Source organism: Falco peregrinus, chromosome 3, assembly GCF_023634155.1.
Source record: "Falco peregrinus isolate bFalPer1 chromosome 3, bFalPer1.pri, whole genome shotgun sequence".
NCBI classification, from domain to species: Eukaryota; Metazoa; Chordata; class Aves; order Falconiformes; family Falconidae; genus Falco; species Falco peregrinus.
In genome coordinates, this window is record NC_073723.1 from 33,726,170 (window position 1) to 33,787,117 (window position 60,948).

Sequence of the window (60,948 nt, forward strand, 5' to 3'; positions counted from 1 at the left end):
AATGTTCCCTCTTCCTTCTCCAGTACCCCCAAAATAACTCCTGTTAAAACCACAACTTGTTACAGACATAAAAAGAGCTTGAGGAGTTTTGTCCTTAAATCTTCACCAATTAAGAAGGAAGAAATTTAAAGGCATGATGCATGGAGAAAGCCAATAGGAAATTCTTGGAGCTCTGTAAAACATTTCTTCCTGCCTTGCTGTTAAATCAAATTAAATATTTCTTTCAGTTTTTCCTTTGTAGACAGACAAGATTTGAACACCTTCAGTTTTGAACTATATCTGTTAATACTAACTGGGGGTTAGGTACACAAGGGATCTTAGGCAGCTGTCCTCCAGCCCTCCGATCTACAGCCCCAGGGAGGGAGCCTGCCTGGCTTACACACACTGGAAATAGTGCAGTGTTTCTGAAAGAGATATGCAAAGACTGGTATTCCGGGGAAAGCCACCTAAGTCAGCAAAGCAAAAAAGCCCTTAAAAAGGCTTCTTAAGATTCTCCCTATTTGCAACTCTTAGCTCAAAATCTTTTCCCATACAGGTAAGCACCAAGGTTGCAGGGAAACGGACGTGGCCCTTCAGACATCGGTGTTGTACTAGGCAATCTTCTTCTGACCCTAGGTGTTACACTGGGTGCTGATTAATAACTAGTGCCACAGTATTACTGAATCTTGCTCTGAGTTTTTTTTCCTGAACTGGTCATGAAACAGCCCTTTCATTCAAAGGTATGATGGAGATCTGCTTCCCCTGTAGATGTCTGCAGCTGAGGTGTAGACACCTGCATTTAGCTCCTGCTTTTGTCCTAACAGGGTTGAACTCCGAGCATGAGCGTCTGTGCATCTATAGTCTCCTTTGTGAGCTGCAAAAAAAAGGTGTCTTTTTCCTGCCGCAAAAGCCATTCATTTCTGCATGGAAGAGAAAGACACTTTCTTTGGCTAGTGGTTGGCTATTTGGTTTGTATCAGGAAATTTTCAATAAAATACTACCACAGATAATCTGAGGAGTACATTTTTATAACTGTTTAGGAATGAAAATGGGTTGTTGAAAGAGTGTCACATTTAATAGCTACTGCAAATGAAACCATTTTGCCTCAGCAGGGCCATGTCAGTGCACTCCACACTGGCTGGTGTAGCTTGCCTGCCTTCTGTGGTCCCAGCCGGAGCAGCAGAAACGGTTCAGGTTTCTCCATACAGCACTGAACCGTGTGGCACTGACACATCCAGTATTTCTGCGTAAAGGAGACCTGCTCTGAAGAGTTTTGTTTCCCACCTGAGCCACCTCACTGACACCAACCAAGTCCTGCCAGCTGACATCCCATGTCCTTACAATTAAAAGCAGGTGTGTTTCTGCAGGAGTGGGACTTAAATTCAGAGTATTTTTTCTTCTGAGCAAATTTCACAGGAACTGTCAGCAGTTTTTCAACTCTGCAGCCTCCAGTTGGACAAATAATTCCATTACCTGAAATACATAAAATAATTTCCAGAACAATGTAGTGCGTTCCAGTGGTTTCAAGAGTGATTAGGGATTGCACAGTTTTGTAAACAGCCCAGTGTGCTTTCTAATCAGGCTTCTTGTGGCCTTTCATATTACAGCCAGGTCTAGCTTAGCATGTCATGGAAAAACAAGATGGACTTTAACAAAAAAACCCTTGTCAGCCCTTCCAGTTTTCCCACTACATTTCTTTGCTCCATTTAAAAGGGATTGACCTTTTTTTATTTTGTATTGGTCTTCTGTTCTTACCATATTGCGCAACTGAAAGGTGTGACATCCTTAGCTTCTAAGGTATTAATTTTCACCAAACTTCTCTAAGAAAGAAAATTCATGAGTCGGAAACTGAAGCGCCGGAACTTCGAAGAGCTCCCAGGGCCATTCAGGGCGTCAGTTAAGGGAGCACTGAGCCCAGCACTCCTAGGTCTAACAGCAGGACCTCAGCTATTCAATCATTCTTCCTTTCAATAGCACCATTTTACCAGTGCAGTGATCACTTTCACATGATAAATCTTTTTAATCGTAAAAATACTTACTGTCGGTGCATGTTAATTCATAAAAAGAAAACCAGAATATCTTTACTGAATCATGTTAAGTCTGTATCAAGTATTTATGAATATCAGAGCTGTAACTCCTTATTCAATAAAACAGATAGGTATTCATTTGAATGAACACAAATAAGGACCATTGATTCCTTTGACCCCTTTAATTCATTAGCCAGGCAGATTAGTTTTTTAGATAAAGTTGAAGGGAAAAAATACACCCAAGGTGAATTTTGAAACAACTGTGTCAAACTGAAACTGATCCTGGAGTGATCCTTATCTGCAAACTACAGGATATTTGTTCCATTGAACGTCAGAAGGATAAAATCAGTCTAAAGTCTCATGTTAGCGATTGGCAGCCACTTAAGAGCACTGCACCTGAGAACAGGCTTTACTTTATTGACCATAAAAGTAAATAATGTGTCTTATCATTCTACTACTTAGGCAGCAAAATACTTTGAGATAGTAGATTTCTAAGTTTTCCAGTCTATAAGTATAAATTTTTTAATGGGTTGGTACTTTACTTAAAAACAGTCCTCAGCACAGACCTTGTAAAAGCCAGCCATTGCATCAGTAAATATTCTGGCTGTGTATGCTGACCTTTGCTTCCAGAACTGGGAGCCGGCCAAAAGGCAGAGACATGAGGTTCTTACAACCCAAGTGGAAATTTTCAAAGTACTTGGCCTGGTGGGGACCACCCCAGTCCCAAGGGCTTTACAACACAGCCCCTAAAGGCTGGCTGGCTGTGTGATAACCACCATGGGGCACTTTAAAGCATTTCTCCTCAGAATGTGTACGGCTGCTTTTACAATATAAAGAAGACTTAAGAATGGCACAGCCACAGAACTGAGTTTTTCAAATAAGCCTGCAAAATTTGTCGAGGATTGTTGTAACACAACGCAAGCCAGGCACCTGATTCCAGAAAAAAGGAAGCTTCCACACCTCAGTCTTTACCCATCAGCTTGTGTGAAGTGTTCCCTGGGATGTGGGAGCTGGGATTACACCCTTGTGCTCTGCCCACAAGGATTTGTATCCATGGTGAGGTGGTGCATCTCACTCCCTTCCTGGGGCCACTCTACAACCCCAGGAATACCTGTTAGGCCTTGGCATTTGAGTAATGAGTTGGAAAGTTAGGCACCCCTTGATCATACCAACAACTCTTGCATGACGAAGGAGGGAAGCAGTACTGCCTGTACCAGGAATACTTGTTGCTTGGCAAAGGTGGAAACAAAACCAATAATCGGTCATCTTCTGACAGCCTGTTGACCCAAACTGGAGCCTGAAGGGAATGATACCATTATTAATAAAAAATTACCAACTCAATGGCCAGGATGGAAATTTGTGGATGACTAAAACCATTGCTGACCCTATAACCAGTGGTCTGGGTGAGACCCTTTGACCTTGCCCAGACTGCAGAAGGCTGCAACCAGCATCTCGCTGTGAGTGGGACACCACTCACCACTGGCAAACTCCCAAGTCTGTGATACTAGGGGGACTGTTGCCAAAAGATGACAACAGAGCCTGGGCTGATACCCCTGCTCCTTGAGGCTCAACCCTTCACCTGCTGAGAAATGCAAAAGCATTTGAAGTTAATATTTCACTGAACTTGAGGGGAGCTTTTAATAGTTACATCTTTGTACATTTGTATATATATTTCTATACACCTATTCCTTTTTGTTTGTGTGCATGTATGCATGTGCAAATTGATTTAGATACTTCATAACCAATATGGTATGGGTGTTATCGTTTCAGATCTGTAAGCAAATCACTGTTATAAGGGAAGTAAATCATATTGAATCACTTGGTAAATACTTATTAATAGACGATTAAGTGTAGCTACAATTTTGTGATCAGCCTTAAACTGTGAATAAACCCTCACTCTTTATATACCCTTAGATATAGTCTGTTGTCCAAGTCTGAGACTAGGATTGGATCTAGCCACACCTAAACTCTTATAAAGAGTTTGGAAAGTAAAGAGGATCCATTCTGAACCTAGTAACTCAGTGGAATAGCCTCCTTTACTCTTTTGTCCTACTCTTTATATCTTTTCTATTAATTAGACATAAGCCATTGACCAAATCTGAGACTAAGACTGGATCTAGCTGCACCTAAATTCTATCAAACAGTTTAGAAAGCAGGGGGTCCTCTCTAAACCACATGACTCAATGGTGGGGTCTCCCTTACCCCTAACTTCACATCTTTGATCCCTGTGTAAAATCATTTTGGCTTAATTTTAACTTGGTTTTTAATTTGAATTTTCTTTTAACTCTGTTTTTTTTACTTTGATTTTAATTTGTGTGTTCAATTCATGTAACATGTAGTAGAGTGAACCTTGCCATCAAGTTTTATGAATTCGCACTCCTGCAAACCCATAATAAATCCATTTTTCTCATAATTTTGGTGGTGATTCTTTAAGAGACTTTTAGGATAAACCACTCATGTGTGACACATGGTCCCTCATGCTTTTCAGGAGAGGAAAGCTCTCACTTTAAGGTTATCAGATATTCTTGGGGGGGTGTGGGAGGAACAAAGCCCACTTGCAATTTTTCCTGTTGGAGTTGCTCATTTTATATAGGATGCTTAAATATTAATTGGCCAGAAGATAAGCATTACTCTCTAGATGCTGCTTCAGGCAAGGAGATACCCGTATTTCAGTCCAGCCTCCTGTTACTGTCTGAACAGCAGCGGAGCAGGGACAGGAAAGCACGTCTCTCCCCTCCTGCTCTCTCTTCTCACTGACGTGGCTGCCCAGCTGCTGGGACGATGCTCCTTCTCTTCAGCTGAAGGAACGTGCAGCTACACAACGCAGCAACAAACAGCTGCAAGTGGAGGCCAGAGGAAAGCCCCATCCTACAGTAGCCCACTGCCTGCTGCTGGAGTGCTCACCCCTGCAGCTGAATACTTGGGCAGAAAGGAGAGGGCAAACCCACTCTCTCCACTTTGGAGATGTAGGAAGAGCACAGGGAAAGGTACAAATCCTGAAGTAAGGTAGGTGTTCCACCAGGGTCCACAGCAATTGGAGTTCACTGGAACCTAGAGCAACTAGAGTTCTGGGAATCGTTCTCCTCTCTCCAGCAAAATGTACCCCTCACTAAAGACAGAGGGATTTGAGGGAGACAGAAGAAAGGAACAGTGGCATCTAGGGCTGCACTAGTAGGTTTCCTGAGCCAGGAGCGAGCAGCACTAGGGTCTGAGATCTGGCATTCAGCAGGAGGCCTGACAGCCTCTCGAGAAGGGGGCTGGGAGCAGAGGACCCGTGTGCCCCAGCTTGATGGTTGCCTTGTGGTCCACTCTAGACATCAATAAAAACATTGGTTTTCTTCCTGGGTTATTTAGCTCTGAATCACCCATGGAAATGGGAAAATAATCCTTGAAAAATTTACCTGTGCTCTTTATAATCTTGTTTTCAAATGTGAGTCATAGACACAAATGACTTCTAGCTTCTTTGGCTATGCAGAAGAAATGAAAGACAAGAGATTCCTGTGGATAATGAGAATTTATCACATCTATAACATACCTGGCCATCATCCCACAAGCCTGGTGACAGGGTTATATGCAGGCAGAACCAGCATGGCCAGAGCTCTAGCGTCCTTCATCACATGCAGGTCACCAGCAAGAAGCCCACTTATAAAATAACAATTTAATTCAACCCTATATGAAGCAAACATACTGGAACTATTTCTATCTTCTATGTAAATAATGAACTTTATGTCACATATCATGGAAGACCAATTAATTGTTCCTTGCATTTAATATTATCCAAGTGTACTAAGTATGAAATAGTGACTTGAATGGCTTTAAGAGATACCTTTGGAAACACTGGGATGAATCTACACATCACCAATCTCCATTCAAAGGCATTTCAGTCATTGCTCAAAACCACCTGGAGAAAACAGAATTATTTCCTTCCAGGTCAGACTCTTGCTCTGCAGGCAACATTTATACTGACACATGTAAAACAAAGTACTTCTAAGCTTTGTCTGCATATAGATGAGGAAACAAGGGATTTGTGGGAAATGCGATACACACACCAATTCTGTTTCGATATTTACCACAGGTGCCAAAATCTTGAATATTGACCCTACAGGTCTTGCAGCTGTGTATGCCAAGAAATTACAAATAATAGCAGCTAACACAGAAGTGATTCCCACTTATTTCTGTTTCTGAATTCCCTTCCTATATTAGATTATTATCTTTGCTCTGCAGGGGCAGTTCTTCCCTCCCAGATCCACATTTTTTTAGCACAAGTGGGAACAAGAAACTAGCCAACCCATTTACAAGTGGGTTAGCCACTAATCCAGCAGCAAATGCAGACTACCATGCAATAAACAAATTTAGGTTTCAAGCCATTGACACAAATATATAGCTTTAATTCAGAGACCTCCTGATACTGCTCGTCACTTTAATGAGGGGGCACTCAGGTGGCTTTTGTATCCCCCTGACTGGGTGTTCATCATTTTCCTAGCCTCACCTACTTGTCCTAGCAGCCATTAGAGCTGCTGAAGGATTTCTTTAATTACTGAGTCATTTGCTCACCTAACCCAGCCACCTTGGTCCACAGAAGTGCCGTGGCAGTTGTCAAACTGATTTTGCTCAGCCCATGGATCTCCCCAAGCTGGGGATCATCTGGCAGCCAGTTAAGATGGCATTAGGGCTTCTTTTGTGTGGATGATACAGGGCCAAGCTGGGAGTGTTAGGGCAATGGCATTTGGGACTCCTTCCAGTGGTATGAGATTTCTTGGGCATGGTGACCTGGTACTGGCAACAAGGTGTCTTACTGATGCAAGGCTGCAGAGGCTGATAAAACAAGAGTATTTCCTGCTAAAAGCTTAAAGGACCTCTCTTCTTACACTCCTAATTAAAACTCTGAGAAGAAAAAAAACCCAAAACAACCCAAAACAAAAACGAAAAACAAACAAACAAAAAAAAACCTCAGGGAGTAATTAATTTTCTTCTTTTTTAAAAACCACAGAAACTGACACATGTTAAGGTTTTTGTTGGTTTTTTTTCCCCCCATAAACTAAAAAAAAAATAAATAAATTAAAAAAAAAAGGGTGTCTTCTTCCAAACCCAGAATATTCTGGATTATACACAAATGTTTGCTTAGAAAAGGAAACACATCCAAAGGGAGATGAAAAAAAAACAGAAAAGCTGATAATGGAGATTGAAACAGAGGTACATTTCCCTTACTAGCACTCCCTGACAGCTAACAGCATTGTATGAGCAATGATTAAGCTCCCATTTTTATAAATGCCATGTACTTTAAGGCATTAGAAAGACTTCAGCATTGTCAAAGATAGCTACTAAAACAATTGCCCCAAATTCCCTTTGATGGTTCTAAATACTTCTATTTGCCAATGTAAAATACTTACAAATGACCACTCTCTAACTCTTTTGTCTTTGCTGTAAAGAAATTTACTGTATAAAACCCTTGTATGCTACCAAGGGAAGGAATGAGAAATTTTACCTGGTAAGGATAACACCTGCTTACAAAAATAGAAACCTATATTTAGGTTCTGTTACTTCATGCCTGGTTAATCTGGAGAGCATGTCCGGGAGAGCAACTGGTGTTAACCAGTCTGATAGTGTGATGCCCGCAGCAATACGAACTTGTTAATCTTAAGTTTAAAATAGATCTTCACTAGTAATTCAAGTTAACCATGTCTGATCCAACTAGTTTTATTTTGTTTGTTTCACCTCCTCTCTTTTGGTGTGGGGAAGATTTGACCCCGATTTGATATAATGTCTTGATCATTATGTAGCCTGCATTGAATTGTAGAGACAGGGAATTTGTAGACTTTCCAAATTAATAGCTTGAGCTCAGTGGAGATAAGTGAAACATCAGACACCTAAATTTGAAGACCCATCAGGCCCAGTTATGTGCATGTTTTGGTGGCCCTTGCAGTTGAAACCATAAATTAGCTATGGTCCCAGTCAAAAAATTGTTTGATTCCACTTAGGAGGTTTAGGAAGAAGTTCACCTTCTCCCAGCTTGAGCTACAGTACACACCATAAAAGATTCTAAAACTGATGATGAAGATGATAATCATTTCTGCCTGCGGGAAAAAGACTTCATGAAGTGATAGTGAATATCTGCAGCTTCCGTTGCTTTAATAGGATTTGTGTGCACTTGAGTTTTGGAAAGTCATACAGTGTGTTCACAGGTGCCTAAATACAGACTTTGAAGTCTGATACAAATCTATAAATTGGAGTGTATCAGGCAATCTGGCAAAACAATACATATTCTTCTTTTGACAAACTCCTACTCTTAGGTGAAAGACCCATCTGAAAAACTGAGCTGGGAAGTGTTACATTTTTACTTGTTTTCCAGCATTTAACAGCTTTGGTTCAAAGCACAGAAAATTACATTGGGCATTCATTTAGCTTACATTATTAATAAACTTGCTGAACCTCAAGAGATCTTCAAAGATTTCTGTATCACAACAGCAGGACTCAGAAGCCTGAAACTTTTCCTCTCAAGGAAGTTTCAAACACTGAAGAAATGAGGTTTGTAGTTTGCTGGGGTTCAGGCAGAAAATGTAAAACCATGTACAACCCACCTATAAGCAGTCTTAAGATATTTCTTATTATAGAAACAACCTTTGGCCCCTCTCTTCTTTGAATAAACTTTTAACAATCAAGTCCCACACTCTAGTTTTTCTCATGACACAAGATACACTCTCCACAGGAGCCCTCCTCACTGGGGTGGGAGGCAGTGAACTTTGCTTTGTCCTCAGCTCCTGCCACCAATGGCCTAGCCAGCTCCTCCCCAGCACGGGACACAAATGGCCATGTATATAGGTTGCTGCACACACAAGTGGTATGGGCTGCCTGTGAGCAAAACCAGCAGGCAGACTGGTTTGATCAAATGAATCCATCATTCTGCCTTTGAAAAGCATGTATTTCCTTTTTAACATACATACTTTGTGACCACTGTGACAGGGCACGGATGAAAAAGGCCCAGGAGCTATGGGTCTGGGTACATTACAACCATATTAGTTAATGGAAAAGACCTTTTCTCAAGGTTTAAAGACCTTCATATGACCTTTAAGACTGTCTGCAGATCCCTCCCAGGTTGAAGCAGCTTTTTCCTATGGTCTGCACTAAGCATAAGTGCAAAAATCCTGCCTGAACTTAGACTCCACAGGGGTCTCCTCTGGTGGGATTTCCTGGACCACGTCTCACATATGCAAGTCCCAGATACTTTCTGGTTACCAACATTTTAGGAGCATGCTGCTGTTTGCTTGTGCCTTACTGTCTTTTAAATACAGGGAGAGAGGAGATATGAATGGTCATTACCGGTGATCTCCCCTTGAAGAAGTCACCATTAAGAAAGTTTCCGCCAACCTTGTTGCCTAAAGAATCCAGCCTGCCCACTATGCCATCCTGTGAAATCAAAGCCTCCTCCCACTTTCTCGAATTGTTATCTGCTTTGTACATTAGTTTTAGGAACAGATGAGATGACTTTGAAGATTTATGAGTAACAAAAGGGAACAGTATGAGTCCTGTGTAAGAAACTAGAGAAGCTGTTTGTACTATGGCTTTTATACCAACACACAAAACATCAATAAGCCGTATGCTCATTGTCGCTCTGAGTTAAAAGAAGCCACGCCCGGGCATCCAGGAAAGAAATGTGCCTTGCAACATTTAATAATAGATACTCAGGTTACTTGAAACATTAATTATAAAGATTAAAGATTAATCCTGTTCTATGAACTTGGATTGTCAATGGAAAATATATGGTGAAAAAGGTTGTTGTAAGACTCTAGAAAAGTGCTGGAAAGGTTCACTGAAGCTAGCAAACTTTTCTCAACAGTAAAGGCCCTAAGCGTTTCAAAATCTTAAGAGCAGCCATGCAAAAACACTCCTAATTCTTCTACTTACCTGTACACAAGATAATAGCACAGAGAAGAGGGGAAGAGTCAGCCCAAAAGGTATGTCAGGTATTCCTGAAATAAAGAGAATAGTGCAATTTTGAATGGAAAATCAGAATGCAACTGCTCTAAGTATGTGGAATACCCACAGAGCAAGCTTTTGGTTAGCCAAGTGTAAGCTCCACAGGGCAAATGCAGGACTGGAAAGGAGCTCAGCACCCGCACAGATATTTACTTTCTGGTGTGTCTGTCCTTCAGTCTGCAGAATGACCTCAAGAGCAGTTAGTGGAGTTCTGTCTGCACCAAAATGAGCGTAGCTTGTGTTCGTACGTATGGCTGGAGAAAGTCTCCCCCATACAGGTGGAGGGGGAAGGTTAAGCTCCCCTGGGGCCTCCCTCAGGCCTGGCACGGGCTCTGCGAGGCTGCAGCCTTGCTGGTGCTAAGCTCACATGTTTTACTGTTACTCAGTGGGTTTACTCAGCCTTTTGTGGCTTTCTGGGAGATTTTCCTCCGCACATTCTGGCAGTCACATATTGTTTCAGACAGCAGAGGATCTGGTTTTGAGGGGACAGCTTTTATCTGCCACTTTTGCCTTCCATGCTTTTCCATGGCACAGAGCCAAGTTCTTCCCTACCCTCCTCCAGGTGGTGGGAAGAGTAGGGACGTGATGAGAAGCAGAGGGACAGACATTTCAATACAGTCATTCTGAAACTGAGCAACTGAATATAGCCAGTGAGGCATTGCTAAAAAGTTGTGGGAAACCTCTGGCTATTACTCCCAGTGAATCTGGAATAAGCTCACTGCAGACAAACTGGTACCCAGGAGCCAGCCCAGGCACCTGAATATGTGGGATTTCCATGCTCCAGGTGAAGAGCCCTACTGCAGCTCATGTTGGACCACAAGGAAAACCTGTACACAAATCCTGCTGGTGGGACTGTGGAAGACAAGAGACTTTCTGGGAGTGTCCCTGTGCTTCTCTCACAAGCAGACGGGTGACTAGAAACCTGGAGCTGAGGTCAGTCTTGTGTTGCAATTAGGTGAGACTGAGAGAAAAACACCGGGGCAAGTAAGTTTGTGCCCTACCAGGACAGAGGTCATTTGAAGTATTCATGGCACATTTTTCCTGTGTGGTTGAGTTCAAAACCTGATCAGTTGGTATGGCTGCAACATGTGCTTTTTCATTTCACTGTTTTGCTTAGTTCATAGCTATTTAAATATAGGATGAACTTTTCCTGATTTACATTGCTTCCATCTGGTGAAACTGGCAGCCCCACTGGTGGCCACTTCCAGTACTTAGCTGAGGAGAAAAAGCAAGCTCCCTAAAATCTTTTCATGGCAGGTACTAAATACTGTCACTCACTGATGGGAAATAACGCAGCGGGTTGGACTGCGTAGCCCTTAAATTTCTGCTCGCTCCCACACCACGGGCATGGTGCAAGGCGCGGTGGGAACAGCTTTGCAATCCAGGTCGATCTTGATCAAGAAGAAACAAAGAACTTTGTGAGTTAGGAAAGAGGGCTGCAAGGCTAAAGTTGTAAACTGATGACAGGTTGGACACACTGCACTCTTGTGTTGTGAAAGCCTAATGTTGAGCTTCTGTTTGCTTTAACTTGCTTACATTTTCCATTCTCTGGCTGTTGTAAATGTCACTTCTTTCCACAATCACGAGGCCGGGCCTTGATCTTTGCTCAGAAAAGGGTCCAGCTCTTATATCAAACCTGCTCACCGTCATTTTACTGCAAATGTTGGATAATTTTGGTAAGTGGTTATGTTATGAATTGTTGGAAGGGAAGTTTCTAATCCTGAACACTAGTGCAGGCAGGTAGAATGGATCGCATTTTGAAATAAAACAAAATAAATGCTTTTTAATGTATCATTTACAAGCTTCCAAGAAGACATTGTACTTATCAGATGCTGAAATAATTTCCAGGAGCTACTTAGAAGAAGCTGTCAATTCTCTTCAGAAGTGATACGCCTTGGAGGATTAATAAAGAGATTCCTCACTAAATTTCTCTTTTTCTAAACTTAAACTCATCTACAAAGTAAATTATTTAAATTTTTAAAGAGAATTAAACTTTTTATTTTTTCCAATAGAACACAGGGATGGAAAAATACTGTTAGCAAGTCTTCCTTCCCAATGTAATGTTCAATATTCTTGATAAAATCACAAATATTTTAAAATATGTGGATAACAAAGGAGATAAGCTGGTGGAAATATGAAACATAAAAAAATAAGCAGAAGAATACAGCAGTCTATGTAAAGAGAGCTCATATCATTTGGGAGATAAATAGCATATGGAAGAGCTATTCTCCCTTTGATATGCACGATTACCAGCCATTGATCTTCAGTGAGAGCTGTGCATAAGAATGGACCTTACAGCTGAACTGCAGCTGGTATTTTGCACGGAAAAAGTAAGTAACATTACACGCCTGCTTCTGTAGGCTTCCAGTTGCCGTGGTCATTGATCACAGATTTCTGTCCATACCAAGAACTCACATTGCTGTGCAGCAGCAGGCAGTGACTGAGATCTTTATTACAACAGCACTTACGTCATTTTTGCTGAGCTAGTTTTGAGTTCAGCAGAGTTGAAAGATGAACCTGTTCACCTTATAATATTGTTTGCTCTATTTATTGTTTTTTCCATATTACACTTTGAGACTCGCACCGTGTAATTTTATGGCTTTGAAGTTGTGTGGGTTGACCTACAACTGTTATAAAAGAATTTGGAATGAGATAACACAAGTTTTTTCCATTATTTAAAAAAGGGTGAGTCTGCTTATTAAACACCTTCATATTCCATAACTTTGCTAAAATGATTACTTTTTCAAGCAACTGTTACATTGTGGTAGACCCTTGCAGCACACAGATTGGACAGGATAGGGCTGTGCTGTAAGCTCAAACAAGAAAAACCTCCAGTTTAAATTTTTAATTCAACCTTCCCGAGGAACACTGGATTTTTCTAGTTACAAATTAACAGTATGTTTTCATCTTGCATAACTACTCTAGGACAGGGATTGTGTTTCTCGTGATTCATTCTCTTCTTAAAGAGCATTGAGTTCAGTCAAGAGGACGTACGTAGAACAGAGAGGAGTGTTTTGCTCCTATTCTGTCCACAGGGGACTGACCCGCAAAACCATTTCACTTGGATCCCATCACATCTAACATACCCCTTTTGGGTATGTTTTGGTCACACAGCTTTTCTTCCAAGTAGAATAATGCCCTATGGACGTGCTTGAGCTGCAGAGCAGGTGTGGCCCAGGGTGCACCCCATAGCCTTGGTCCCCCACTCACCCAGGCTGTAGTACCTGTGGGCGTACTCCGGAGTTTCCTTTCAGCTGTCAGCTCAAGTTTCTTTCCCAAAAAATGTCAGTGCTCAGGAAGTGAGGACTCTGGGAACAGGGACCACTGACACACATCCAGCTCTTCTCCAGTTGTGGGGCTAATGCTCAGCCAAAGCATGCATACTGCCCTGTAAGCTAGACACAGTCTGAGTTTTCCAGGATGGGTAAAATGAAAGTGTCTTAAATACTCAAAAGGAGCATTAACGTCCTCCAAAGACACAGGCAATCCTCTTAAATTAGGATCCTAAATTTCCAGCAGTCTCCCAGTAAGGTGTGTCACAAGATGGGTCTCTAAGAGCTTCAATAACCAACCACCATTAGTAGCACTAACATTCCATTTAACTACACGTTAGAGTACTAAATTGTGCTGAATTTGCTTGAAATAGTATGCAAATATACATTATCCAAAGAGTAGAAAGAATAAAATTCTGGTCTGGCATACAGCAACATAAGCCACTAAAAATCCCATTGAAACTCACTGAAAATCAATAAAAGGATGAACACTGATTTTAATAAACATTGGATGAGACTCTCAGAGAAAGCACAGGGTCCAGCACCCTGCAGCCCATCCGTGTTCAGCCCACGCCATGCAGGGAGCTCCAGGCAGCAGCTGAAGATTTCCTCTTGCCAGGGGTAGCTTTGGCTGTAGCAGTAACTCTGCAGCACCTCACACCCCACCAATGTGAAGATATTATGGGGTTGTGGCAGGTGGGCAAGAGGAGCTGCTTTTCCAGGCATGAGTTAGGTCATCCCTGAGGCTCTTCTAAATCTCGCAGTTAGGCAGGTGTTTGCCTGCAAAATACAAGAAAAAAACCCACAGTTAGGCATTATGCTGGAAAAGATAGGACTAAATTCAAGAATGTTGCATGGTTTCTTTTTTTTTTCTTCTTGGTTTCCTAGTTGGTCTATAGTATTGCAGAGTATCAAACAAACCCCATCCACCTCAGGTGCTTTTCCTGGTGGCACTGATACATCGACACCCCAGAACAACCTTTCATGCATATGTAGCATTAACATGTTGTTGGATTCCTTCAAACAAGAAAGCCCTTCCCTCATGCCTGGAGCCACAGGCTGTCATGCTGCCTGCCCTTTGGAATTGCTGGGCCAGAGGGAGATGCCAGGCCAGTGCTGCCCACAACATCTGTGCTGGGCATCCATACGGTCCTTGAAGGAAGGCAGCTGCAATGTGAAGAACAAAATGTTCTGATGGCTCAAAGGATCTTGCAGGGTGGGAAGACATGGCAAAGCATGGTTGCATGGACTTTGGGCCTTCTAATGTTGAGAAATCTGTTGCTGAGCATTGCCTTGTCATCATTACATTGCTCCTTGGACAGCTATGGATGAGACTGTAAGGGTATAAAATAGGTTAAAAAGAAATTAATTAGTCCCTGACTTCATGTGTCAGAAGGTTAAGGGTTGGGATATGCTGCAATCTGAATTTACAAGTGGCTCACTAATTTGCATTTTATATTAAAATACATTTTACATCCTTAGAATTATTTTGGACAATTCTGTCTGGTGCATGAAAAAAACATTTCTATGTAGTGCTGCCTTTGAAAAACAGTGAAGGTTTATGTAAATCACTGTTTACATAATATAATTCCTGTGCAAATAGTGGCTTTACATAATGACTACATAAGCTAAGGTCAACTTAAGGTAGAGTGTGCACTTCAGTGCTGCATTTTCTTTCTCATTTTTAAAGAATACGAATACTGATTGACACGTAGATAAAGAAAAAGTAAGCAATAAATTGTTCTGTAGTATTATTCAAATATTCTGAAAAGACATGTTCCTCCACCCACGGCCAGCCATACTTGCTGGCAGTCGCACAAAACTGAAGCCGCCTTCTAGAGCCCAGCGCTACTTCCATAAATTCTGCCACAGCCCAGACCAGGTACCAACACTGTTACAGTTGTTCCTGTTGTTCTGTCTGGGTTATATGTCAGGAATAAGCTTGAGGATCTTCTTTTAGTACCTGGACCAAATATTTACCTGAGAAAAAGTCTTCCCCAGGTTTTAGTTTCCTAGGATCGTTTTATGAAGCACCAGCCCTTACCTATCATCTGGTCTGTGCATCTGTCACCATCAAGACTGACATTAGCAGGACTTTGTACTTGTACAGATGTTTGCACTTGTTCAAAATTAACAACATCTACATCCTTTTTCCCGTGTGAAAGACTGTGTCTATTGGCTTTAAAATATTTCATACTTACATGGTTGGGCTCAAGATGAAAGGCAACCCTGCTTTTTGTATTTACTTAATACTTTTTGTATTTACTTAACATCTAAAAATTTGGTTAAAACCTTATCCATCCTTCCAGTTACAATGTTTTTCAGATATGTGTTTTAATAAAGGAGTGAAGGAGAATGTAAGAGACACCTTCTCCATATCTGACAATCATGAAAAGGTTATAATTAAAATCACTTGTTTCAAAATGCTTCTTCCTGCGATGGTTCTGTACAGGAAGGCAGGACTGTAGCGAGCGATAACAGCCAAGGACCAATATTTCCTTCTACAACTTTCAAGAATGATTGTGCTGCTAATCAGAACTAAGCATCAAAAGGGAAAGAAGATGCTGATAAAGGAACTCCAGCCACACCTCAGGATCACACATGAATTTGGCCTTTCAGAAGAGAGGTGAGACAACAGTCCCTGCCTTTGGTGTATCTTCTGAAGGTGGACTGAGAATAACCGAGTAAATAACTGCTCTTGTCCTTGCAGAGATTTATGTTGTTCATGTTCATGTCTCATTTGAAAGTTCTTACCTTTGAGTCTCTTTCTGTGTCTGGTCATCAAAATCAAGTTGGTGATTCTTCACAGGATGCTGAAATATTGGTGCTTTCTGACTGAGAAGTACTTACCTTGTTATTTCTTGCTTTTATTTCAGGGATATTTTAGGTTGTGTTGCTATTATAATTGGGCTATTTGAATTCTACACATCTTGAGAAACCCTTCAGATACCATAGCGAGGTGCTCTTGAGAGAGTGAAAACAGAAGTCTGGTAGTCAGAACAGGGAAGTCTCAGAAAGCCCACATACAAAAAATAATTCATGAAAAGCATTTGAAGAACAGCTACGAACAACAAATGTTTTCAAAGGAAATTGTAGTCACTTAGATTCTGGGTCAAGTTCCCAGCTGGCTTCAGTGTAGCATTTCTGACTTCTGCCAGATATGGATCTGGCTCATATTTTGTAAGGAGAACTTCAAGTAGCTCTAACTAAAATGAATGACAAGGCTTCGGCTTCTCAGTGAAGTAATTCATTAATCAATGTGTATATATGCATATCACCATACATATAATTTCTGAAAATATGAAGAACTTTGTCCTTGTATAAAGCCCTCTAGAGTCATTGGAAAAATTGGCACAGACTTCATTGAGTTATGGATCACATCCTGTATATATCTGCATTTTGAAATCTTTTTCCAGTGCTTCCTCTTTCAATGGAAATTAATAGCTTCTTGGAATTGAAATGACCAGTTTCTGATTTAGTTTTGCATAAGAAGCGGAGTCCAGTGGGATTAAATATGAATGCTGGCTTGGTAATTCATTAATCATGAAAATATGGTGTGCAGTTAGTTATATAAGTGATTATTTTTGCATGGAAATGTCTGCTACTTTTATGCCTGTGCAGGATCACTTCAAGTGCAGCAGGGAGAACATACAAACCCACTCACCTTGATACACTGTTTTACAAAGAAGGCACAAAGATGCATAAATGCTCTGTAGACAATAGTGATTTTGTAGATGCTAGCATAATGAGAGGTCAGTGCGTCCAGGTATCCTTACAATTATATATGTTCCTGGAGGTGAGAGGCAGCATATTTTGAAAGTTCTTCTTTCAAACCCTCCTGGCCACATATGACCTATGTAAAATATTTTATTTGGAGAGTTTTTGAAGATGTAAACATTGCAGCTCTTGTTCATTTAAAAGTCTGAGCAGTTAGATGAGCAAGGTTGGGCTGGCTCCAAACAGCTCTGAATTCTTCTCTCCCATTCAGCTACAGACTTCTGGGTCAGGGAAAAGTAACAGGCACAAGATTTGATGTGCCATTGGAAAGCGGTATGCAGCAAGGAGCAAATCAGCCTAAGATGCAAGTCACAGGACTGTTGAAACAGGTTCAGTACTCAGTTTCCACTCATGCAGCCTGGCTGGAAGCTGAAATTCTGCACTGGATGGAGTAATTCAATACACTTGGCAAATATAAGAAGTTGCCTCACTAGCACAGACCTCTTCTATCTAAAAATGATGGAAATGCCAGTTTCACCTTTGTCTCCTTCCACTGTCCTTGCGTCACTGGTACCCCATTGTCTTTTCCAAGTACAAAGGATAATCCCAGGCTCAGTTCACTGTGCTTCTGCTTGTGAAGGCCAGAGCTCTGTGATGTCCCTGCTCCTTATAAAAATAAGCCTCATGAAGCCTCTTTTTTCTTGTCATCATTGCTATGTATGGAAATGCATTAGTTTCCAATTTTTATTTTTAAAACAAGATGTAGACAGATTACAGGAGTTTCAGGATATGGCTCGCATTGAAGTGTACTACCCTGAGAAAGCGATGCGTGAAAAACAGTTCCTAGATGGGAAACTGACTCAGTCGTGGTTTTTCATTTATTTTGTACATGGTGAAACACAAAGTCTGATCGTAAGAAATTATTTAAAATTCCTTCAGTCCTTTTGCAAGTGTATAATGGCATTTGTGGCTGTAAAACTATTCTGAACATTTTCCACCAATACAAATATTTTGAAGTGAAGGGATTAATGATCAGATTCTTGTGTCTTTCATTTTAGCTGCTGTTTTGTTCAGCAGCTCCCAAAACACCGACCAATATGATGCATCTCTTGAAGAGCTCACAGCCAAACAGCAGCAACAGAATGACAGAAAGCTGCACATAACAGGTGGAGAAACAGGAGAATGGAAAGATGGAGGGAATCAAGTATAAGGTCTCATGATTACTTAATCGCTATGCCCACATCTTGTTCCATAATGCATACAAGATTTCAGCCACCCAATCTACTGAAATCCCTCTCAGGACATGTCAGCCTTTAACTAAGCATCCACCTCTCATCCTGCTGGGTTATCCACCTCCCTTGGCATTTCGCTGTCTTCTGTTCTGCATTATCCCATTGGGTTTTTATCCTCATGCTATTATGTGAGTCTTAACGTATTATTGTCCTACTGTTGCTTGTGTCAATCACTTAGCACAAGGAGATTCTGGGGTTTCCCAGCTGTTCTCATCCCCCATCCTTACTATACTACCTACAGTATTTGGCAAAGTCCTGTCAGCCGATCATCTTTGCCACTGAACCATGCTAACTCAATGTAACGTGTGAGGGATAGATGTTGCCAGAAAAAGGCAGTTTCAGTGCTTCAGAGTACCCAGGTAGCCCTAAAGACTAAAATAAGACATTCCAAAAGGGTCTTGATCATTAGAATACTGTTACCCCATGGCAGAAGGAAGATTTCTGGTAACTTGCTGTGTCCCCTCCCACCAACCCACTGCTGTAGCAGGGTGCGTTTCCAAAGCTGGTCTGCCAAAAAACACTCTTGTCCAGCCAGAAGTGTCCCTCACACCCCCGCGCTGGGAGAGAATGAGCTCACTAATGAAGCCTCCCATACTTATCTGCTGGGATGAAATTACCTGCTAGGGCAGTATATTTAAATGTGCCATGCCTGTTCCCATGCTGTCTCAATATGGATATCTCAGCATCCCCTGGTACCTCAGTGGGAATAGCGGGGTTACAGGGGTGCAGAGCTTCAAAGGTTAAGCCTCCGCAGAGCTGTCTGCAGGTCTGGCCTGGGGATGGAGCAGTGAAAAATGGCCCCCTTGCACCGTATGTGGTGTCCCATGTGGCTTTCTTGTACCACGACATCCTGCAGAGCTACTAGCCCATGCTCTGACATCCGGGACCCTTTCCCAGACGGAAACCCGATGGCTAAACTGGGAAACTGTGCTTGCTCCAGTTCCCCCAGGTCTCATGGGCACACTCCCCCCCAGCGAAGGACCCGCAATAACTCCTGGCTCACCCCGCGCTGCCCCCTCCTCTCGGGGGCCTCCAGCCGGCACCCCCCAACCCCCGCTCCCGCCCACGGTTAGAGGTGCCCGTCCCCGGAGGGCTCAGCCGCGGGGGCCGGGGGGTGCCCCGGGCGGGGTGCCCCGGGCAGGGTGCCGCCGGGCTGGCCCAGCCCCGGAGCCGCCGGTGGGAGACCCCGGCCCCCCCGCGTAGGGCGGGAAGGCCTCGGCGGGGCCGGCTGGGAGGGTGGGCAGCGCCGGGGGGAGGGGCCCGTCCGGGCGGCCCCATAAATAGCCCTCGGCGGGGCGGCGGCGGGAGGAGCCGTCGGAGCCGTCGCCGCAGCCGCCGCAGCCGCCGCAGCCGCCGGGCAGAGTCAGCACCGCGGACAGCGCCCCTCCGCGCCCCTCCGCGCCCCTCCGCGCCCCTCCGCGCCCCTCCGCGCCCCGCCGCTCCCCGCCGCGCCGCCCCGCGCCCCCACCATGACGGCGGAGACCCACCTGCAGGGCGTGGAGATCTCGGCCGCCCAGTTCTTCGAGATCTGGCACCACTACGACTCCGACGGTGACTCCTTGCCCCCCCGGGGCGGCGGGGGCGCGGGGGGCGGCGGGGGACAGACCCACGGGAGGCTGGGGGGGACCCCACCGCTCCCGGCCCCGGCCCCCACCCCGCTCCGCGCCCGCCGCCCCGCAGCCGGGGGGCGCAGCCCGGCGTCGTCAGGGGCTGGGGCCGGAGCCGGGCGAGGCGCGCAGGGAGCCGCGCCGCCGGGAGGGCGCAGACGGCTCGGAGGCGTCCCTGCCAGCGCCGAAGAGCGAAGGGAGTTTGCAGGGGGCAGTGACAGCACCCCTAACTCTTTCTGTTGTAGGCAATGGGTACATGGATGGGAAGGAGCTACAAAACTTCATCCAGGAGCTGCAGCAGGCGCGGAAGAAGGCAGGCTTGGTAGGTTGATGTTTCACCCCACTTTTCCATCTCCTCCGGGAAAGAAGAGTTTTCCTGAGCAAACTCCGGTGCCCCACTTCCTTCTGTCCTCTGTTGCCATCCCATGGCTCATTCTCTTGCTCAGCAGGCAAAGGGGAGTAGCTCGGTTAGAAAGCGGCAGGTTGCAAATGAAATAAACCACCGGCTTTGGAAAAGTGAGGCCAGGGTCCACCTCCCCGGAGGGCAGGTCCCCCCTCGCATCTTGGCAGGCTACAAGTTGATCCTTCTGGCAGTGCTTAAAAAGAAAAGTCAAGAAATGCATGGATGTTATCTTTTTGGCTTGGATGGGACCTTATGCCATTGCAGTTAATCTTACCTGATCCAGATGTGCACTGATGCTAAAAAAAAAAAAAAAAAAAAAAAGAGAGGAAAGAAAGAAAAAACCAACACTTCAAGTTAGTTGGACTCTTAATTTCATACCTAATGGGCAGTATGGGCTGAAATGCATTTCTGCCCCTTGGTGGTCACTGAATAGATCTGCAGATGACTGCTAACCACTTCTTGCCCTTCACCAGTGTTACACACTAGGAGTACCAGTACCAAATCCTGGTGGTTTAAATTGTTCAGAGACAGTAAAGTTTTTGGCAATGTTGTCAAAACAGTTCTGTGTATGAGTTATTAAAGCACTGATGATAAATTTCCTCCAAACTATACCTCCATGGGGAAAGAACAGAGAGAAAGAAAGAAAAAGAAAAAAAAGAAAGAAATATTCCATGTAAAGATTTGAGTTAAAATAGAAGTGAACCTTTTTAACAATTGTCTTCAAAATAATCAGTTTTTAACACAAGCCACTTACCTTCAAACTCCAATATATAACCTAACGTAATCGATTTATGCTAAAAGACTTGTGAAGTAACAGAAAACAAAATTATAATTTAACTGGATGGCATGTGTGCATGGGGGAAACAGATTAATACTTCATATAAGAATACCTTCAAACTGAGCAATAGCTTTTGAATAATTAACTTTGCTTTAAAGTTGCTGTATATTTTAGAATAACATGTAGAAAAAGAAGAATCTTAATTTATTTTGTGGAAAATTGTATACTGTTATTAATGGTATAAGCACAAACTTCACACATCTGAAAATCTGTCTCCCAGCAATGCCTCTGATGTTACTGCAGTCCAGGTACCAGTTAATTCTTCCTAGTGCAGTTGGTGTAGGCACTCATTTTCATAAGTGTAAGTTTAAACTCTTTAAAAACAAACAAACAAACCCAAACTCAAAAAAACCATGAAATTGGGAAAGGAGTATGTTTTTAGAAGGAAAAAAAAATTATTTTTTTTTCCCACAGAAAACGTTAAACACAACTTCAATTCCTTTCAAGTATTGCAACAAAACAAATCTCTCTTCTATACTGAAGTGCAGGAAACTGATGTCCATTAAAAAGAAGATATTAAAGCTTGTGTGTATTAGTATGAATGGCATTCTTAGTAGAAATGCTGATATATTATTCAGTAGTTAAAAAAATAATTAGAAGCTCAATGAAAAAAATATTTATTGTTTTAAGATCAGATTCTTTTCTCTCTCAAAGCAAGTGGGCATCTCTTCTTAAAACAGAGCCTGCTCAAAGTAACACAGAAAAGCCTTGCAGGATTATTCTTATCTGCTACAAATTTCATAATTTATGCCCTTTTTTAAAATAACCTCTGACTGTATCTCACAATATATTTTTAAAATGTTCAGGTGTTTAATTAAGTTTTGTTTTCCCATTTTTCTGATTCAAACCTATCTTTGGAGTATTCTGCTGAAAAGAGCTATCTACAGTTGCAACATGAAATTCACTACTTGGTCTGTTGGCTCTGAGGCATGGATATATGTCATCTAAGGTGTCAAATCGAAGCTGATTCTTGGATTTGAAGGCTCATTTGCCAAACAAGCATCTCATTAGTTCATGCCTTGTCTCACGGGATGCTAATTCAGTAGCTTTGAATGTCTTTTTTTTGCCAGAAGGGACACATTGAGAAGCTAGTATAGGTTATATGTCATTTCCTCGCTGTCCTTCTTTTAACACCCCAAAGCTTCTTTGTCATCATTAGCTTCTGCATTTCAGGTCACTCTCCTGCTCACTATTTTTGAAATATTCAATTATGCATTCTTCATAGCTGGATTTTACATCAGTCATGCCATATGTATTAAAGAATCACATCGATTCTGTCATCCAATAGGATGGTTTAACATTTCCCAATATTCTTCCCAACTACAGAACCGTTCTAATTATGTTTTAATTCTAATCGTTTTATTAATCTACTCAGTAAGCCCATACTTTCACAGTTGCTTTTTCTCAGACGGAGCAGTAGCATGCAGCCTGATTCATGCTAGCCCCAAAGGGTGGATTTGTACTTGGAGGGTTTAGGGCTTGGGCTTTTCTGCGGTAACACTGTCTTTTTGTTTCATGCATTATGGTAGACACTGAATTGATCTGATATACCTTCAGGCATGTTGAAAGAACTGCCTCTTTTCTAAAGATAAAAGTGATATAAGTATATAAACATAGCTTCCATTTACTGCGCCCCATGTTCATGCAATACTTTCTCTATTATATGCCAATTGCCGAAAGAAACTGTGGGGTGTAAGTGACTAACATGGAGGTTGATTAAGGGTCAATAGGTGGATCTTGGCTGAGCTATTCCACATCTGTTGCTCACTTTCTCTGTATATAGAGATGATTACAATATATCTCCACAGAAAAATGTGATTTAATAGATGTTTATGAATAGGGTCATGTAGGTGTTTCTGTAGTGCCATCTATCCTTACGTTTTCAAATCATATAAAAAAAAGCTGGTTTTCTACAGCTACACTTGGCTGGACAAGTGTCTTAAATTTTTAAAGGGGAGACTGAGGTGTGAAGGGTTAGTTTCTTAATTTCTATCACTGAGCACTGCATCTGTATCAAGTTTAGGAGCAGACGTGGTTAAATTTATGAAAGTTTTCTTGACTAAAAACATTTATTTGAATAACATAACTTGAATAACTTATCAAGCAGCTCAAAAGCAGGTGAAAAAAATACAAAAAAACCCTCACAACCCTTTCTGAATAATGTACTATAGGACAAACATCCTGTTTCCTTTAACCTGTAATTAGCTGTGCCTCCTTCAATGGCTGGACATTGTCTGGCACTGCAGAGCTGCTGTTGGAAAGATTAGTAAAATATTTAACCAGGACTAATTAAAATCCAGGTGTCTAAATTCTCCATTCTATCTGCTAAGCAAACTTGTCTGCACTTTGGGATCATTAGATGAAAGGTGACATTGAAGTGCATTGTATTAATAACCACATCTCTAATTAAAGCCATGGCTTAATTACTAACCTGCCATGGATGACTTTGACAGAAATAGGATACTAGGCCATGCTTGTATCAGCTACAAAGAACTGACATTTTAGTTAGCTTTGGTAGTTGAAATTTGGGACAAACTACAATGGACTTTGTACAGCTGAGATTCCCTGTGTCTCCAGCGAGAGAATGGATCCCTTAGGTCCCATATAATCAGATCTATTATAGCAACTAAACTTCTAATTTCCAGACTGCTGTATCTCCATCTATAAACATAGTGTTGTCCATTGTTTTAATATAACTGTAGTCCTGATTCTTCCTGCACCGTTTTATTAACTCACACCTATAAGAAATACAGAGAAAGTTAAAGGTTTGATCAGTATCGAAGGCTGATGGCAGCTCATATCAAAGCAAGGCAAGGTAAGTTGAAGTGCAAAACTAAATACTTAGATATTCACCCCAAAGCTGGCACCTTTGCCATAGCCTAGAGCAGGGACAGCCTTTAGAGAACAGACGTACAGTAGGGAGCATAATTTATATGAAGAACAATTATGCTGGCTTTACTTTGCCAGATTTAAGGTACTGCTCAAAGTTTTCTCCCTCCTAAATCCTCCCCTCTACATTTCAGCAGTGACATTTTGACTCTGTTTCTATGATAACCAAATACTAAACAGTGAAAAATGTATCGTGATGAGCTCTTTCAGGGCTAAAATAGCATCCATTGTTGAGGAAAAATCCACTCAAAAATGTGGAAAGGCTATTTTGGTGTTCAGCTATATTATACTGAAATGTTCTTATTTTGAAAGATTTTGTACTGCCTTCAAGTTGCTAATTTAAAAATGAAAAATGAGAAAATTGACTAATAATTGCCTATGAACTTCACCATCATCCTCTTAAACAAAGGAGCTGTTATACACATCTTTCAACACATCTGTCTTCAAAATTTTTTTCATTCTGTAAACTAAAATAAGAGTTCTAAGTATTTAGAAGCCAATCATTCACACTGACTATAATGTAATGCCTCAGGAAGTAAAATTTATCACAATTACATTATTCATGTTAAAAAAATACTGTTTCATTTAAACTTGAGGAATCTAGCTGCAATAAGTGTGAGCACTTCATTAAATGTAGTATATTATTTGGCGACTAATAGAATATTCAAGTAAATTTACGTATGTTCCTCTGGATCTTTAAGTAATGATTCTCTCATTGTGACTTTGTAGGATTTAACACCTGAAATGAAAGCTTTTGTGGACCAATATGGAAAGACTGCTGATGGAAAAATAGGAATAGTTGAGGTAAGACAGTTACTTTATAACAAAAGACTGACATGTTGTAGAAAATACATTTAGCACAAAACAATGTAAACATGATATGTAAATATTTTGGATTTTTCAATTTCACAGAAAATTTCTTTTGCTGTCTTAAAATCTTTAGTATTTTTTTCATTAAAGAAATTTTTTCATTAACAAAAAGAAGGTATTCCTTACCCCTCTCCAGACATTTCACTAGACTTCATTTAACTCTGTGCACCCTTTGTTCAGTATAATAAGCACCAACAGTGATAGAGTTTTCCTGGAAAGCAGAAAAGAGCTCTATTTTAGAAATTTAGTTTGTGAAAGGTAATGTGATTTATTTCTACATATGATTTTGAAGTAATGCTCTGTCACAACCCCTATAGTGAGTATAACATATAAGTGAACATTTAAATGTTAATGGTAGTTGTGATCCAGTTTGTGAAAGATCAGGATTTCTTATTAATTCCTTTCTTGAACTTTAACAGAACTTCAGGCAGAAAATTCCCCTGTTCCTTACTCCCACTTTTCTAAAGAACGTAAAAATAACCAACTCCTTCTGCACCTACAGCTGCTCAACAATTGTGTAATTTAGGAAACTTGCTAGGAAGGGGGGAACCACTGTGTTTTCTCTCGCTTTCACTCTTCAATGCTGCAAGTCAAAAAAGTTTGCTAGGTTACAGCTGGAGAAGCCACTTTTTCAAGCTTAAATCTACAACTCATTTATGTCACTCTGAGTGCAGTGAGACTGCAGTTTTATTATTAAATGCTATTATTATTTTTTTTTTCTGATAATAAGAGAAGTGACCTAGAGAGATAATTAAGAAACAACTGGAAACAAGCCAGGTCTGCAAAATTTCTACAGTGACCAACTTTCAGTCAGTAGCAAATTTTAAAATAGAGGACTGCACAGAATCTGTAAAAGTCAATAGGAAGTATTACCGTTGATACAATAAATCATTTTAGGGCATCTTTTCTCCTCTGTCATGTGTCTGAATTGCATATACTTGTTTAAATGCATATGTAATGATGACAAAACTACAATCGAAATATGAGCAGTGTGTTTCACTTGCAGCTATAACTGATTTTAAAAATGCACCTTTTGACAATATGTAGCACTGATCAAATAGTTCTGCGTTTTAAAAAGAATTAAGTGTTTATTTGGACTAACAGACTGTTTGGTTTGGGACTAAAAAATGCTTCTTCATTTGGTATTGAAGAATCCTATTTAATTTATTATTTTTAAATATGTGTAACAGCAAGCACTGGGATGCAAGAAAAATGTATAGACAGTGGCTGAAAAAGACTGGGCTTCCTCACTTAGAAAAGATAACTGGAAGTTTTACCTTTCAAATTCTGTTTCTGATTCTGTTATTGACTTAATGGTTAAAGGTGAGAAAACTCAAGAGGGCCTGATATGGTACGGTGCTCACCACACCCAGTGAGGTGCCAAGCATGCTCAGCATCCACGGAAGCCACTGAATGGTGACGGTACTCAGTTCAGTGACTGAAGGGACTTTCTCCCTTAATATAGCAGTCTCCTAACCAAATAGCTATATTTTATTTCACTTACATCAGCACGGAGCTTCATTTTGAAAGTGCTGATGGGACTCAGATAAAACATGTTGTACATGCAGTTGATATTTGAATTTGATTCTCCTTCCTTATAAACAAAAATGTCCAGTAATTCCAGATTGTTCCCATTTACATAGTACATAAAATAGTTTTTTTCTGAAAAAGTGTATGAATATTGTTTAAAAAAAACCTTAACGTAAAACCATTCAGACTCCCAGCCATCATAATGAATACCTCAGCATCTGACGGAAAATGTCCTTGCAAATAATGAGTTTACAGGAAAGATCTGTTGACTGAGACAAAGAGGAGCCCTGGGTGGCTTCACAGAGGAAGGAGCGGATTTTCAGCTCAGATTGTCGATTCTGTCTTTGCAAACACACTGCAGTTAGTTCACTAGCTTTTATCCAGTGCACTCCAGCTAAAGGCTCAGTCTGACCTGTCCACTTGCTTGTCGTTGTGTAAGGCACCTGTAATTCATCTTTTGTACTCATTCAGGCAAATGGTTCACTGAAACGTGGATATGAAACCCAAGGTTTTGAAACTCAGGACTGCAGTAATTCCACATTCAAATTATTTGAAGCTCACTGCTGCTGTAAAAATAACTACTTATTAGCCTAAAATATTCTTTGTACTCCCATTCTCTATTGCAGGATTTTAAAAAGAAAATTCACTGTATTAGGTGAAAGGAATTTTAAATAGCATTAAATAGAAACAGATTTCATTACAGAGTGATTTCTAGAAAATAGTTCTGATATTGTTTTGAGTACTGGGAGTATTTTTTTCACTAGGTAACCTATAAAGAGGTATCTCAGCCTGCAACTGAGCAGAGAGGAGTCAAGCCAGTCTCTGGCTTTGTGGTTGTCCTCTATAACTCCCAATGCAGAAACAGCCAACCTTCCTCATAAAAGCAGCATAGCTCATAGAAACACTCACTGAACCACTACTGCTGCCACAGATGAACTTGCAGCGGTCTGCACTCTTCTTCAAACATGGGTCACAGGGTCCCCCTATACTTACTTTCACAAAGAAGTCATTAGAAATTGCACCAGGTTTCCATCTTTCCTCTGTGGTGCTATAACTGGGACTTGGAAGCTGATTGAGTTTTGACACAATCTCCTCATCCCTTAATGATGCAGAGTTTTCCACAAAAAGCAGTGTAATGCTATTCGATGCATACGCTTGGAGAACTGGGCTTCCCTTTAGCGATATTGTTTCTATTACGCTAAAGGATACGAAAGAAAGAAATCTCAAAACACAATTTTTGGCATTAGTCTGAGCTAATATTGGATATTGAGCTACTACATCTTTGTAACGTAAAAGCCTGTGCTTGCCCTGGGGATTTACAAAGGGTGAGAGGTATAGCTTAAAATAGGCTAATTTTCTTCCAGAGGTAATAGGTTCTGTACCTCTAATACAGTTTGGTACTGCTAGTAAGCTGTTAATAATTCTTTGGAAAGTTACTATTTTACATTTACCCTTGTACCTTGTACTATTTTACAGTGTCCTTGAAAAATTCACCAGTTACAGAGAGCCCATGAATGACACCTTATTTGTCATTTCCACACGTGTAAACCCTTTCCCATTGTCATAATTAGCCTCTTCCTCCAGACTCTGCTTATTATTATAATCAGTTCTTCCATTCAACATTTGTTGTTGAGTAGGAATGTACTCTAAAAATCGTAACTCCCCTGTTGTGGGAGCAATAAATAAATTTTTCCATAAATCGGTACTAAGTTACACACTTTTAACTATTGCGTACATATGAACATGTACTTACTCAAATGTGTATATGCTATTTATAACTGAGTTGGTTTTGAAAGCTGCTGACAAACCCATATTGTTTAAGTTGGTTGGGTTTGGTGCTCAGCCATTTAGCAAAGGCACTTGGAGTGCTCTGATGGGCCCAACAGCCTGCCATCAGCTGCATCATTTCTATAAGGAGCGTGCCTTGATGTGTCTTTTCAGTTGTACAAACACTTAAAGAATATAACTGATTCCTTGCACTGATAATTTTAGAGAAACAAGAGATCTGTCTCCACACTCTTGTGCCTGTAGGGTGAGAGGGAGAGCTGAACTCACCTACAGCACCGCTGGAACCCAAGTAAAAAGCCTGAGCAATTAGGCAATAACATTGAAATAGACAGAATGAGGGATGTAAGGGTGTGAACTGAATGCAGAGAAACAAAAATTTGGATCAAAATTTTAAGATGGGGCTCCAGGAAGTCTGCAGATCTCATTTTTCGTGAAAGAATGCAGCTAAGAAATCCATCCTTCTCCATTTTCTCATCCTAGTAAGCACAGCTGGCCTATTCTTCAAGTAAAAATTTTTCTTTAATCAAAACACATTTCATACATTTTGAGGACAGAAAAAAATATTGGGCTTTTGTTAAAAACAAGTCATGATTTTACATTAAATTATACAGCATACTCTCCATCTTCTACATTTGTCACTTGCCAAAATTGAGTTATAGTAAATGAACATTTTCAATAATCAGTACAATAATGTCTGATTTTAAAAAAGCCTTTTGTAGAGCAGAGGCACTGGAAGAACCACGCCTGACTTTGTAGGGCTAAAAGCCCTTTTGATTTCTTTCTGGTATTTATAGCTCTTCTTGAACAGATCTCTGTGCCTGACAGATGATGACTGTTTACCATCCCCTCACCCTCCCCACTTGTTTTTTTTACTCCTGGCTTTTCCATATATTTTTCTGTTTACCTTACATGTGTTGTTCTTCATGTCAGTGTTCCTCTCACTTGTTCCTCAGTATCTACCACAGGATCTTCTTAATTCGTGGTCCTTCACACTTACCCTCTGAACATCCCCGCATTACGCTTTCTCTTTGTACCAATTGCAACCTAACTGCACGGGTGAATTTTTCCCCTTTTTCCCCAGCTACCCCTTAGGGAAAGTGATGTCTCACTCCCTTCTCTCAGAACTAAACTCTGTTTGACCTTGATGAATATGGCAAAGCCACAAGCCAGAAGCCTTTCAGAGGCATCTTCCAAACATTTGAGCTAAGAGGATGAAGCTTCCTATGGGGCCACAATACGGCAGTATAAGCACAAAGAATCTCACAGTCTTTTAAAAAGCTTCATGCTCTTTTCCAGGCTCAGCTGGCCTAATGAATAATCAAAATTTAATCTTTCTTAAATTCTGTTACAGCTTGCTCAGATATTACCGACGGAAGAGAATTTCCTGTTGTTCTTCAGATGCCAGCAGCTAAAGTCAAGTGAAGACTTCATGCAGGTACAGTAGGAAAAGTCACCTTTTGTAAAATTATCCAAGACCTGCTTGCCATAAATATATCATTAATGCATTCACGTTCTGATTGCAGACATGGAGAAAATACGACAGCGACCACAGTGGCTTCATTGATTCTGAGGAACTCAAGGTAAGCTGATATTTATGAGTAGGCACAAGATGAGAGCAGGCATTGGATGACAGCCTGTGCTGCTATCTGTTTCTTCAGATACCCACCAAATGCATGTTTTTGCATTTCAAACATGACCGAAAAGCAATGTGATTTGCTGATGTTTTTATCACCAGTAAATTATTTAAACTGAAACTCTAATCTGATCAATGTTTTTTAAAACATGTTTTAATTCAGATCAATGTTTGTCTCAAGTGACTCAGCATTGCAGGTACTGTAACTTAGAAATAAGAAAGATTAAGAAAGCAAGATAGGCCTGTGAAAGCTATGCTGTTCTTTTTTTTGGTATATTAGGGAGGAGAGCTGTTTTTTTCTTTTTTCTTTATTCTTTTTTTTTCCCCTAAGGACATCACTACCATCAACCACTATGCTGCTGGACAGATCGTGCTCTCTCAAGTATAATGTAATCCTCGTTTCCACTGTAATACTGTTAGGCTAACACAAATAGAACTGTGTTCCCCCTGCTTGGTTAAATTGGTGGGATTTTGGTGTCAGCTTTAATATGCACAAATAAGAACAGAATTGAGATAATTCAATTAGCCATCTCAGCCCTGAAGATTTAAAACACCTTAAATCTGCAATGATTTACCTCTCTAGTCATAAAACTAACAGCAATTTGTAGATCTTGAATTACAGTCACAGAATCACAGAGTGGTTGGCAGGGACCTCTGGAGGACATCTTGTCCAACCCCCCTGGTCAAGCAGGGCCACCTAAAGCCAGTTGCCCAAAACAATATCCACAGGGCTTTTGAATATCTCCAAGGATGAAGACTCACAACATTCCCAGACAACCTGTGCCAGTGCCTGGTCACCCTCACAGTGAAAATGTGTTTCCTGATGTTCAGAGGGAACCTCCTGTGTTTCAAGTTTGTTCCCACTGTCTCTGGACCTGTCACTGGGCACCAGCCTGGCTCCATCCACTTTGCACACTCTCCTGAAGTATTTATATACATTGACGAGGTGCCCCAAGCCTCGTCTTCTTCAGGCTGAACAGTCCCAGCTCTCCCAGCCTTTCCTCAGAGGAGATGCTCATATGCAAGACCTTCTGACTAGAAAGGTGCTTTTTTCCACAGTTCAACTGCATTTGATACATTACTGTAGCTTTTAATTCAGAAGAATCAAAACAATTCCTAGAGAAAGACCTAGCAGTGTTTATCCATCTCTTTTAGACTATTTTGCCCATATATGTGCTAAAGAACTAAATAAGCTTTATTAACTAAAGCTCTGGGAGATCAAACTGTCTGAAACCCTTACAGTTCTTCTGTTCAGAGGAGGAATCTACATCAGACAATTCACACCTTTTTTCCTTTTCTCTTCCTCTTTGAGTTTGGTATCTGTGTGACATTGCTGAGGATCCTACCTGAAGGTACCCCTCAGGCAGATGAGCTTAGTCTGCTGGCTGGTCACAGCCAGTCAGTGTACCTAAAGTCTGCAGGATCAGGAGAGGCCATGCATGTAGCACTTGAGAACTCTCCAGCTGTTAGACAATGCCTTAAGGACTGTTGCCAGCTGCTATGATTTAAAGTAAACCTAAAAAGGCAGGGCTGATTGAGGACCAGCTGAAGAATAAAGACGTTTAAACTGCATCCCTAGTGGTCCCTTCTCTCTTGTGCTGTGAAATTTTGTCCATCTCAGAAAAACAGGCCATCTTAACATATTGAACATAAGACATAAATATCCAGTTTTACTTGTAGATCAGTATTTCTTGACAAGCCCAAACATTTTAAGTATTTGCTATGTGAGGAGTACACCCACTCAAAATGTTGTAAGAGAAATTAAAGCTGGAAATCAGGAATACTTTCTAACAATAGAAACAGCGGTCGAATATGTTGTCTAAGGGGGAGGCAGACTCTCCATCACGGCCTGTATTTAGGAAAGGTTTGGCAATAGCTCAGATCAGACAGTAACTCAGGAAGTTTAGATACAGATGATCCTTTCTTGAGACATGGAGACAGACTGGATAGCCATTCAATGTCCTTTCCAGTTCTATTTTCCACCAAAGCACACAAGATCAAACATGTCTCCATAATGTCCATTTACAACATTTCAGCCATGTTCTTTGTATACACACCACCAGGAAGGCCCTCCAGCATGGATGGAGGGGGCAAAACTAGAAGAACTACAGTGGGTATTAGTCGTGTGACTGTTGACATGGTTGCATTCAAGCTCAAGAAAGTCATCTATGTACAAATAGATTTTCTTACAAGCTACCCCATTTTATATCTTGAAATGTGGGCCAAGATTCCACAAAGATAATGACACTCCAACTGATGACACTAATTAGGTACTTCATTGAGCACTGACAGGCATACAGACATCTCAGTTCTTGTAACACCCTTGTTAAGTAAATTGATATCTTTCTTTTTTAATGTCACAGAGCTAGTACAGAAATTTAAACCACTGAATAGGTGGAAACAATCTCATTTTTTAAAGTAATAATGGCTGATGTTTCAAGTCCTGTGACAGTATATCAAATTCTCATTCAATAAAATGCAATGAAACTGGCTGCACACATTTAAAATAGAAGGTAGAAAGGAACAATGTAGCTTAACGTTCACTTCTAGCATCAGGTACTGCCACAGGCAAGAAGAAAACTCGATTAATCATTGATCTTTTCTGTAAAATTTGTACCTATGTTGTAAGAAGTGATTAGGCATCCACGTTTTCAAGGAGACTCAAGGTTAATTAGTTAACTGATAGAGCTGATTAGGAAGCAGTACACTTGAAAGCCAAACCATTTTTTCCAAAATCACAATACAACAAATGGCATACAATGCAGAAAGTTTTATGAGTCACTTTTTCCAAATAAAACGGCAATATACTTGAATTGATCAAAAGAAACTGTTATATTCTTAGCTGTTAATTACTGCTTTTCATACTTACTTGGAACTTCAGCAGTAAATACTAAAGTGAGAGTAAAATAGTATTTCCCGTTACTTTAATCTGAAGTTAGCATGTCAAGCATTTTATACCGTAAATAAAAAATGACCTATTATTTTTCTATTTATTTTAACAGAGCTTCTTGAAAGATTTATTACAGAAAGCAAATAAGCAGATTGAAGACTCAAAGCTAACAGAATACACAGAAATAATGGTAAGATTATTTACAGACATTATTTCATCAAGACTGGATTAATCCAACTCAATTTATCTTTAGTTGCTGGAAGGCTCCAAACGACTTGGAGTCCACCAGGTCCTAATCAGGCTAACTATGTCATTGCAACAGGTAGATGACCAAGGCATCTAGCCTTGCAAGTACTTCTGCAGCTACAGAGTTTTGATGGGAAGTTTTCAGTGCTGCTTGAAAAAAAAGGGTCAGGAATTTTGAATCTTCTTGGCACTTAAATGATATTAGATAGACCAAACCATAGAATTTTCCCATTCTGCTTCCTTGTGCCATTAGTTGCAAAGCTTAAGTTCACAAGAGAAAAACTGTACCTGTCATAAATACATTATTACATTTAGATCAAATTAATTTGGGTTTACTTTCTACGTTTTGCCTTCTTACAGTGCTGCAGTGTCTGCCTCTTGTCTTAAAAGCCATCAAGCCATCACATGGTGGCTTCTTACCAGATTTACAAGCATCTCACTCTTTCCTTCTCCCTCTCTTCAAGAAGGAGAAATCGATGTTTCAGATAAAACACCAGAACAAAGCTGTCGTTTCCCTGGCCTTAATTCAGCCTGTCCTTGGGGCACTCCTTCCATCCCACTGCTATGGTGCTCCATGGTAAGGACCAGTATGGGCTTCTGAGTGGACATTTCAAGAAAAAAAAGGCTCAGAATCCTTGTCTTCAGGAAATGTGTAACACTACATCTTTTGTTTTGCTAGCTTGGTTTCATCCTAAAATATTTTTAGCAATCAAAAATGTGCCAAGTAAACACACTAGTCCTCAAACTGGTCTGAGAATGGCTGATCAAAACTTGTGGTTTTCCCGGAAAAAGCCTGCTGGTTTGTTGTACCAGTATAAACCATTTACCTAGAATTGTCACTGTTTATTCACTGGTGAAAATAAGACATATCCTTTTCATTCAGGGAGCATTTTGACCTTCATCTTAAAGCATGCTCTACATTCTGGCCTCTGCAGAGAGATCCAATGACAAAGAATTAACAGCAATAAGAAAAAAAAATAAATAAGGCTGGCTCTCCCATAATCTCCTCAGAAACTAGAAAAGACTACTAGAAAACATACGGTCCTGAGCAGCTGCAGGCAGGCACAGCCAGGCACTAACAACCCATCAAAATACAAAGTATGTTGACTTCACAGCTGGCACTGCGTACCTCCCCCAAATGCAAATCTCCTTTCATGGAAAATGCATGCAAGGCAGATGCTTTTATGCAAGGAAAGGAAGCGTTCAAAGGAACCAAGGTGTTGTGCAGAAATAAATGTTTATAGAATTGGCGTCTCTTCTGGTCTCCTTTGCCATTTATCATGTATTAACCAAGTGAAATTAAGTCTTTTTTCATGGCATTAATTCTGTCTTTAAAAGGATATACACTTTTCTCAGCACAGGATGTCGTTTTTCCTCTTATCTAAAAATTACTTCTAAAATTACTGTGATTGAAAGAGATGGGATGGAGTGTGGGTGGTGGTGTTTTCAGTACAATGCCTAACAATGTTTGCTGCTTTTGTGACTCTTTTATACAGCACAGGCAAAATAATACTTGAAAGTAGAAAAATAGAACTATACAGATGTAAAAACTGGGAGAGGAAGTCCCACGCAAGTGCACTATCTCCATCTGCTTCTAATAACCAGTATAAACTGTTTGTGCTTCTCAAGCAGCAGAGGCTCATCTTTTCAAGGCCTCAAAGGAACACACTTTAACACAATAGGGTGATTAAAAATGATCAGAAATAGCATTTACTTGTTTTGTCCAATTACATTAATATACTTATTCTTATAATTTAATTATGATTATTTGGAGAGATTTAATTTCCCGTTTTCATACCATCAACAAAATGAGATCATCTATAGCATCTGTTCACTCTTTCCTTGAAATATATCACAGAAACAGAATGTGATCTTTACTTAAATATTTAGACCTAGCAGTTAATTGAATTAAACGTCTATTATCTTCTGACTATGCAATTTAATGCCTGGGATTCTATTGCACTTTACCCAACTGTTGTTTCACCTTTAAGAATAGACAATAATGATGCTATTATCAAATCATGACATGAAGTCAAAAGTAAAATGTTATCACGTCAAGACTCCTCTCATTTATAATTAACTACATGAGCATTTTTCATACGGAACATTCATCCCTGCAGGCTGGTTAAGACCAACCTTAGAGTAGGTTAATCAGAATTGCTCGTCTGGCTTCTTATGAGGCTTTTGCAGTAGAATCAATCACTATAAATTACTTCATCAGTACTTTAAATAAATGCATTACACAGCAAATGTGAAGATTAAAACCTGGAGCCATAATTTCGGCATGAAGTAAAGGCTATATTTCATTGAATTTAAGTTTTCCAAAGAAGTGTTTACTTCATTATGTTGATTAATTTTGATTAGTAATGTAGAATTATATGTTCTTTCAGCTTAGGATGTTTGATGCAAACAATGATGGGAAGTTGGAGCTTACTGAACTGGCCAGGTACGTCTTCTGACTCTTTGCATAACAAGTATCATGTACCAAGCACTGTTACGGAAGGAGTTAAATATTTTGACCTTTCTTTTTCCTCTCCAAAGGCTACTCCCAGTGCAGGAAAATTTTCTTATTAAATTTCAGGTATGAATATTCACATTCTTAAGGTAACTTGTTACCATCATACATAACTGGTGTAATTAACGGATGTGTTTTCCTTTTGGCATTTAGGGTGTCAAAATGTGTGCAAAAGAATTCAATAAAGCCTTTGAGATGTATGATCAAGTAAGTCTTTCAAAAACCTTTTTAATTGTGTAGTCTGATGGCATTTATTTTCTGAGTTTGTGGAAAATTAGCCACAACCTCTGAAATGAAAAATAAATGTTCAAAATTATCTTTAATGTTATTTTTCAGGATGGTAATGGCTATATAGATGAAAATGAACTTGATGCACTACTGAAGGATCTCTGTGAGAAGAACAAAAAGGTAATCCTAAAGGCCTTTTGGAGATTAGATTTAATGTGGATTTTAAGGACATGTTAATCCACCCTATTAAGATAAATATAGAGCTTCTAAGTCGTAATTCCTGAAGTCAAAGTACACGTAAAATTCTCGGCAGAAGTCACAACCTTGTAAATTCTGAACTAGGGGAGTTGTGATTGTATAGCAACACTCTTTAAATCTTGCTTCTGAGACATCTATAGCTACCAGCTATTTAACATGGCTATAAGATGGATAACACACAAATGCATAAGCAATATTTATAATGTATTACTGTCAGACAGTCTGAGAATATCCCCCCCCCCTTTTTTTTTTTTGTCATTTTCTGCCTTGGAAGCAAACTTGTTCATGCTGGTAAAGCATTATCTGTTCTTTAAATAGGAATTAGACATTAACAACCTTGCGACATACAAGAAAAGCATCATGGCCTTGTCTGATGGAGGAAAGCTTTACCGAGCAGAACTGGCTCTTATTCTCTGTGCTGAGGAAAACTAGAACTCTTCTATCATGTCCACTTAACTAGTGATGTACTCATCTACACAATAACTGTGCACTATAAGGGAGTAGGCTGTATTTTTAAACTGCATATAGAAAATTAGCCAGGATGTGTGGCACATTCCTTTCAGTTTGTTTCTATACTGTTTGTAATGTACAGTTTTTGTAACAATAAGATTGATAAAGAGATTGTTTATGTTTGGGCCAGTCTGTATATTCAAAAAGAAACTAAAATATGTCGGGGTTGGTTTTGGTTTTGCTTTCATAAACACAGCTGGGAAAAAAATTAAACCTGCTGACATTGCTGTGGTCATCATATCCTTTGACACTTGCAACATTTCTTGTTGAACTACGTAACAAAAAGGTCTACAGATATCTTTCCCCGTTACAAGCGTGGGTTTTTTAAATGCAAAATATGAATTCAGATGAAACATGATCTAGGTCTGAAACAGGAAAGAGATGCTGGCATGCCTGATTTCCAAAAATTAACAAGGCACTAGGAAATATTTTCAGTTGTCAAACCGCCCACTTACAGGTCTGTGCTCTCTGCAGTTTTTCAATTACTCTTCTCATTATGAACTCATAGCATATAGACAAAGCATTTATCCGGGATAGATCTCCACGCAGTAGCTGACAAAAATGTAGTGTTTTCAATCTAGCTGTTTAACTTTACTGAATTTAAACACAGGCACTTCAGAAATAAATGCCTTTAATCTGTCTTGGAATCCTGGCTAAATGACAGGTAGTATAGTTAATACACAGATTAACATATGATATTATAAGTGTACCTTTCATGACTATTGCTGTGTCAGAGAATATGACAATCCATTTTCTAAACTATTTTCACATTTTGCAGGTTATAACTATTCTAGTAAATTGCTGTTTTTACATCATATTCTGTGTAATCTATAATTAAATTTAATAACCTAAGATTGTTGGTGTCTACTTTGTCTATCTCCTGGATTTTTTTTCTGTACCATGTAAGGGACAAAACAACTATTTAAAAACCATGTGCCTCCTCAGATCTTACACTGAATTACTAATCTATAACAGTTAAATTAAAATTTAACACTAAATGAAACAAAAGGTCTAGTACAGATTTTATACCAATCTAGTAATTTAGTTTACATGGACTCAGCTTTTTATTATGCTTGAGAGGTATTTTTAAAATGGGAACCATACTATGGAAACAGCCTTGTCTTCTTGCATCTTTATTTTTTTGGCTTGGCTCCCTTTTTACTTTACACTGGTTTTATGCCAGGCAACTCCACTAATGTCCAGGCCATTGCTCCCAGTATGTACTGGTGTCGGAAGGAAATTGGGCTGTGTCTTAAAGCCAAAAAATCTACGTTGCTTCCACGTACAACTGTTTCGGAAGCAATTCCAGGTTAGCAGAAGAGCTATATACAACTTCTCAGATGCATCTCTGTGTCTTACGTAAGCAGAAGCAAATGCATTTTATTTGAAACGTGTCTCAAACAACGAGGCTCAGATTCTTGAAGATTATTGTCACTGAACTCCCACTGAAATGAATCTTTGAATTCTTCAGGTGAACTCAGGCAACTAAATGCCATTTTAGGAATGGCCTAATGGCCTTGGGATCTCTCTAGTCTGAGCCTTGGGAAGTTAAGGAGTAGATGGTGCCAGATGGGTCTTGCTGAACCCCCTTCCCCCTCAAATAAAAAAAAAAAAAACCCAAAAGATTAAGCTAGCTCATTGTCACCGCTTTACTCCCACTGCATGCACAGTGATTTAACTTCTGCTTGTTCTCCTCTTTTCTCTATGCAATGTGAAATACAATTGTGTGTGTTAAGTGGAGGAACACTGAATCTGCCTATCAGTACAATAAATGATTGATATTGTTCATACTGTGCACCTGAAACCCTGGATCTTGCCTTATTTTAACATTCTAATAGTGTAAAGGTAAAGAAAAAACCCCAAAACTTGTATGTAAACATATGTGGCTGCTCAACTCATTACAATGGAAGATAAAAACGTTTAAAGTGTTTTTTCACAAAAAGTCATCACAGAAACCTGAACATAAGTAAAGTTACCTGTCACAGACCTGTTCTGAAACCGCCCTTCCACTCCAGCTGCTGCCACCACCTGCCTCTGCTGCAGAGCGTGACACAGAAAGCAGGTCTCAGTCACCAACAGGCAGAGTGCTTCCTGCAGTTATTTCTCATAAATAAAACCTGGATTAAGAGACAGCAATTTAAAAACCCCATTCTAGCAAAGATGTCTACTATGTCAGTGCAAAGCAAAATAGGGGTAAGTCAAAAGTGCTGTAAAAACTCCAGGTTTTAAAATCTCTGAAACATTCCTGGGCACAGCTCTTAAAACCATCACAGCTGGGGCAGAACAAAGCTTGGAATAGTGAGAGGTGATGGTAAGGAAGACTGCAAGCTTCCTTCTTCTGGTAGACATCTGGTGTCCAAAAAAAGGATTGAAATTAAAATTTTTGCACAAAAATTAATGACATGAGGTAGTGCAGGTATGCCATGTTCCTGCTAAACAGAGAAACTGACTGACACGTAGCTACCTGGGATCCACTTTACTGAAGCCATTAACCATTTTATTGTCTAAAAATATGTATTTTATTAAAATAAGCGTTCAAATAAGCACTCAGGCTCATAAATACTCAAAACTACTGTCCTACAAATTATAAACTAGTACGTTGTAAAAAATTTTAGCCCATTCTAATTTAAGTGTGTACAGATTAAAATTTAACACAGTGCTCAGTGTTCCAATCAAAGAAGGTGGTTTTCTACTAATTTTAAAGCACAAGAGAGCAAACTTTTACTAAGACTGATAGGAAAAAAAAAAATAACAGCAACTATTAGGCCCTTCAAAAACCTTTGGCATTCTAAATGCAGTGTTTGCTGATGGATGTAAATGTTAAGAGTACCAGCTCAGGCAGAGTGCGTGCCTGCTTCCAGCTGTGCCCACCTCACAGCACAGCAGCGCACCTTAGGGGCCTCACCCGATCCGAAACCACCCACACTGCCCAGCTGGCACCTGTGATACACATTACGGAGAATATCATACCAATTCTCACTGATGATTTAATTACAACCGAACACAGGCCTTCAGGCAAGCGATTTGGCCTTTGTTTACTGCTGCATTGTTCTATCCCCAGCAGTTAATGTGCAGTATCATAGCACCGGTCTAATCCTCCCTATTTACAACTTAGATACACATCTTTGAAAAGATTACCCACACAAGCTTACAGAATTTCTAAACAGCATATCCCATGTGCCGATGTCAAATACAGATCAGGATGCTGACAAGCAGCAGTGCTTTTATGTAAAATGAACGTCATCCCACAAAATACGCACACGCTGCTGCTAAACTCCATTTAAACTAGGATTAAGTCTGTTTCATTAGATGTTTGCTTTTTCCGATTAATTTCCATTTGGCATCTTACGCATTTATACTAAGCCCTCATCATAACCATGGTTATAATCGCTGGTTGTGGAGGCATACTGAAATCCACACCTACTTGCTGTGTCTACGAGGATGCCCAGAACCCATATTTAGGCACCCATTAAATATACGTGGCCTGATTTTCTCAAGTGCTGAACACCTCCAAATCCCTATGAAATCAACTGAAGTTGTTCTGGACCAATTAAAAGCAGGCCAACGCACCGAAATCCCAAAGACCATTTTATTTTACTGCACATTATATTATCACATAAAAGACTGGGCGGTTTACCTCAGTTACAATGGGGTTACAGTTTAGAAGTTACAAGACGATATGCTCTGTGCAGTTACACAAAGGTAAAGATTTCCTTGCAATTCTGTGTCTTTACTTATGTGTTATCAGCACACGAAAAGAAGTAAAGGTAAGTGAGCAGGTCATGTGCCAACGAACTTGGAAGCCAGTATCAACAGGTAGGAATCCGCAGTTCCCTCACTGTCATCTTCTGCTTGTAAAGCAGATTCTTGAATTGGTAAATACCAGCAATATTCTCAACAGGAATTGAAATATTCAAAAGGAGGGAATTCGCAGAAAGAGGAGAACCAAAGATTGACAGCAGCTCTGGTATCACAGTACAGAGGTAATACAACTAATCTCTTTCATTTGCAACCTCAAATGATTTTCCTAACTTGTTTATAAGCCTCTGCTATAATACAATACCACTTTTACAGCACAAAATTAATGTAAGAAATTGTAACAGACAGGTTCAAAGACAGTAGATCATCAGCTGAAATAAGGGTGATTCAAGATTTAATCAAGCAGACAAGATGTACTTTTCAGTTGAAAACAGACAATGAATCTTCCTTTGTGAGTGTCTCGAAGTTGAGTTCATGGAAACGGTAACAGCTTTGACTGATGGGTCATGCAAAAGTATTTTAAACAAGGTATTTGGAGTCAAGGAAAGTTTTCCTTGTGATCCGTGAGAATTAAATTACCTCTGCAACACTACTGATTCCTTTCACAATCCCCAACATATACCATCATGTTTTCTTGTCCTTTTAATTTCCTCTCCATAAAATTATTACGCTGCAACGCCATACTTGTTTCACACTCCCCTGTACATTGTGGTTCACTGGCAGTCTAAGGCAAGGTCAGGAATGTAATAATCTCAGGGCAAATGTGTCAGCGTAAGACAGCGTGCTTAATGTGGATAGCATCTCCTACCATTTTTGCTACGTTTGGAATAAAGTAGATGTGATAACTATGCTTTATGTCAGTCTGCAACAAGTGTGCACAACACATAGCTGCACAACATGCTTACAGCTTGGGTACCTCTCAGGTTTTAGGGGTGTTTTACGTATCTTTCAGGACAGTCTCATCCTCATGGACATTTAGGAACAGGTTCCTTTGGAACTGCCAAGCCAGACACCACCTGGGTTAGGCAGTCGCTATAAAGCTGCTTTCTCTTGTCCTCTTCCCGAGTTCAGATGTCATGTGTGGCTAACTCAGTAACAAGCAATGCAATTGTACTTGGATAAGCACACATGTAATAACAACTTGAGATGTTCCAGATTCACTTCTTCATAGGGACATTCCTCTCCTGCCCCTAACAAGTCTAACGATAATTTTAATGAGGAAAATTAATCCAAGCCAGACTATTCCATTCTTCTGCAAAAGTGGATGGCTACATCAGAGTTAAGTTTTTTCACTGAACTAAGTGTACATATTAGGAAATATTTTATAAACTAGCTAATAATATGTATCTCTCCAAAACATTACATGTCATTTCTAAAACCTGCATCAACACATTGTATACATCTTGTCAAGAGAGAAGAATCTAAAAGCAACTAACTTGCATAGTTTGAAATGAATGTTATTGGCATAGGTAAGATAAAATAGATTACTCTTATTATAGATGCTCATTAAAATTTAAAATGTGCTTTCTGGTTCTATCACTGAATAGCATGCTTTAAAAATGTTTTGTTGTCACTTTAAAATTAATAATTCATTCAGTCATGGACAGTAAACCGGTAGAAGGAAGATACTTTGGAAGCAATACCTGTTTCTGCAAGTGATAAAAATGTTCTGTTATTGAATAAATACCCAGTATCTACCTATAAGACAGGCTTTAAGAGACCTCCCTTCAACATTCTGATTTTATTCAATTAAGCAATCCCCTCCCCCTTAAATTACATTTTCCAGTAACTCTGACTGTTCAGAAAACAGCTTCAGTCCCTGAAAGATTCACTATGAATTAAAGTGAGTTTCTCCTAGATGCAAAGTTGGCCTGAATCTCTCTGATGAGTAAAGCAATGAAGGAAAGACAAAGACCTTCTTATTTTTAATTTTCGGTCAAGAACCAGTATTAATTTTAAACTGTGAAAGTATTTTTGCATAGGAACGCACTGCCTTTTGCTGTGGAAAAGAAACATTTCTAACTGAGGTCTGTGAAGCTTACTTTCTAAACAAAGGACATCTACAAGCAGTCGTGGTTGAGCCAACGAATAGTGGCTCGGAGTGTTTAAAGCCACATAATGGATTTCTGGCATTTACTATGTCAGTAGATATTACATCTGAGCACCACACTACCTACTGCTGAAATATCTGGAAAAAAAATAATTGTAGCTGAGCTAGGCTTATCTCCCTTTTTTCCTTTGTCCCTCCCTTTTCCATCTCACGCTATCCCCACCAAAAAATGCTTCTGCTTTCAATATCTAAAATATACACTAAATAACATGTAGGATTATGTAAAAATGTATGAGAGATTAAAAAAAAAGTATTGTTATTACTATTTTATATGCAGGGAAGAGAGATGGATGAGTATGTGGCAGCCAGCAGTGCTCTCTAGCCTCCAAAGCCAAGTATAGACTTGATCCTAAGACTGGGAATGTGCCTCTTGCCTTGATCTTTCCCACCTGTGCCACACACAGGACCTGAGCTAGATGAAATGTGCCAGTCTCCCTGCTTCAGATGACCAGTTCCTGAGGGAATGCTGAAAAGCATACCTGCCCTGCTGTTCAGATACAAGAGAAATAACTTGAGGTCACACAAAGCCTGTGACAATGTTGGAGACTGAACATGATTCTCTTCAATCTCAGTCCAATAATTCAACCACATGACAAACCTTCCCGTAGTAAAAGTTGTACACCCCCACGACTGCAAGAGACCAGTGGGAACTTATATTTACTGACAGCCCATCTCCAGAGGATACCCTACAAAATACCACGGAGAAATACTTGATCATACTGCAGTTCACAAGCGTACCTTTGGATTTTTTTCTGAAATATATTTTTTTTTCCGAGTGTCAAAGCCTTACACGCAACTGTGTGCCATACAAACAGAAAATTTAAGCACACGCAAAGGACAACAAGCAAAGAACAGTATATAGGTGCCTAACTTCTCAATTAAATCACCTTTTGGGGAAAAGACATGGATATGTCAGAATTTGATCTTGACAGTAGACCTACCAAAACCCAAGATGCTATAAAAAAAAAAGCTTTAGATTATGCTCAAGTGACACCTTGAAGGCTGCTATGATAAACACATTTGCTTTATTTTATTATCAGTGGCACAGATACTGTTCAATTCCCCATAGGACCATTACTCTCAGGAGAAAGCTGGCATATGGAAACCTGCACTAATATAGTCCACCCTTTCAACCGAACATATATTAGCTTACTACACCTTTGTATTAAGGCAATCAAATGGTTTCAAAGTCAGACGCTGGCATATATAAGTACAGCCTGAAGTGTGGGTAGTGACAAGATTGCTGCCAGCACTTGAAGGGAGACATCCTCAAATTGGTTCTATATTACTGACTCTTAAACCACTGTATCAATTTCAAAGCACATACAGCTATATCCATGCTTGTATGTGTGGATCGTCTGGGGCTCAGGTTAAACAATTAAAAAAGAAAAAAACATGGATTTCAGGCCTCAAAGGGCAAAGCAGGTTAAATTTCTTTTAAGAACTCCATCCCATAGTTTGAAGCAGGGAGGACACACAACTGGCAACTCCCTAATCTGGAAAATGTATTAATACTAAAAGAGGGACAGCAATAAACATTGTTTGTTTGTTTTTTCTTTGTTTGGGATTTTTGGGTTTTTTAATCATCTGCTCATTTAGGATGGATAAACTGACTAGATTCAGAGGTAATCCCACCTTACAACTCCTTTAGTACTTTAGTTTGTGAATGGAAATGAAACCTAGGATTTCTGTAAATCTAAGCCAATGAGGTTTCAACGCTTTCAGTTCTGATTTACTGATATACTTTACTAGTCTTAAGTAAACTTTTTTTTTTACAGAGACACTCCCCTAGTCACACACACATTAACAGCAAATCATTTTTAGTTTCTAATTTACAAGAACATTAACTTAATCATGAGAAAGAGCAAGCTCCTTAGAAAGGCATTGCTAGTCTTTAAATGCCATTTTTAAAGTTCAGCATAAAACAACAGACTGAAAATGTCACCAAGAGACGAGAACAAGTTGGTTATGTCTTTCAAGATTTTTTAAGTAACCACAGGAGTTACATCCTATCTCAAGTGTATGTAGTCAAACTGGTAACTTGAAACTTTGTTATTTGCAAGTGTAGGACATTACTGAAGTGTGAAGATTATGACTGAATTTCTTAGTTTTTCTCAGATTAACAGTTATAGTCCTGAAATGCTATTGGAATTACAATATTAAGAGATACTTGCATGTATCTGAGAAAAACAAAAAGAATCCTCGGAAGCATTAAAAACCTGGCCACCTAACTGTAGAGCATGGCATGGCTATATATGACAATCTAAAGAACAATAACATTTCAGTGAACAACTGTTGCTCACCATTAGCAACAGAATAGACTGTAGATGGGATAAATATACATACTATATTCAAAATATGACTATTTCAAAATACTTTATTGAAATTACCATACAAAAGATTTTTAAACTATTTTTCTATTGGTTATTTCTAAGTATTCATGAAAAAGTAGTGGTTCATTTCCAAAAATCTCCACCATATAGTTATGTACTTTAAGAGCCTTTTGTTTTTCTAATCATTGCTTCCATCATATCCCACTGCTCTTTGGTAACCTAATAAAAAAAAAGAACATTTTATTGGAATTCCATATAATAATTACACATATAAATAACTGTTTGAAAGGAAAATAGCACGCAAGGAATTTAATACCTTCTTCAAATCATTGAATTCTCCTGCCATAGAAACATATTCTCCACCATCCATTCTAATAACCTAGAAAAAGCATAAGCAGTATATTTAGTAACAGTGGGGTTTCTGTAGCCTTCTCCTATTATGAATTGTGAAAGTAAATTGTATTAATTTGGATCAGAAAAAAACATGCTCAAAATAATGTAATTCAATCACTTCTAAAAGTTCTTTTTAAAGGGACTACGCCATGCAGTACAATTAAAATGTTAATAATTCTTTTAAAGAATAATTATCAGGGTTTTTTTTTTCCATTTCTGAAACCAGGGCTTTAAAAAAATACCATCAAAACTCAGACCACTGTTTAGGTTAATTGTATAAACAAGATCAACGAAAACTCACTGCTCCATTAACCCAGCTTGCATAGTCACTGCAGAAATAGGCAGCAAGATTTGCTATTTCTTCTACAGTTCCCAGACGACCACAGGGAATCCTCTCAATAAGTTTCTTCTCAAATGAGCCTGTCGGGTCAAGGCGGCTAAAAGCACCCTGAGAATTAAGAGAAACATTTTTTTTAAAAAAAAGTTGTAACTACATCAGAAATTAAAATCCAACAGAGATTTGACTCCACATAAACAATACGGAAGTTAACATTTACGAGTAAACTGTCTACACCTTCTTTGTGTCAGTATGAGGGAAAAGAAGAAAGTAAGAAACAGAAAACAATTAATCTCTGTTGCGCTGACATGCATCTACTGAGGATGATAAGCTGGAATTTAACATGTTTTGGATAATCATCTACGAAAAACAAAAGGGGTTAATGATCTTTGATTCCCAGACACCCTTGATAAACACTTGAGGAAATAAGCAATGTGCTGCATGGACAGGGGAGAGGAATGCCAGGAGAAGAGGATCCAGAAAGTGACAGAAATAAATTATACATGACAAAGTAAGTAATAATGAAAAGAAAAAAAAAAGTTCAGTTATATTGCAGCAATGGCTAGAACTAAATGAAGTCACTGGATGTTTTAGTATTTTAATAGCTTAGAATGGCATGGGAAATAGAAGAGTTTTTTTGTTCTTCCTGGCTCCTCCACAAAGAAAAAACCTCCTTAGGCAAAATCAGAAACGCATTAGTAACATTCCTGTTAAGTTACGAGTTAAAGCACATTAATTTATATAATCGTAGTTGTATTCATGCCATTTAAGTCTTCTATTGCCATATTTTTAAATGCCAGTTTATAAGCTTAACAGTATTGTGCTTCTATGCTTGGGTTTTTTCCTATCATGACTTACAACAGGTTTTTTTTAAAAGACAGAAATGTAGAAAGCCTTGATTTTTCAATATGCTGTTTTAAGTAAAGCCAGTCTGCCTTTTTATGCTTTCAAGGGAATTTTAACTTGGAACCAGTATGACAAAACTAGTACTTTATGAAGAACACATATACCTCAAGTGGAATATACACTACTAGTTGAAATAAGAAACATTAACAGGAGGTAGCAACACTGACATTTAAAGCAGTTAACTTGCCACAAATTATAAGAATCTATAAATTAAAATGATCTTGCCATGTGATATAGTGGATACCAAAAGTTTATATGGATTCAAAAAGGAACAGGACGAACTAATGGAAGAAAAGAGATCCACCAAGATGATTACAATATGAAGAGATAACAACTGTATCAAACTCCCTGGACCATAGACTGCCAGAGGCTAGCGACATAAAGAAGAAATGTCATTAAATGTTTTTCTGCTCTGGCCTAAAAATCCACCAGATACAAGACCTGGAGAACCTCTGGTCTCATCCTGTAATGTCGTTTCAGCATTCTTACAGCCCTGCTGACACCACCACTTATCTTTCTTTAAAGTCAAAAAAGGTAAAACTGAGCTGTCCAGTGTAGCATCTAATACTGCAAGAGGAAGAAAGAAAAGAAAAAAAAAAAAAGAAGCAACTCTGCACCCCTACCCCCAAAACATCAGCAAAACCAACTGTGAAACATTTTACAGGTAGTAGTAATACCATTATTAGCAGTTACTGCTCACAATTGTAATATTTTGATTCAATGTGAAATCGATCCTCCCCTCTCCTCTTTTTTCTGCTGTCTTTTTTCTTCCTGTTACCGCTGGTCTGGATTATTTCCTTCAAAACCTCCAGTCCTCCTTTTCACTCACATCAAAGCTTCACATTTCCTTGCTGACTTAGTTTTCTCTTCCTAGTATTGTGATTTTCAACAAAGCTAGTGAGATTCTGTTCTCATACACCTAAAAGGGATTCTGAAATTTTTGAATTGATGTTTTGTTTAAAAATGAGTTCAGGCAGAAATTAGGCACTTTTACTCCACCAAGTGTAAGAATTCATTTCACTTGACAAGCTAGTTATGTACAGTTGATAAGAATCAACATTAAATATTTTGATAAATAATTTCTTTGAAACACTAAAAAAAGGTTTCATTTATACTAGTGTAGTAGAAGGGACAGTGGCAGGTTTCAGAAGTTCAAGAAATTCTATTTTACCGAAGAACTGAGAGGTAGTGTGTTCAATATTCCAGCACAGTCTTGACTGCCAAAGAAATCATACTTGAATTTAACAGTTACAGAAAAGGTTAGACTATCTTAAGATTGTACTACAAAGCATATTCAAGGCTGTGTTTCACTTCATGCTATGTACCTTTGTTTTTATTGGACCTGGTTGAATCACATTGAATCTCATGCCATATCTACCCCACTCAGCCGCAAGAGACCTAAAAATTCATTAACAGAATGAATCAGTATTTTAAACGCAGTACTTAATAATGCTATTCACACAAAAAAAACCCTGAATCAAACATGTAAATACTAGACTTTTTCTGAAAAAGGCATTTCTACTTGTATTTTTTTTTGTTCCTAACAAAAACAGTTCAGAGGGAAAAAAAACCAAAATCACATTCACAAACACAGGGTACACAGGATTAATAGGTGCATCATAAACAAAGCAGTATTATGGAGCAATTCTTTCTCTCTCACAAATTACACAGGTGATTTTGGCACCTAAACTCCTTGACAAACAACTGTTAGGCCACCATCTTTCTCTGGTAATTTAGACTATTCCACAAGTACACATTTCTAACATTTTCAATATAGCTTTCACACTAGATGCTTTGAAATAACACAGAACAGATATTACATTTTGAAGTGGGACCAGTAGAATAATTTTACTTTATGGCAATGTTTTCCCTGCATAAGCAGTACTTCAGATAGATCACCTACTGCAGTGAATGAATTAGCTTGGTCAAAGTCTCTTAAAAGTACACATTTCAGTTATAGCTCTGTAGAACAGAAATCAAGACCATCACACATTCCCTCATTTTTTTCTGGATAAAGAATTCTAATTACTAAAAGGCTGCCAAACTATTTAATTTCTTCTGCAAAAGTGCAGAGGAGGATCTATTTGCTATGAAGGACTGCCCTATAGTTAATAATGTTAGAAATCCTTTTGTTTTTTGCTGAGTAATGTGGATACACCACATTTCTGAATTGAGTGTAACTGCAGACCTTAATTTAAAATAGTGACAGGAAATCATTTCTTTACGAAACTAGACAGGCAAAGCAACAGTATACTCCACCTAAATATAAGCACTTTTCCTGAGAGAGAAAAAAGTGGAAGGTATGAGAATCTGATTACTAACTCTCTGTAATTTAAACTTTGGAACTTGCTATTGCTGAAAGAAGTAGTTCCACTTGTCCTCAGCTCATCCTTGTGATAAAAATTGTCATAATAATAGCAGTTAAGGCTTCCTTCTGTAAGAACCTGTCACTATACAATTTCTTGGTAGGATACTGGAGGATGGAAGGTTCTCTTATGAAATGGAATAGCAGGACTATACCAACTACCTCAATTTTTACAGACTCATTACCCTATCTCAGGGACGTGGAAAGCAGAACACACATTTTGCTGTATTACTCACTTGCTCATTGCTTCTACACCAGCTTTGGCAGAGGCGCTTGGCAACACAAATCCTGAACCACTCTCTGCATAAATTGTTGTAATAGCCAGGAATGCTGCTCCTGGAAGTTGCAAAAACATTTTAAAGAGACCCCACACCAAACAAGGAAAAAATGCATGAAGATCAAACTCTGAACTTAAGAGAAACGCAACCTCAGTGAGAATAAAGTTTGCAGCTCAAGTGTTTGGGATGCCATTTCACTCCCTGTTGTAAAAAGATATTTTAAAAATCTAGTCTTAGAAGCTTTGCTTTTAAGCCCTTTTATTTCAATTCCCTCTTTTGCAGGAACGTTAAGAGTTGTTTCATGTAAGCATAAATAGCTATTAATTAGGCTCCAAAGGTCTAAACCCTCAGACTTCTACTGATAATGAATTTACATGTGCAACTCAGTCTAACTGGAGTGAAGGTCTAAGGTCTTACAGTGTCTTTTTAGAAGCTGCCCTAGTCTAGTAGTCACCAACCAGGTAATCTGCCCTAATTTCACCAATTCCTGGCTGAAAAAAAAAAAAAATATCAGCACTAATAATTAGGATTAGCATAATCTTATAATGACACAGTTTAAGACTTGAGTTAAAGTTTATGCAGGGAAAAAAGTTTAAGAAATTTTCAGAAGCTTTTTCTGCAGTAGAGCTTATGACAGTTAAACTTGCATTACTTTTTCCCATTATTATCACAATAAACTGTATTATAAAAAGACCACTTTCTTTTATATATTTCATAACAGATTTAGCAAAAACATGGAAACTGCAACTGTTTATTCAATCTTTCCTTTACAGAAGCCTGCAAATTCCAATTATCTGATCAATGACTAGCATGAACTTAATGGAAATGGAGGACAAGGGATGATAGTTCACTACTTACGCCACAGTAACTAAAATAACTGTTCTAGTTACTGTATCTTAAAAATAATTTAATTAGAATAGCTACCCAAGGGATATTTCTAGAACAATATATGTTACTGATAGAATGTATGTGATGATGAAGTAGAGACTCAGTTAAAAAATTACAGTATTCTTACACAAAAGAAATTGAAAAGAACCATAAACAAGCACTGACAGAAATGCCAGCAGATATCCAAAAGCCATGGACTATACTTATAAAAAATTAGTCTACAGTGAGGAACTTTGAAAAGGAAAATTAACACAGGCAAAAAACACAGAACAACTGAAGTTTTCTAGAGCTGATTGTTAATTACACATTTTTCAGAATTAAACCACAGAATTTTTAAAACACAGGTTAAATAGAGGTGAGTTGGGTGGACTAAACACGAAAGGAAGAATGACTGATAAATGTATAGTTCTGAAGTTTAAAGCACACTTCGGCTTATACACAATTTTTACTCCTAAAGCCTATATTCATAAAACGGACAATATCTAACTCCTATCATTTTGTAAAACTTTAGTGCATAAATAAATAATACACTAGCAATTACAAATCCCTTTTTAAATACCGGTACAAACTTAAAAGTCTAAAAGCAGAGCACTGTTATTATTTACCAAATCAGGTTTATTGTAGGTCACGCTGCAGACCTAAAAAATACACCACTGCTTTAGTAACTGCTAGATGTCCAGCATCCTCACAGACTGTTCTAAAATATTTGCATTGAGTAGCATCTCCAACACTCCAGAAACTAAGGTCTGCATTCAAACTTAAAACACCAAGCAAGTAAATAGAAAATGAAGGTGGAAAATAAAGAGGACAAATGAGTACACTTGATCTACTTGCAAAAACATGTCTCAAAGAAAGCTTTAAATAAAGCCTTACTTACAGACGGAGTCCCCTAGAAAGAAGGCATGCAAGTAATAGCAAAAGAAATTAAAATGTTTTGGAAGCTTAGAACTGAAAGGAAGAGAGTCAACAAACTGAAGGCGAATGACTCCTGGATTTTGCCGAATTTAAAGGGTGGAAGCAAGGAAAGTAGTTTTTCATTCAACAGCAGCAGAGGCAAAGGCATTTTTAAAGCTGCATTTCATATTACTGCATGCACCTGGAAGACCATAAAACCATTACAATAGTTTGCTACAATGATATAGTAAGACAGAGTTGGGGATAGGTTTTTAATGCGGGAATATTAGCACTAGAATGGTGGAAATTAGATTTTAGCAGCACATGAAAAAATATGTGGGAAATACCTTTTCAACTGACCAAAACTGTTACAGATTTACTGAAACAACACTAACTTTATATGGTTATCATTAAATAGTATAACCCCACTGAGTACTTTTCGGAGAGGTATTTTGAAGAAATTGAACTAATTCAGGAGTTAGGAGAAATACAGTGCAAATACAAAAGGATTATTTCAACACAGTGGCTGTACCTAGAAAACAAGATTCAGAAGCGAGGGCACATAATATACCTCACTGCTTTTAAATGCTATTTGAGATGATGTCATTCAGATCAAAAATTAAGCTCAATGTTTTCCGATTCATAACTAGAAGATAATATAAAATGAAAGCATATAATTCTTTGCATATAATCTATGTTGTAACATAAAATAGCATGCATTATCTTTCCCTTAAAGACAAGAATCTGGTTAAGTAAATCTTTAGCTAAACAGTATATAAAAAAAAACTATCACATTTTTAAGGTAAAGGTAAAATAGTGGATTACACTCCTGCCTAGTCTAGAACTAAGAATTATACCCAGGAAAATAAAACCTAGTAGCTATTTCAATTTTTAATTTTTTCCAAATTATCTCAAAGGTAATATTCTCTAGTGCTATTAATCAAATACCACAGCTGTGGTATTTATTTATTTAAGTGTAGGAGGAAAATTCAAAGTGATATCCTGACTTGCTGTTCACTTATATAAATGCTACATGTTCAGTTGCTCAATGAAACCAACATATAGAAGACTCAAATGAAGTAACAGCATGTTTTACACAAAACCTAATTTTCTGAATTTTAAAAACATTTTACAACCAGTACAAACTCTGCATTCAGATTTTTATATTCAACTTCATGGCCTCTGGGTCCAATTTCAACGGCACATTCTACAATGAAGTAATTGCTATCCAGTTCTACTGAACTGGGTTTCTACTGAAAAAAGTTTCTTTCTAGAAAAGATTTAGATTGTTAAAAATTGTGTTCCTTTTCAAACTCTCAAAACTGGCTAGAATAATGGTAAGGTAACAATGTATCAAAATGCTTAGTTACCATTTATCTTATGTTTAAGATACCTTTTTTTACTTTAATGAGCTCCTTTCCGATTTCCAGAGTTATAAAAGCAGTACCATTAAGAACAATATCAGTTATTGTTTTCCATGCATTAGCAGAAAGTCGTTCAGAAGGGGAAATAAAGTTTCCAGCTGCATTGTTTATCACAACCTGAAACACAAAACCGAAAAACTAAAAGTTAACTAAAGACAAACTTCCTGAGAGAAAAGCAAAGAATTTACAAGGAACTTCTTAGTGTTTCTAAGTAGAAAAGTAAAAATATCCCCATCAAGGTGGTGGGGTTGGTGGGTGGAGAGAAAAAAAAAACCCACAACTTTTTTCAAATCAATGTTGCCTTTCTACAAACAATAATTAGGCAGAGGATACTTTCGATACCATCTGCTTAGCCATTCAAGCTAGCAAGTTAGATATTGTTTATTTTTTTTAAGAGGACTAAGCATCACATAAGCAGTTTTTAAACCAAAACTTCTGCAGCCGGATCTTGTGTATTTAATATTAATATAATGTGCTGAAGCAATAAAATGAGTTACTACTTATTGAATGGCACCTAGATTCATGTAGATTTGCACACAAAACAAGTCTTTGTCCTGAAGAACTTCTGGGCTAAATTAAGACATTAGAATTTTCAATAACAAAACAGAGCACAGCACATACTGCATTAATATAAAACAAATCACTTTGTTGAAGCCATAAATTATACATACAGATGGCAAATAAAATTTAAAGGCCTTCCTAGAGTTTGAAGGGGAAAAAAAAGTGAAATCCAAACACCTCAAGGCACTGGGAAGGTTACTTGAATCACTTAATAAATACAGTGAAGACAATAATAAAACTAGTGAAATAAGGACGGAATGATACAATCTTTGTAGTATGTAGATATGTAAGACTGCCAGAACAATTCATATGACAAGAGAACAATTGCTTTCTAATTGCAAGTAACAATCTTGGTGATGGAATGAACAAAACAAAGCTAGAAGAAATATGATACTGCCATTAAGATCTGTCTTTGAAATCTCACCTCACAGTGGCAGGGATACCCAGGCTTGCAGTATTCATAACCTTACATGTCATGTCTGTCACCAAGAGAAAAACTAGACAAAAAGAACCGAATATTCAACTTACTGTGCAGTCACTCTTAAATACACAGAGTATGTGAAATTAAAGAGAAAGGAAATGCTTGTAAAGACCAGGTCATGGGGTGTATTTATTCAGAAAATTGGTGGTGTACTAAAAATGCAATACACAGGAAGAAGTCTCCTCCCTCTCTGGACACACTTAAAACCTGGAGATTGTGATGTGCTTTGGCCAAAAACTGCAGTAACTAACAGTCAAAATAATATCCAGAGTATCATGTCTACAAATCAGGACAGTGAGCTGCTTTATTTTATAGCACTGTTATAGCATACAGCTATGAGAAATAGTTTCTCCACTTCTTAACACATTTAGAACTCGGCAGGTTCTCTTCCATGCCTGTAGGAAGCTACTGGTGAATGTAAAATATCTACAATATATGACAGTGTTAAATCTACAGTAACCATTTCTAAATCTCACTGACTCCTTTACATTGACCGTAACATCCTCATCACACTTTCCATCAGCTACCTGAATCCGAGTTGTTTCTCCAACAAGCAAATCAGAATTTGGTGCCTATCATTGCTCAGACTCCACCACACCACCCTTCTCAAAGCAAATCTGATGTAAAGAGCTCTGGTTTGGGTCAAACTATCAAAAACCAGATGCTTAGCCTGACTGAAGATATTTTTCCCTTGATTTTATAAGAACTTAAGTCTTCAAGTTGGAACCTTCTTTGTGTATTTTAATAAGCTAAGCAAGGACCAAGGAAGATGTTTATGATTACTTCCATTTCTGATTTGTGAGACATTCTGTTAGTAAGCAACAAGTGTAATTCTGTACTAACACAGGTAAACCTCCTGAAAAGGTGAATTTAAGGGCAATAGTCTGTTCACTTAATTAATGAGCCCCATAACAATAGTTGTACTGTTTACAAAGAAAATGTTAGTCCTCAGAGTAAGGACAACAACGTTTTGTCTATTTGGCCACAAAGTATTTTAAGAACCACAGAAATAGTGACCAGTCTGTGAAATTAGCTTCATCTTCAAATCTAGTGTCTACTTTTTGTCTAGTGTCTCTAGATTCCCTTAACCTTCTATCATAGTAATTTTCTTCATACCTACTATGCAGAATATTTTGAGTAATGACAACTGAAGTTCTTTCACTAGAACACTTACATCAGGATGTCCTGCCACTTGGATTAATTCGGCAACAGCATTCTTAACTGAAACTGGCTCTCTCACATCACACTGGATGGCATGAACCTAGATAATAATGGAAAGGCAGTTATAAGACTTCAAAACTGTATCCCTTACAAATTAAGCAATCCCACAGAAGCATGTACATGCATATAACTCCTATAACCATTTAAAGTATAACAACACATTCACAATTCTGTAAAAATTTACCTTATTGCCTGTTTTAGAAGAAATTTCTTCTGCTGTTCCTTTCAAAACATCGAGCTTCCTAGAAGTAAGTATACATCACTAAATTTCAATTAAATACAACTACAATTCAGATTAATAAAATCTAATTATTTTTTCTAAGCAAATTGAGCTAAACTTAGAATAGGTGCATGCACACATACATGTTGTTGACTGAGCTTTAAGACAAAAAAACCCTATGCTTAGCCACTAACTTTCTGAGAAAAAACTTTAAATCTAAGTAATTTCTGATTTATTACAGTAAAAGACACAAGCTGATCAAATGTGATAAGCTAGGAAAAATATTTTCATTCTGAGTACATAATCATAACAAACAGGTTTTGCTACTACTGTACTGGTATTTTAGAAGAGACATGCATATTGAGATTTCAAACTAAATAACTAAACCACTGTTTGGATGAATGTCATGACACATGTTTAATTTGATTAAAAATGAGATTAGTTTTCCAGTCTTTAATGCAGTGCTATTTAAAACAACTGTAGAAAGATCATCTTCATTAAGGGAAAAATCAAGGCTGTTTTTAAAGTTGTAAGAATTAAAAGGAATGGCTTTCATTTTTTATTGCAATGCAAATCTGTATCAAGAACACCTGTAATAATACATGCAAAATTATCAATAATGGCCATTTCAGATTTTTGTTCTCTTTCAGGCTTTAGCTGAATTTATGCATAATATTCTGGGCTGTTTATTTTGCTGTCACATTTCATGGAAGTGTGTTTAGTTTATTTTTTTGTACCACTGGTTACACCATTAGACATACGTAGATGGATCTGCAAGTTTCTGGTATTTACAATATGACATTATAATTTAAAAGCGTACTGAGACAGAGTAAATAGAATAAATTTATCCAGTTCATGAAGAAGAAATTAAGATTTATTATGAAAAAGAAAATAGAGCTTTTCAGCACTCAGTATGAAAATTCTAAAACATGTTCATTAATATTTACCGGCTTGCTATAACACACACGGCACCTAAACTGGACAAAGTTGTTGTCATCCCTTTGCCAATCCCAGTACCTCCACCAGTTATAAAGGCCACTTTCCCTTGAAAGGTATTCGGTGGCAACATTGCTTTTTGAAGAGGTGAAAAGAATGCAGCTTGCGGTGCATTGCTGTCTTGAAGCAGCACATTTGGCCCACGGCTGAAAAACTGAAAGAAAATAAGAGGAAGGTTAGTTTTTTCTCATTTCTGTATACAGGACTGTTATGCAAGATGACATTTACTTACGACAGTGGACATAACAACCATAACTGCCTTACTATAAACTGAGTGCAAGAATTATTAGATTGTATTATACATATGGATCTTCATATAAAAGCTAATACTAGACTAGTAAAGCATCTGAGCTATTCGACTTCCCATTCCAACTAGACAAGGGCACTTCAGTACTACATCTAGTGATTCACTTTAATAAGAAAACATTCCATTAATGCAATGACGAATTTGTAATGTCACCAAGAAAGTCACAGCAAAAATAGCCAAGAGGATATTTCTGGCATCCTGAAACACTGAACTAACTCAAGCCCTCAACTAAATACTGAAGTAAATGCTCTGGGAGAGCAGCATCACAGTAACAATTCTGAAATTTCCAAATTATTTAGAATGTAAGTGTTACCTTAACCTGAAGCTGTAAATACTTCTAAGTATGACAAAACTAGACGTTCTGTATTTGATGTACAAAAACTTAGGATAGTATGAGTTATATTTATTTTCTCTAATACTCATTTGTACTTGAACCTTTAATGTATTTAGCTGAATATAAAAAGTCTGGTATAATTTTAGGGAAGAACAATGAATGGTTAATCTTGTATGGTGGTGTTAATAAAAACATGCAATTGTTCAACAGGTTGACGTGAAGAAGAGAAGTTATTTTAAAATAATAAGAACAATACGTTGTAATCTTTTTACATTTACTAACATTTTCAACACTAAAATTAAGACATAACATTTTTAGTGGTAGCTGAATAAATAATCTGAACATGCCACAGCTACAATGCACTGGAGTGAGGGTTTCACAGAGCTTAAAATTGGTCTGAGAAAGTGTGCATGTGAATCCTTCTGTGTGATAATATATTTGCATATGAGTAACACAGGTGAAAACAGAAAGAATAACGATGGAATTACGCTGCCAATTTAACAGAGCTCATGTTCCAAAGAAATGATGAAAGAAAAACTAAAGAGTGAAGAAGAGTGGTAGGTGCTATGTAGAAGAAAATAAAAGTAAAGCTGAAACTAAAGCTAGAATTATCACGAAAGTAAAGCAATGCTGCAAATGTACTTTAGGGATTCTTCCTGGAACTCGGACTCTTCAGCTACAGTTTCTCACAATGAGGAAAATAAACCAAAGGTGATTCTAAGAAACACAAGCAGCTCAAATGGAAAATCTAAAGACTCACAAGATTTTTCTGAAATAACAGAATTCTACACATCAGATCTGCCACCAAATGTCTGTGAAATACTGTTGATTATTTTTTTTCCCCCAATGAAAATAAAAATCTGCATATTTTCACAGAGTACCTTTTTTTTCCTCCACAGAATACTATTAAAGCTCCAGGAAAGGAGGGTGCGAATATTCTTTTCTGAGCCTTTCTTAGTAGTTCCTACTCAACACATCTCTTCGGGTAATGCAGGGAGAGAGAAGGGCTCCCTCCAGAGAACCTCAGCTCATGGCAGACACTGCAAATCAAGATGGCATTTGAACTCCCTCTTCCTCCAGTCTCAAGGACGTAACTGGAGGTAACCCACACACAGTACTGTGTCTCCCTGACCTGTTACTTGCAAACATAGCCCACTCATCTTGGTCACTGCTACAGAAACTGTGCAAGTAGCTTTTCTCCTGCTCGGGGGAGAAAGATGAGGGAGCAGGCCACTGCAGGGGCGGACAACAAATCTGCACCAAGACTAATGAAGTACTGTCACATATCAAGCAGCCAGTAAAGTTGGCATAATTCAGAAATCTGTTCATGAGACTGCTATTGCCTCATAAGTAGCTTGCACAAGGGGCTTCCATGACAGGATTTACTCAGTTTAATTATTTCACTTTCTAAGGTCAGGGTTTTAAATGAAACTTCAGGTGTAAACACAGACATAAAGAAGCCAGGAAACAGCTTCAAAACAAACAAAACCCACGAACAAACCAAAAAAACCACCCTCACCCAGGGGGTCCAAGTGAATCACGAAATTACTGCAGGCGGCCCTCTGAAGCTGACAAGCCACCGCCGGGCAGAAGGCCTGTGCCTGGGCAGAAATCGCTGGATACGGCTTCCAGCAACACCCACACGAGTCAGGCACGGCACCGTTCGGACGGTAACATTCAAACCACTTTACCTACACCGCACTGCGTAACTTCGCTGCGGAGACCAACACCTCCACAGCCCGCACGGAAAAGGGAGAGGCGGGAGCTGCCCCGCGGCGCACAGGCCGCCCCTCTAGCCAGGGCTCCGCGGCCGACAGGGCTGGCGCGGGCTGCGACGGGAGCTGAGGAGAACCGGGGGTCGTCCCCGCCCTCGGGGGGTTTCTTGGCTGTTCCCCCGAACCCAAACAGCCGAGGCTCCCCTCCAGGCAGGGCCACCCCTCGACACCGCTTCGACGAGAGGGCTCTCCCCGCGGCGGCGGCGGGGGCCGTGAGGCGGCCGGGCGGCCCCGGCCCGGCGGGCAGCACCGCTCGCAGAGACCCGCCGTGCCCTCTGACGGGACAAGGGCGCCTGCGGGGCAGTGGGGCAGGAGATCGCGGAGCTCCCCGGAGGCGGCGGCCCACAGCCCTCGGCCCCACCGGAGCAGGCAGCGCCTTACCCGCCGGATGCCAGAGAAGCAGGCCGCGGCACCCCCACGGACGCCGCGCCGCCCCAGCCGGACCGCCGCCGCCATCTTTCGCTGCCCAGGGGCCGGGAGCGGCGGGGGCCGGGCTGTGCGCCTGCTCCGTGGCCAGCGCCGGCGCCGCGGCGGCTGTCGGTCCGGCCGCCGGGCCACCCGCGGGCCCCGGGCAGGCGTGGGCGGGCTGGCGGTGCCGGTGCGCCGCAGCCGCGCCGGCCTGAGCCACCGAGCTCGGGAAAGCAGCGAGGCCGCGGCTGCAGCACCAGAAAGGGGGTCCCGCGCCCGCCCTGGGGGCGCCTCGCCCGGCCGCTGCCGCCGCCCCGGGGGCTCCAGTGGCAGCTGCGAGGGATGGGGTGTGCTCGGTTCTGTTTATAAGCTTCACGGTGTTGGGCTTTTTAAATTGCAAATGGTTTATTCAGTGCTGCGTGAAGGACACTGAATTACTTTTTTTTTTTTTTTTTTTCCTTGTGCGATCTAAAACCAGGAGTTGATGTGCCTCCTGTCCCCTCAACATGGCTTCTCTCTCTCAGGGGGTCTTGGCAGTTCTTGGCACGTGTTCTTCGGGGAAAGGGGTTTGTTCCAGAAGTATGAGAAAAGCGGTGGCACAGCAGGCTACTGATCAGGATTTCACGTAGAATGGGTAACACATGGCCTGATTTGGAGTGAGATTGTGATGAGTTTGTTCCAGAGGCTCCAGGCTGGTGCCACCACATGTCTCCACCTTTCATCTGCTGTGAAACAAGGTTTACCAGAAAAAACATGATTCCTCTTTTCAAATGCAGCACTGTCAACGGAGTTCAGAAAAGGCCTGAGCAGTCTGTGAACTTTAAATCATAGAATCATTTAGGGTGGAAAAGACCTTTAAGATCATCAATACCAACCATTAACCTAGCACTGCCAAGCCATGAAATAGGAAACATAGGCAAAATGTTGTCCAACAACAGCACGGCCATAGATCATGTCAAATGAAGTCACCAATCTACAGGGGATTATGTTGAGATAACAAGGCATTTGATTTATCCCTGTTGAGTACATAGACTGGCCAATGGGAAAGGTAACGATAGACTGACTATCCACCCTTTTGCACAGTCTGGGTAACAAGGCAGAGAGTCCTGCAGAGTTGTATCTGGCCTAGCACAGGAGCTGTAGGAAGCTATGAATTCGGTAAAGCTGCAGGTTTTGAGGAGAAGAGACCACGCCAACAAATCTACACTGTTACACAACTTGGCGTGAAAGACAACAAACCCATGAGTGGGTCTATGCTACCAACTTTTGAAGTAAGAATTCAGGACAAACAACACACCCTGCTATGGGAGTTCAGAGGCATCAGAATTCAAATCCTACACCTTAGTCATCAGCTCCCTGTATAAAAATGGTCAAACAGCTCAATGTTCAACATCTAGAGAAAAAAAAATAGTCGATGCTCTGTTGGTACAGTAAATTCTAGAGTATGTAATATCATTATTAGTCCTGCATACCACCTGGCAGCCACTGAGGCAACAGTGCCACACCACTAAGCAGTTACCACAATACCATTAAAGCTGTGTGACAAATATCTGGTAGGTGTTAAAGAGTCACTGTAAGGTTTAAATAGTAACATTTCAATAAAATCAGTTAATTCAAAACACACTGATTCTCAAGAGATATGTAATCACTGAACAAAACAACAAGTTAGAGAAAGGAGTGAATATAGTTCAAGAGATGTTTTAAAGTTAGAAATACTACAGCATTTAGAAAGCTTCACTGGAAAGAAACTAGCAAGGAAGAGGAAACAAACAACAAAAGCAAACCTTTTACACATTGGAAGATACAAATGTGCCAGCTATCTCTGAAAGAATTGTTGTATTGTCACGGTAAAAGTGAACAAGAACATATGACCAAACTAAATTTCAGAAAATGTTATTCAGCAGCTTTCACTGATGAGGTGCAATCCCTATACCAGACCTGTTTTTGTTTGAATAATAGTAAGAATATTTGAATAATAAGAAGAAAGTGGTTTACAAGACTAGGAAGCAGCCAGGAAACTGCAGTGACACTTTCATGTCTCATCACCTAAACATATAATTTAAGGCAGGCTACCTGCATTTTACAAGGAAAGTAAATTGCCTTAATAAGCTATCACTCCACTTCATAAAATCCTACTTTAGTTTGCATGATGTTTATTTACAAGTTTAGGAAGAGTTTAAGAATGGCTTAACTGAAACGTTAAAAGCATCTGATCTCTGGTTTAAAGTGTGTCAAGGGGTTTAAAGTGCAGAAAATACCTGGTTTTAGAAAAATCTTCTCAGGTAACATAAGAAATTATAAGACTGTAATTCTAACATTTGCAGGAGGTAAAGTAATTAACAACCGTAACACCTAGAAAAGCATAATCTGAAAGAGTCTAACTAGCACTAGTATTCTTTAAAGATAATAGTCTCAATAATCTCTTATGGAAAAACCTACAAGGCAATTTAAGAGCTGACAGCCATAATGTACACTTTCATAGGTTTGGCCAA

The 60,948-nt window shown here is 39.3% G+C and overlaps 2 protein-coding genes across 2 annotated transcripts; one reads left to right on the forward strand and one right to left on the reverse strand.

The window, feature by feature from the left end:
- The first annotated feature begins 19,581 nt into the window (after positions 1–19,581).
- On the forward strand, positions 19,582–37,322 carry CALB1 (calbindin 1). The gene is made up of 12 exons (XM_055800849.1): positions 19,582–19,639; positions 19,670–19,812; positions 20,114–20,190; positions 24,728–24,802; positions 29,538–29,621; positions 29,710–29,766; positions 32,822–32,899; positions 35,346–35,401; positions 35,497–35,536; positions 35,624–35,677; positions 35,807–35,878; positions 36,275–37,322. Exons 2-12 carry the CDS (start codon positions 19,731–19,733, stop codon positions 36,386–36,388), a joined length of 789 nt encoding a protein of 262 aa, XP_055656824.1. The 5' UTR covers positions 19,582–19,639; positions 19,670–19,730; the 3' UTR covers positions 36,389–37,322.
- A 7,372-nt stretch (positions 37,323–44,694) lies between these two features.
- On the reverse strand, positions 44,695–58,587 carry DECR1 (2,4-dienoyl-CoA reductase 1). Its single transcript, XM_055799732.1, has 10 exons — positions 58,430–58,587; positions 55,584–55,786; positions 54,601–54,658; positions 54,370–54,456; positions 52,123–52,270; positions 48,906–49,005; positions 47,630–47,702; positions 45,363–45,509; positions 44,985–45,047; positions 44,695–44,887 (listed from the first exon to the last, which is right to left on the reverse strand). The coding sequence occupies exons 1-10, from the start codon at positions 58,502–58,504 to the stop codon at positions 44,828–44,830; spliced, it is 1,014 nt and encodes a 337-aa protein (XP_055655707.1). The 5' UTR covers positions 58,505–58,587; the 3' UTR covers positions 44,695–44,827.
- Between the last annotated feature and the right edge of the window lie 2,361 nt (positions 58,588–60,948).

Bases quoted from the DNA above. Each gene is read 5' to 3' on its own strand.
- DECR1 (XM_055799732.1), bottom strand. From the start codon at position 58,504: ATGGCGGCGGCGGTCCGGCTGGGGCGGCGCGGCGTCCGTGGGGGTGCC. The intron at 52,271-54,369 runs GTAAGTGTTCTA...TTTGTGTTTCAG, and splicing joins AAGTGGCAGGACATCCTGAT to GTTGTGATAAACAATGCAGC. The intron at 47,703-48,905 runs GTGAGTAATACA...ATGAATTTTTAG, and splicing joins GGTGTAGAAGCAATGAGCAA to GTCTCTTGCGGCTGAGTGGG.
- CALB1 (XM_055800849.1), top strand. From the start codon at position 19,731: ATGACGGCGGAGACCCACCTGCAGGGCGTGGAGATCTCGGCCGCCCAG. The intron at 19,813-20,113 runs GTGACTCCTTGC...TTTCTGTTGTAG, and splicing joins GCACCACTACGACTCCGACG to GCAATGGGTACATGGATGGG. The intron at 24,803-29,537 runs GTAAGACAGTTA...ATTCTGTTACAG, and splicing joins GAAAAATAGGAATAGTTGAG to CTTGCTCAGATATTACCGAC.